Here is a 72,089-nt window from a genome sequence, read left to right as displayed (position 1 = left end):
TAAATACATGGTTAATATACCCTGACAGTATGTACAGGTAAATACATGGTTAATATTACCCTGACAGTAATGTACAGGTAAATACATGGTTTAATATTTACCCCTGACAGTAATGTACAGGTAAATACATGGTTAATATTACCCTGACAGTAATGTACAGGTAAATACATAGTTAATATTACCCTGACAGTAATGTACAGGTAAATACATGGTTAATATTACCCTGACAGTAATGTACAGGTAAATACATAGTTAATATTACCCTGACAGTAATGTACAGGTAAATACATAGTTAATATTACCCTGACAGTAATGTACAGGTAAATACATGGTTAATATTACCCTGACAGTAATGTACAGGTAAATACATGGTTAATATTACCCTGACAGTAATGTACAGGTAATACATGGTTAATATTACCCTGACAGTAATGTACAGGTAAATACATGGTTAATATTACCCTGACAGTAATGTACAGGTAAATACATGGTTAATATTACCCTGACAGTAATGTACAGGTAAATACATGGTTAATATTACCCTGACAGTAATGTACAGGTAAATACATGGTTTATATTACCCTGACAGTAATGTACAGGTAAATACATGGTTAATATTACCCTGACAGTAATGTACAGGTAAATACATAGTTAATATTACCCTGACAGTAATGTACAGGTAAATACATGGTTAATATTACCCTGACAGTAATGTACAGGTAAATACATGGTTAATATTACCCTGACAGTAATGTACAGGTAAATACATGGTTAATATTACCCTGACAGTAATGTACAGGTAAATACATGGTTAATATTACCCTGACAGTAATGTACAGGTAAAGACATGGCTAATATATATTACCCTGACAGTAATGTACAGGTAAATACATGGTTAATATTACCCTGACAGTAATGTACAGGTAAATACATAGTTAATATTACCCTGACAGTAATGTACAGGTAAATACATGGTTAATATTACCCTGATAGTAATGTACATGTAAACACATGGTTAATATTACCCTGACAGTAATGTACAGGTAAATACATAGTTAATATTACCTTGACAGTAATGTACAGGTAAATCCATGGTTTATATTACCCTGACAGTAATGTACAGGTAAATACACGGTTAATATTACCCCGACAGTAATGTACAGGTAAATACATGGTTAATATTACCCTGACAGTAATGTACAGGTAAATACATGGTTAATATTACCCTGACAGTAATGTACAGGTAAATATATAGTTGATATTACCCTGACAGTAATGTACAGGTAAATACATGGTTAATATTACCCTGACAGTAATGTACAGGTAAAGACATGGCTAATATATATTACCCTGACAGTAATGTACAGGTAAAGACATGGCTAATATATATTACCCTGACAGTAATGTACAGGTAAATACATAGTTGATATATTAGTCATATTACCCTAGGAGTTATTTCTCAGTAAATGTTGGATTTCACTACATACACTCTACATCAATAGTTACATTGTACAATGTATGTATGGTTGTGGAGGTCTCTGATTGAAGTCATTAGTTTAGAGTGTTTGTAATAATCATTTGAAATGTCCTGAACTGTTATTAAGACCTACCCTTTGTTTTTATGTACAGTATTCGAGCAGGTTGTCTGGCTTTACCTCCACTACTCAACATCAGACAAGTGATGCAGCAACGACAGGTGTCGGGGGTCTGGAGTAACAAGGACGAGTTACCGGTAGGTTTACAAACTGGATACTTCAAAATGGATGTAGTTGTTTAATCGTATTTTGTTTAGTTCCTTAACTTAGGCTTATAACCTGAATTCAACCATCTGTTTAATTCATGCTATCATAATGTACATCTGTTGAACATTTGAAGGAGCTTCATAAGAAATAAAAGATTTGTTTTTAACAAAAGGCTAAGGAACAATTTTGATTGCTTTTCTCTTTTGGATGATGTTTGACTTGAGGATGACACAGTTGTTTACACTTGAGGATGACAAGACTTGTTACACTTGAGGGTGACATGACTTGTTTGACTTGAGGATGACATGACTTGTTACACTTGAGGGTGACATGACTTGTTACACTTGAGGGTGACATGACTTGTTACACTTGAGGGTGACATGATTTGTTACACTTGAGGGTGACATGACTTGTTACACTTGAGGGTGACATGACTTGTTACACTTGAGGGTGACATGACTTGTTACACTTGAGGATGACATGACTTGTTACACTTGAGGATGACAAGACTTGTTACACTTGAGGGTGACATGACTTGTTACACTTGAAGGTTACATGACTTGTTACACTTGAGGGTGACATGGCTTGTTACACCTGAGGATGACATGACTTGTTACACTTGAGGATGACATGACTTGTTACACTTGAGGGTGACAAGGCTTGTTACACTCGAGGGTGACATGACTTGTTACACTTAAGGGTGACATGACTTGTTACACTTGAGGATGACATGACTTGTTACACTTGAGGGTGACAAGGCTTGTTACACTCGAGGGTGACATGACTTGTTACACTCGAGGGTGACATGACTTGTTACACTTGAGGGTGACATGACTTGTTACACTTGAGGATGACATGGCTTGTTACACTTGAGGGTAACATGGCTTGTTAGACTTAAGGATGACAGTTGTTATACTTGAAGGTGACACAGTTCGTTAGACTTCAAGGTGTCACCACCATTTGCTAGATTTAAGGGTGTCACCAAATGTTTAATTTCGAGGTGTCATCATTTAGGACTTGATTGTGTCACTATTTTTTAGATTTGAGGTTGTCACCATTTGTCAAGGCTTTAGGTTGACACTATTTGTTACACTAGAGGGCGAGACATTGTGTTGGACTTCAGTGGGACATGGTTTGTATGTTACGACGAGGGTGTCACCATCTGTTTAAACTTGAGGTGTCACTATCTGTTAAGACTTGAGGGTGTCACTATCTGTTAAGACTTGAGGGGTCACTATCTCTTAAGACTTGAGGGTGTCACAATCTGTTAAAACTTGAGGTGTCACTATCTGTTAAAACTTGAGGGTGTCACCATCTGTTAAGACTTGAGGGGTCACTATCTCTTAAGACTTGAGGGTGTTACCATCTGTTAAGACTTGAGGTGTCACCATCTGTTAAAACATGAGGGTGTCACAATCTGTTAAGACTTGAGGTGTCACCATCTGTTAAAACATGAGGGTGTCACAATCTGTTAAGACTTGAGGATGTCACCATGTGTTAAGAATTGAGGGTGTCACCATGTGTTAAGACTTGAAGGTGTTACCATCTGTTAAGACTTGAGGGTGTCACCATCTGTTAAGACTTGAAGGTGTTACCATCTGTTAAGACTTGAGGGTGTCACCATCTGTTAAGACTTGAAGGTGTTACCATCTGTTAAGACTCGAGGGTGTCACCATTTGTTAAAACTTGAGGGTGTTACCATGTGTTAAGACTTGAGGTGTCACCATGTGTTAAAACTTGAGGTGTCACTATCTGTTAAGACTTGAAGGTGTTACCATCTGTTAAGACTTGAGGGTGTCGCCATTTGTTAAGACTTGAGGGTGTTACCATCTGTTAAGACTTGAGGGTGTCACCATCTGTTAAGACTTGAGGGTGTCGCCATTTGTTAAGACTTGAAGGTGTCACCATTTGTTACGACTTGAGGGTGTCACCATCTGTTAAGACTTGAGGTGTCACCATCTGTTAAAAGTTGAGGATGTCACCATGTGTTAAGACTTGAGGGTGTCACTATCTGTTAAAACTTGCGTGTGTCACCATCTGTTAAGACTTGAGGGTGTCACCATGTGTTAAGAATTGAGGTGTCACCATTTGGTAAGACTTTAGTGTGACACTTTTTGTAATCCTTACCTGTATTGTAATTACAGGTAGAGATAGATCTGGGAAAAGACTACAGGTACCACTCCACATTTGCCTGCCCAATCCTTCGCCAACAGACAACAGATGCCAACCCTCCTATGAGGCTTATTTGTGGTCATGTGATATCAAAGGACGCCCTAACAAAACTTTCTAATGGAACAAAGTAAGTTTATATATATAGTGACTTAAAGTCTGTGGAACTCTCCTATTCTGTGCAGATGATTGGAGTCTCTTAAATATGAAATAAACAAAAATATACTTTAAAACTATTGTTCAAATAATTTAACTGAAACTTTAACACTAATATATAGGTTTTTATTTCATGAATAAATATACTTGGATAATATTCATTTTGTATGACATAAGTACATGTTGTAAACTTGTATTGTAGAGTGAAGTGTCCTTACTGCCCTATAGAACAGCTACCCATGGAAGCCAAGCAGATTTACTTCTGAATGACTATGTTGATCAACAGACTGCCTTTTTTAGGGACAGCCCTGATGGAAAGACTGCACAAGCTTGCTTCCAAACCAAAATTTTGATTTATAATTTTGTTTTGAGGATAAGACACTGACCTGTATGAAATTCAGTGAAATGTTCCTAACCGTATTCCTGTGCATGGTAAAATACATTCAAAGTTCACAGGTCAACACAAGGATACTGCAGAGTTCACAGGTCATCACAAGGATACTGCAGAGTTCACAGGTCACCACAAGGACTCTGGAGTTCACAGGTCAACACAAGAATACTGCAGAGTTCACAGGTCAACACAAGGATACTGCAGAGTTCACAGGTCATCACAAGGATACTGCAGAGTTCACAGTTCAACACAAGGATACTGCAGAGTTCACAGGTCATCACAAGGACTCCGGAGTTCACAGGTCAACACAAGGATACTGCAGATTTCACAGGTCATCACAAGGATACTTCGGAGTTCACAGGTCAACACAAGGATACTGCAGAGTTCACAGTTCAACACAAGGATACTTCGGAGTTCAAAGGTCATCACAAGGATACTGCAGAGCTCACAGGTCAACATCGGGACACTCTAAAGGTCACAAGTCTGTCAATACTGTGACACTCTGGTCTACAGAGATATTTTTGCCTTGTGTACATGTCAACACATTGAAAGCACAAACCTATTTCTGTAATGTGCGGGCACTTTTACAGAAGTTGTGCTTAAACTAGCTAAACTCTATGGATACGTTTTTTTTTTTATATTTAAAGCAAAGTATGTTGATATTTGCAGCTTTTGAAAAACTGATTCAGCTATTTTGAATAATAACATTGAACTTTGAAAATAGCTTTTTAGTGATTGTTTAATCCCGACTTTGGATTGCAACATCCCCTGATACACTGTATTTTGTGTATATTGATGGGCACCCGTTGATATCGTACAGTGAGGGAAGGCCAACTGTTAAAGCTATAGACAGGTGTTTATGATGCAAGATATAAACACACATTGGTTAAGGATGATGATTTACCGCTTGTATAATAGACAGGCCTTTTACCGCTTATATAATGGACAGACGATTTACCGCTTATATAACGGACAGACGATTTACCGCTTATATAATAGATAGGCAATTTACCGCTTATTTATTGGACAGACGATTTACCAGTTATTTAATAGAAGTGTGTAAGGTTTCTGTTACATCATTGTATACAAAAATGTCGATATAAGCTGTGTGTTGTATTAACAACTATAACTGGTGTTATGCTAGTGATATCAGTATTAATGTTGGATAAATAACCACTTAAATGTGTGGCCAAGTGTCTTTTTATAGCTGTAAAACATCCCTCAGATTTAGGTAATGCTTTTTCTTGGTCAACAGTCTTTGGTTGCACTTTATTGACAAATGCATGTTTTTTGTTGTACAGAGGATGTAGATATTCTATGTACATATTATATGTGATATGTAGATATTCTATGTACATATTATATATAATATGTAGGTATTCTATGTACATATTATGTGATATGTAGATATTCTGTGTACATATTATATATAATATGTAGATATTCTATGTACATATTATATGTGATATGTAGATATTCTGTGTACATATTATATATAATATGTAGGTATTCTATGTACATATTATGTGATATGTAGATATTCTGTGTACATATTATATGTGATATGTAGATATTCTGTGTACATATTATATGTGATATGTAGATATTCTGTGTACATATTCTATGTGATATGTAGATATTCTATGTACATATTATATGTGATATGTATATATTCTGTGTACATATTATATGTGATATGTAGATATTCTGTGTACATATTATATGTGATATGTAGATATTCTGTGTACATATTATGTGATATGTAGATATTCTGTGTACATATTATATGTGATATGTAGATATTCTATGTACATATTATATGTGATATGTAGATATTCTGTGTACATATTATATATAATATGTAGGTATTCTATGTACATATTATGTGATATGTAGATATTCTGTGTACATATTATATGTGATATGTAGATATTCTGTGTACATATTATGTGTGATATGTAGATATTCTGTGTACATATTCTATGTGATATGTAGATATTCTATGTACATATTATATGTGATATGTATATATTCTGTGTACATATTATATGTGATATGTAGATATTCTGTGTACATATTATATGTGATATGTAGATATTCTGTGTACATATTATGTGATATGTAGATATTCTGTGTACATATTATATGTGATATGTATATATTCTATGTACATATTATATGTGATATGTAGATATTCTGTGTACATATTATATGTGATATGTAGATATTCTGTGTACATATTATATGTGATATGTAGATATTCTATGTACATATATGTGATATGTAGATATTATATTTTATGTGATATATCATTGTTTCTATTTATTTTTAATGTTTTTGGACTTTCTCCAGACACCTAAGATAATTTCAGAACGGTCTTGATCCCATGAGAAGTCACTTCACCAAAATTTTACATAAATGGCCAGGCAGCATTGTTTATACATGTGCAACGTTTTAAAAACCGTTGTTATCTGTATACTGGATGGTCGGTAAATAATCTTGGGGACCACATGATCGGTCAATCAGATTTGCTGGTAGGTGATGACATCAATAACATCAATTATCCAGTCTCTTGGATGACATATTTTAGTTAATGTAAGTTTGGCCTGGTACAAACACGAGTTGTTTAATTGACAGAATTAATTTGACTTGTTTTGCCCCTTAAAAAATAAATTGTTGATTTTGATGTTGATGTGTCAGTTTTATTTCATTTTTCCCTTAGATAACTGATGATTGTGTGAGAAAAGTGGTTCATTGAGGGGAGTTATACATCTTTAAGGCTCTGATTCCAGTCACTTTATAATTATATGACTGTAGTCCTATGTAGATATTATCAGTGTGGTAAGTGTTGTAACTTCATACACTGGTCATGAGGTCAAGGTCAGAATTTGGCAGTGCAGTCTCTAAGGTTAACCTTTGGGTCGCATTTCGGACCAGCAGCCCACTATCTTGTGATGGGAGATTAAAAAGCAGGGAACTAAAAAAGTTTGACCAACACTCTGTACAAGTCATTGTAACTTTATTTGAACGTTAATGAAGGAGCAGAAAACTTCAGTTATAAAACATGATAGATTTCCAAACGCCTTACAATGTACAGTTAAACTCATACTTTCACGTGTGGACATTTCCACTGGACACCAACTATCTTGTCACCAGTCTTATCTTCATTAAGCTACACTAGACACCAACTATCTCGTCACCAGTCTTATCTTCATTAAGCTACTCTAACACTAGACACCAACTATCTCGTCACCAGTCTTATCTTCATTAAGCTACTCTAGACACCAACTATCTCGTCACCAGTCTTATCTTCATTAAGCTACTCTAGACACCAACTATCTCGTCACCAGTCTTATCTTCAGTAAGCTACAACGATCACATTAAAATTGCCCTTGTATTAAAACCGGAAACAGGTACTACAACGTACTAAGATATAGAAAGGATTTTTCTTTTTGAGATTTTCTACAATTTACAAGTTAGCTGAATATTTAGATACTTTTTGCAGGAAGTGCAAGGCAAGTTAATAATAGATGTATTGAATTCATAAGTTTTGTTACATAACCAAGAAAAAATCCTCTCTACATAATAATGTATAAAAATGTTTTATAATAAACTGCATTTCTTATAAGTTATATATGGACATGTCAGATCTATAAATCCTCAAAGGAATAGGTATCTACATGTCTTTATACTATAAACATAGATATGAAAGATCCTCAACACAGTATACACGGTACAACGTGTTGAAACAGTGTATAATCATATATATATGTAGAGAGTTCATAAACTATTTTAACTATTAATTTCAATACCATACTTCTGCTCACAGCTGTATTAGATTTTCCTTGGACACATTTAACAAACGTCCCATACCATCATAAAAAACCACAGCCAGTTAAGAATTTAAAAGTTAGGTCAAAGTTCATCTCGCTACATCTACAATGTAGCCTTAAATCAAATCTTGTCTGGCTTGTACTATATCGCCAGGACAAAAACAAGATACATATTCTTTAAAATACAATACATTTTGTATATCATTAACATATAGGTAATCTCATTTATATAAAGCTGTATAATGAAGTTGAGTCTATTTTTAATATAATATACACTTGTGTTTTAGAGTTAATACATTACATAGTTTTTACATTAAATATTTTAGATTTTAACTTTTTTATGGAGAATGGTGGATATATAATTGATCCATTCTACCATGTAAAAAAAAAAGCCTAAATGTCCCTATGTTTATAAAAGGGACTTCATCATGTAAACAACATACCATATTTATCCTGCAATAAGTACTTTGGGCAGACAAGGCAGTGATTCAGGCTTATTGCTGCAAAAATATGGTCAACTCAACATCCTGTCCTTGTAGCACTGCATCACAAAAGTTTCCATTGTCTAGTAGTCTCATTCAACCAGACGCTTGCATTAATACCTAATACATTCATAGCAAGAGTCTGAGTGAACAAGAATATTATACACATGATGAATATGCATGTATGGACGGATTCCCTGTAAAATATACCTAACAGTACTATTTCCAATATCTGATATGTTTCAAGTAAAGATATGTTGCTTCAGGGCATAACATAGATCATAAAAATACTTTAGAGGGCATTCCTTCGTTCAGACATCAGAAACGTGCACAATTTCTATTGATGAAATCTATATCCGAACAATGATTATAGGAGTGTTTTTGCCTATATGTAATGAAATTAACGCCGAAATGTACAGGAAAAAGGTGTATTGTATACAAATTCTGTATGTCTTTGCGGTAATTAGTGATACTTCAGGTCGAATTAAGAATTTTCAGGACTTAATACTCGAATAACTTTGGTTTATCTTGAGAGTAAAACTGCCATATTAATGTAAAAATTACAACTTTAACTACTTGGAAAAAATACATATTTTTCAGTAAGTTTAATTTTGATGACCTAAACTTTATTCAAACGAAGCAATGCCCCTTTAAGGGATTTTTTTACGTATATTTGTAAAAATATATTGTAGCACTTCCTTTGTCTATTACAAGCACAATAATAATAATTTTAAATGAAATAGTATTACTAATGAGTAATAGCATTAATATCACGAGAAAAAGATCTTCGAAGACTGTTTTCAAGAAAATGTATACAATATACTGTACATGTAGGTACAAAAGCCCTTAACAAATGCATGATTTCTCTCCAAAACTAAACAAGGGGAGCAGACATGTATCCCGTGAACACAAAAAATCTACCACATCATCTCTCTGTCATAAAAGCATAGTCATTTTAAGTACAAATTGCACATTGGTAAAATACGAAATCACAGCTATCCAACAAAATACATGCTTTTCAAATGTTACAACAAAGTACAAGCCATATTCATATCTCAAAACAGACCAGGATCTGCACCATTCACAATCATTGTGTTTATTCTTTTATACAGAGACGAAATAGATAAATTTCATATACAATCAACCTATTGATTAAAAGAAATTGTATGCCACTTTAAGCTGTACTTGCCAGCTCTTCCTCTTTAGGAAGGACACGCATGTCAATAAATGACTATAGCTGTCGATAGGACGTTACACAATACACAGGGAAGGCCGTCCTCAATGACCTTAACTGTTGATAAGACGTTACACAATACACAGGGAAGGCCGTCCTCAATGACCTTAACTGTTGATAGGACATTAAACAATACAAAACCAAACCTGATTTGTGACCCTAAATTTAGACATGACGTATCAGGTTAACTATTATAATTAGCTATTTGTCTTTTGGAAGGTTTGTAAGAGGATGGGAAAATGCACGGCCAAACGGGTGTTCGAACCTGCGGGACCTCTGAACACTAGATCTACTAATTGAGCTACCTGGTCGCCGATGATCAAAAGTTCTGCTACACTCTTCCCTCCCTTTTTAAGTCTTCAACTCCAAAGACCTATAAACAACTCACAATCCAGGTTTGGGTTTCCCATTAACAAGTATTCCCTTCACTAGAAACAAGGTTTGGTCACAGGCACCAAATGGTAGAGGAGTGGAAAAACGCAGTTTAAAAATATAGTTTAAGGTACAATGTATAAGTTTGTCAAAAGAATGCCTATAAAGTATGTCTTAGAGGTGCCAGGAAGTTGGCAAGTACTATATAAAGGTATGATCTTTAATGTCTGATCTATACAACTATACTGACATTTTATTCAGAATTCAACACAACACTTGTCTGACATTACCATTAAAAGCACACAAGTAAACAATATCATTAATTCTTGGTCAGTGACTGAGTGTTTAGTTCCAGAGTTTAGTTTTTGATGTAGAATACAAGGTCAGAACTGTCGTAACCAGTGACACAGAATCCCCATCCCTGATTTATGAACGAACTGTCCGCCACATAACTGCATGTCTGTCACACTCTCGCCAAAACAATGCTCAATCTGAAAGTACAGGAAACAATATTTATATAATGTGCAAAACTTGCTGAACTAAAACTCAATCTGACAAGAGTTCTCGGACATTCATTGGCGCCCACCCATGAATAATCTTATTTAAATTGGGTCTAATGTAAGACTGATCTTTTCTTCTACTTTTGTCATCTTTGCTTTTAAACATTTGACAAGGAACCTAGCTAAAAGTTTTTGACAGTTAAGCTTAGGGTTATGATCATTATTTCTATTTATTGATAAGTGCTTTAAGGATAGTTCCCAAACATGATATTAAGGAGCAGGCAACTAGGACTTAACTGGACAAAAAGTTTCAGGATTTGTTCAGTAGTTCCTGAGAAATAGCAATAACAAACTTCATTTGTCCAAATCAAAAATAGCTGCTGGTGGCCATCTTGAATATATAATCATGCTCAAAATATGGACAGACAAAGGGCAATTTGATAATGGTAGGCTAAAAATCTGCTATCCTGAATTTTGTTAAATCTGTGTTATTCTGTAATTTCATATTCATGTAATTTCTATTATTCTAAAAATCAGAGATATTCTATGAATGTATAAATCTGAGATATTCTATAAATCTGAAATTACATAAAAATGAAATTGCATAAAAGTGAAATATTCTATATTTATAGAATATGTCACTGACATATTCTATAAATCTGAAATTACTAAGGTACATAAATCTGAAACATTCTTTCAATCTCAAACATTCTATAAATCTGTGATGTTCTATAAATCTGACATATTCAACAAATCTGTGACATTCTATATAAATCTGACATATTCTACAAATCTGCGACATTCTATAAATCTGACATATTTTTTAAATCTGTGATATTCTATAAATCTGTCATATTCTACAAATCTGTGACATTCTATAAATCTGACATATTCTTTAAATCTGTGATATTCTACAAATCTGACATATTCTATTAATCCGAGATATTCTGTATAGTCAGTGTTATTCTATAAATCTATGATATTCTATCAAATGTGATATTTTTTCAAATCTGTTACAGTAATATTCTCAAAACCTTAGATATTGTGATATTAGTATAATTTAGTTTATTACCAGTAAAGGATCATCCATATACATAGTAACAAATCAATAATAAAAAATCAATATAAAAATCAATTGTTTATTTTGGTGTAGAAATAGATTTTTTTTAATTCTATAATTTGTTTTAGAAATGTAATAAGGTTTACAGTACCTCAGGATTGTCTCCTGGCTTCAGTTTCCAGACCCTAGCATGTGTGTCATCACTCACTGACAGCAGCTGAAACACAAAAATGAATGTGGTATAAATACAATGTTAGTGTGTTATGATAATATGACAAAAGTCCAATAAATTAACATTATCTGTTACATTTTACACTTGACAAAAGACTAAATTAGTGTTCACCTCTACAGTAACCAAACCTATGTGGACATTATTAACTAGTACACTATCTTAAGCTATGTCCAGGGCGTTGACCCAGCTTACATGAGCATTACTTACCAGTCCGCTATCTTAAGCTATGTCCAGGGCGTTGACCCAGTGTACGTGGGCTTTACTTACCAGTCTGCTATCTTTAGCTATGTCCAGGGCATTGACCCAGCGTATGTGGACATTACTTACCAGTCCGCTATCTTTAGCTATGTCCAGGGCGTTGACCAAGCGTATGTGGACGTTACTTACCAGTCCGCTATCTTTAGCTATGTCCAGGGCGTTGACCAAGCGTACGTGGACGTTACTTACCAGTCCGCTATCTATAGCTATGTCCAGGGCGTTGACCCAGCGTATGTGGACGTTACTTACCAGTCCGCTATCTTTAGCTATGTCTAGGGCGTTGACCCAGCGTACATGGGCATTGACTGCAGCTGCCAATCTTCCTGTATTAGCGCTGTATAACCTTAGCTGGCCATTACTAAATCCTCCTACGATAATGTTCTTCCAGATACACAGACAGCTGCAGGGATCCCTGTGAACACCAGTCATTAATGTCAGGTAAGTTGTCTCAGGTAAGTTGTAAACATCAAGTAAGTTTTTATCATCAGATAAGTCATAAACATCAGGTAGGTGTTGACATCAGGTCAGACTTAAACACCAGGTAGATCTTAAAGTTCTAGTAAGTTGTAAATCTCTAGGAAGTTGTGAACATCAGGTAAGCCATAAACATACGTCAAGTCTTAAACATTGGTCAAGTCATAAATATTGGGCAAGTCATAAACATTGGTCAAGTCATAAATATTGGGCAAGTCATAAAAATTCAGGCATGTCAAACATCAAGTGAGTCATAAACATTGTGCAAAAAATAAACATTGGACAAGTAGTTAACATCGGGCAACTCAAACATCAGGGAGGTTATAAACATCAGATAAGAAATACAACCTCTTGTAGTACACAAACAACGATCTACCGGGTAAATCATTCAGGATAAAGGGATATATATCTACCCAGTTCCCTTGATAATCTCTCGCTGTCGAATACTCGTGTCCCGTAGTGACCACACAATGATGGTGCCCTGTTCATCACAACTGACTAGCGTGTTGTCTTCTGAAGCAAGGTCACATATTGGTTGCTTATGCCCTGAAATTGACAACATGTTCAATCACCTTTGAATACGAACACATTAAAGTCAGGAAATATTGTGAAGCTGAGATCTTGGGAAACTTGTCAAAAGACGTTTTACAAGAGATCACAGAAGGGTGTTGGTGGCGGTAATCATATGATCTTTATTGGATCAAATATTTTCTGAATTTAAAATTATCTTTTAATCAGTCAAAAACATTAACACAAATAACAACAAAGAAAATATTATAAAATAAATATCCCCTACAACAATAATTCTGAAAATAACATTAGATAAAATCTCAATTGTCAATTTCTTTTCATCTGTCCAAATCACACAAGATGGTCACCTGTCAGATATTTTGTTCATCCAACCAGTCTCAAAACTGAACAGTGGTGCCAAGGTCCCTCTGATGTAGATATAGATTTCTGAGATATAGCTAATTAATCTGCAGAGAAATATAAACCTATCTGAATTGAAATTAGCAAGGATTCCAATTATTCAGGCAGGAAAGCTTAATTAATTCCTTTCAAAATACTTAGGTAACGTCTTGGACACATAAAAACTCACCTGTTAAACTGTCCTTTGAGTTTACGTTGGTTCCCTTTGAGGGAATATCGAATACTGCTATCTCCCCCAACTGTGTTCCTGTGATAATTTTTAACATCAATTATTGCATAATTCAAAGAAGAGCTCTGTAAAGGTATTTACAGCTCTCTGACACTAAAAAGAACAAAACCAAAATTTACCTGAGCATACTAGTATATCTTTTATGTAATACCGAATTTAGTTACATATGTTTATAAAGTCTCTACATAACAGATAGACTAAAAGAATCTTTCACCCCAATGGGGGTGAGACAGGGTGATCTTAACCTGAGGGTGGGGTGAGACAGGGTGATCTCAACCTGAGGGTGGGGTGAGACAGGGTGATCTCAACCTGAGGGTAGGGTGGGACAGGGTGATCTCAACCTGAGGGTGGGGTGAGACAGGGTGATCTCAACCTGAGGGTGGGGTGAGACAGGGTGATCTCAACCTGAGGGTGGGGTGGGGTGAGACAGGATGATCTCAACCTGAGGGTGGGGTGAGACAGGGTGATCTCAACCTGAGGGTGGGGTGAGACAGGGTGATCTCAACCTGAGGGTGGGGTGAGACAGGGTGATCTCAACCTGAGGGTGAAGGTGAGACAGGGTGATCTCAACCTGAGGGTGGGGTGAGACAGGGTGATTTCAACCTGAGGGTGGGGCGAGACAGGGGGATCTCAACCTGAGGGTGGGGTGAGACAGGGTGATCTCAACCTGAGGGTGGGGTGAGACAGGGTGATTTCAACCTGAGGGTGGGGTGAGACGGGGTGATCTCAACCTGAGGGTGGGGTGAGACAGGGTGATCTCAACCTGAGGGTGGGGTGAGACAGAGGGATCTCAACCTGAGGGTGGGGCGAGACAGGGGGATCTCAACCTGAGGGTGGGGTGAGACAGGGTGATCTCAACCTGAGGGTGGGGTGAGACAGGGTGATTTCAACCTGAGGGTGGGGTGAGACGGGGTGATCTCAACCTGAGGGTGGGGTGAGACAGGGTGATCTCAACCTGAGGGTGGGGTGAGACAGAGGGATCTCAACCTGAGGGTGGGGTGAGACAAGGGGATCTCAACCTGAGGGTGGGTTGAGACAGGGTGATCTCAACCTGAGGGTGGGGTGAGACAGGGTGATCTCAACCTGAGGGTTGGGTGAGACAGGGGGATCTCAACCTGAGGGTGGGGTGGGGTGAGACAGGGTGATCTCAACCTGAGGTGGGGCGAGACAGGGTGATCTCAACCTGAGGATGGTGTGAGACGGGGATCTCAACCTGAGGGTGGGGGTGAGACTTATAGAATCTTTCACCCCTGTTGGGGTGAGATAGGGGGATCTCAAGCCGAGGGAAGAGATTGTTAAATTCCCAAACACGAGGCTTGCCGAGTGTTTGGGAACTTAACAATTTCCCCCTCGGGTTGAGATTCCCCTGTCTCACTCACAAGGGGGTGAATTATTATTTTTCTCTTACCCTGTTTACCGTCTTATGTATCCAATATTGACATTACATCAATGCAAGGAAATGTTGACGTGATTGAATTGTCGATGTGACGTCATGGTATTGTTGACGTGACAAAATACAATCCTTGAGAATGTGAGAAGAGCACCTGTAGCTTGTCTTTTCCCAAGGGTGAGATAAGTAAATCTCACCGCGGTAAAACTGCGGATATCCCTGTCCAGGGTAAGAGAAAAGGGGATCTCAACCTGAGTGGGGTTGAGACAAGGGGATCTCAACCTGAGTGTGGGGTGAGACAGGGGGATCTCAACCTAAGGGTGGGGTGAGACAGGGTGATCTCAACCTAAGGGTGGGGTGAGACAGGGTGATCTCAACCTGAGTGGGGGTGAGACAGGGGGATCTCAACCTGAGGGTGGGGTGGGACAGGGTGATATCAACCTGAGGGTGGGGTGAGACTGGGTGATCTCAACCTGAGGGTGGGGTGAGACAGGGTGATCTCTACCTGAGGGTGGGGTGAGACAGGGTGATCTCAACCTGAGGGTGGGGTGAGACTGGGTGATCTCAACCTGAGGGTGGGGTGAGACAGGGTGATCTCAACCTGAGGGTGGGGTGAGACTGGGTGATCTCAACCTGAGGGTGGGGTGAGACAGGGGGATATCAACCTGAGGGTGGGGTGAGACAGGGGGATCTCAACCTGAGGGTGGGGTGAGACAGGGGGATCTCAACCTGAGGGTGGGGTGAGACAGGGTGATCTCAACCTAAGGGTGGGGTGAGACAAGGGGATCTCAACCTGAGAATAGGGTGAGACAGGGGGATCTCAAACTGAGCGTGGGGGTGAGACAGGGGGATCACAACCTGAGGGTGGGGTGAGACAGGTTCAGACATGGATTTTGCTGTAAGATCCCTAGATAGGTTCTGACACACATCGTTTGGCAGTGTGTTCTGATGTGGACTCTGCTGTAAGCTCTATAGACAAGTTCTGACACACAGCGTTTGGCAGTGTGTTCTGATGTGGACTCTGCTGTAAGCTCTATAGACAAGTTCTGACACACATCGTTTGGCAGTGTGTTCTGATGTGGACTCTGCTGTAAGCTCTATAGACAAGTTCTGACACCCATAGTTAAATAGTGTGTTCAAACATGGTCACACTGCTGTAAGTTCTCTAGACAACCTGAGGGTGGGGGTGAGATGGGGGATCTCAACCTTAGGGGAAGATTCTTAAGTTACCAAACATAAGTTTTGCAAGTGTTTGGCAGCTTAATAATATTTCAATCCATTTATTATTTGCAATAACCATGTTTGTCCTCAGTTTTCCTATCATTGACGTATTTTAGGATTACAGTTTACAGTTTTATATAGCTATTAACTCACCCACACACAGGAAGTTTTCTCCAACACTAGTGATTCCTCTTCCAAAATTACCATACTCTTAAAAATAAGATAAAGTTGGCATTATATTTCAGAAAGCTGAAAAAATAATGGAATTTTGTTTATAATAAGAATAACAGGACATAAGTCAATATAAAACTAAAAGAAAACCACCATTGGTTTGTTATATGGAAGTTCAATAAAGCATTCCAAATGATGTGTTCAGACATGGATTTTACTGCAAGGTGACCTAAGATAGGTTCTGACACCCATCATTTGGTAGTGTGTTCAGTCATTGCTGTAAGTTCTTTAGATACAGTTAGTTCTGACACACATTGTTTGAGAGTGCGTTAAGACATGGAGTTTGATAGAAGTTCATACACACATCATTTGGTAGTGTGTTCAATCATTGCTGTAATTAGTTCTTTAGATACAGTTAGTTCTGACACACATTGTTTGAGAGTGCGTTAAGACATGGAGTTTGCTGAAAGTTCCCTAGGTAAACTCTGACACGCATCGTTTAGTAGAAATGAGGAGTCGTATGAACCTTACCTGATGCATCTGAACTGTGAACATTGCCCAGGGCATGGAAATACACCATAGCTGATCCATCATATTCATATATCTACAACATCAATGAATACCTTAGTTACCCACACTCACGTACCCTCACTAGGACTCTATACATAAAATTACTGTTTTTAATTGTGAAACTTGCAGATAGAAATATTGGTATTTTTTTAACAATTGGCAGTGAAAGTTTGACTTGATTTTGAAACTACTAACTACAGTACTACAATAATTCTTTACACCACATAATTCTGTGTAACTAATATTTACATATTAATACATTTGTATAAAATTCAGGTGGTACTCAAACATAAGAAAGAGTCACAGAATTTGGTATTATATCTCCAAAATGCAAAGTTTTTTTTAATTTTCTACAGAATTTTCTTTCCTTAAATTAGAAAGTTTTAATTACGTCAGTCTTTTTATCTCCACCCTGATTTGGTTGGTTTATTTTGTTCAGTGTCCTTTTAACAGCCAGGGTCATTTAAGGACTTGCCAGGTTTTGGAGGTAGAGACAGGTTTCGGTTGCATAAGGCTAGTGTTGATATAGTAACAGATCCAGCGAGGAACCAAATGTAGGTTGGAGAGCGAAAGGAATCGATATTGGCCAATCAGAGCGAGTGAGGAGCCAGAGAGGAACCAAATGTAGGTTAGAGGAGCGAAAGAAGTCGATATTGGCCAATCAGAGTGAAGGAGCAGATGCTAGCCAATGAGAGTGCAGTATGATAGTGGTATATAAGAGGTGAAAGTGAGGAGAGTGAGAGAGAGTGTCCTAGGCTCGGTTATAACCGGAACAAGGACGTTAAGCCCCATCAATCAATCAATCAGAGTGAAAGAGATTAACTTGATTTATTCCAAACATCTTTTTAACTTGGATTTATATTGGATTTACTTTGTGCATTTTCTGATCATGGGATTTACACTTATACTTATGGAATTATGTGAGACATCAAAGTGGATGCTAAGTGGAATTTATGAGTATTCTGACATCATGGATGTGTTGATAAAATAATAAGAACTTGAAAGTTTTGTGTTTGAGATCTCCCTAGGCCTGCTGTAGTCGGCTTCCATCCAGGACTTGTATAGACAGTGTAGAACGCAACATATGTACATATACATGTACCAGTATGACCAAATGATATCTTACCTGTATTCCTCGAAGTGTTGTTAACACCAACACAGTCCTGACAGGCAACTGTACCCACTTACACTGAAAACACAGCATGTTCAAAATTACACAGAGACAGAGAAATATTTTCCTATTGAGAACATATGACCATGCACATTACAGTACTCTTATGTGTATACTCCTGTGAAAGGAGGAATTATATACTCTCAAAAGATACATACAGTACATCTCTATATATAGCCCTAAATGTGTTATTTTCACATTGTATTTTGATAATATGCTTTGATGAATTTGTCTTTGTCCAGTTGGTATTGATTCATAAGCCCATGAATGCCAACTGAAAGCAGTTGATTTCAATGCTTAAAAGATACAAGAGAGAAAGCATAGACATAAATATCCAACATGTGTCATTACATCTGATTTCTTAAATTTCATTGAAATTTCAAATATTTGTTGGTTGTGGCTGTAGGCATTTAAATGAAACAAAGATATGAAAGAAAGAAAAAATTTCTAACTGAAAATGAAATACACAAATTCTATACAAATTCTCAGGTTGATCTGCCTCAAATAGAATGTGTATAATGAGTATTTTTTCTTTGATAAAAGAGGTCAAAGATCCTCAAGACAATTACATCCCAAATGATGGCAACTTGTGTTGTTTATTGGTTACTAATTTTACATATTTGAGTAATTCTGTACATCCCGTGTTGTAGCACTGTTCATTCCTCTATCCCCAGATACATTCTCTGATCATCAATCTGGTCTTGAGTGAGTGTACCAGTCACCATACCCTGTTTTTTTTGTTTTTTGTTTTTGTTTTCTTTGTTGCCTACAAGGCGAATATATAAAGATTATTTACTTGCCCAAGAAATAAAATATTGTAGCATTACACACCTATACTGGTATATATAGTTATAGACAATTAATCTGTCTTTACTTCACTATACATATACTATACTAGATATCTCACCCTTAGCCTGAGTTTCCTCTGGCCCAAACACCAGAGGTGTGCATGTCATTCCGATAGACATTAGTGGAAAATTCCAATGTCTGGTGTTGGGGCCAGAGTAGTTTCCTGTTTCCACTGCCTATTAATGGAAAATCTGATGACTTGATGGCAGGAACTGACTATGTTATTTGAAACGTACTAGGCGCAACAGAAACCAAAAGTGAATCATGGTTTTACCAGATGAAACTACATGTTTACAGTATGACAAATCTTCACTTTTGATTTTTGTCCCTGATGGCTTGACATGATCAGGAGTGACAGACACCAAATGTTAAACTGAGTTAGCTAGCTGACCCCTCTGGACTAATTAATATATATATATACTATACTCAGTACTGTACTGTCCATGTAAAAAAATGTCATGCATGATAACAATTGGTACTTCTGAGTGGTTCTTCAGCTGGAATTATCTATTTAATGGGAATATATTACACAAAATTAAGTTAAGATTTTATAAGATGCTTTATCTAAAAATTATATAGCAGTATCTATTCTATCTGTTCTTATGGAAATATTATGCCCTGATTTACCATATAACATATGACTTCTACTTCTACCGTATAATTGACCTACTTCAGCATGTTGAAGATTTTGTCAATATTTAGGATTGTGTGTGCAAAAAGGAAGCAAGATTAATTATTTAAAGATTTGAATTTAGATTTGAAACAGTCTATAGATATAGAAGAAGCTAATTAATATAAGTCAGACTGAAGTATGTTCCAATCTTCAGACGGAAGTATGTTCCAATCTGATACGATTCTTGGAAAGAAGAAGAATTTGCGGCAGTCTGTTTTACAATGAGGGATCTAACAGGAGATCTAGAGTGTGTGTGTGAGTGTCTCGATTTATGTAATTGTGGTGTTAGATGGAGGTCTTTGTTAATAGCTACTTTGTGATCTTACAAATTATAATAAGATGGGCGTCCATGCGTCTGTGAGCGCGACTAGGCCAGTTGAGGTTGTATATATCATGTCACTAATGCTGGAGGTGTTGTGAAAGCGATTAGTGACAATCTGGCTGTTCTATGTTGGACCATTTCTATTTTACTAATGTCAGATTTTAGATATGGGTCCCACACAGATTAAGCATTTTCCAATGATTGACGCACTAATGATTTGTATACTTGTTCTTTTATACTTTTGGAGTTTATCTTTAGGTTGCGCCGAATGAAGCCTAATGCTTTGTTTGCTTTGTTTGTGATATTTGTTATGTTTGAGATCTTGTTGAATAGTGACACCCAGCTATATAGATTTAGCAGTAAGATGATATTTAATACTTTGTGCAAATTCTTTATAGCCGATCTTGCACGGTCTATATCTACAATATGTAGATCAATTCACAAACATTTGCAAAGCCCTGAATGTATCACAACAGGTTTGCGTTTATTTTACCATAAATATTTGTGTACATAATGAAATCAACAGGAAGTAAGCTCAACAAAGCAATCACATTGATTCATTATGATCTCAGCAATTTATAAGTGAACAGTGTACACACATATGTACCGTATTTGACCTAATAAGGGCGCAGGGCGCGGGTAATTGACAGTGGGGGCGCCCTTATTAAGATTAGTTATTCTGAAGTTTTATGAAACAGACTATACCTTATAGCAGAATACCCAAGGTTGTGGAAACGGTAAAATATTCAGTCATAAAAATATTCCAGATGAAGATATCTATTCATTATCGTATATTAAGCTTAAACGTCACTTGAATACTCATGTAAACTTGTAAACCATGCCAGCTGATCTTTAGACCAGAGAACGTGTGTTCCACCATTTATGTTCAAATGGAACTCTTTTGTGTTCTATTTATAGAAACAGGTGATTTCCCAGATCATATCAGACATCGTTTTCTTTGACCTAATAATTGATTTACTAGCTTTCTGTTCCGAACAAAAGTTATTTATCAACAAGAATGAAGTCTTTACTTTATCTTCAAATAAAGATGGTAAGTTATTATTTGTATGTGTGTTTAGTTTTTGGTGCTCTTTGCACTGACATGTCATCTGTAGCCTGTAGGAATACACAAAATGTGGCGAAAACATGTATTCCAGTTATTTAATTTGCTGAAGAAAATTGAACACATAAAGTAGCAAAATATTTCACATGAATTATTACTTTTGAACACCATTTTGACACTCAGTCATAGATTTATTTCCTTGAAAAAAGGTACGTAGGGGCGCCCTTATTAGGGCAGGCGCCCTTATTAGGTCAAATACGGTATATGTATTTGCCCAATAATTTGCATACAATCTGTTAGCCATCAGTTCTGGTTCTCCAATGAGCTTATTAAGGCAGCCTAATTTTATGTTGGTCGCTTTGTAAAACTTACCAAAAGATATTTTGCTGACAAGAGTCTAAGAAGTGTAGCGGGGGATGTTATCGTATATGTACCGATAGGTTAAGCTGACAGGGTTAAGCTTAACGCTAACTATATGCTGTGTCTGTACTATGTGTACCTGTGTCACCTTGACCTTTGCTAGTCCTCTGTGCATGTGTGCTGTCTCTGGTCAATGTTTTTGTTGTGCATTGTTCGTAGTCGCTTCCTTTTTCGTCAGTGTCTGTCGTGCCTGTGTATCCTCTGTCGTGATTGGTCCTTATAGTTTTGTATTGTTAAAAAGTGGGATAAATTCAGGGTGGTGTATCGTATACTGGGCAGTCTGATGGATTAGTTTCCTGCGTGCTGTCATGTTTTCCTCGCCAGTACTTATGTAGCGTTAGGGTATTTCGGGTCTTGGGTGGGTAGTATTAGTCGGGATGTTTGGGTTTAGTTAGGCCGTACAGGTATGGGGGTTGGTTTTAGGTTAGGATGTTAGATATAGCTAGGCCTATGCTGCTGTCCGTTTATATGTAATTTCATGTTGTAAATGTTTATGTCATCGTTAATAAAGTGTTAATTGTAGTTCAAGACGCTTGTTCTCTCTCTATACGACAGATACAAGTTACCCATCGAACCTGGGTTGTTGGTCCACAAGGGCGAGTCGGGTGCAGTTTGACGTACGCGAACTGGGCCCCGACATGCTCCTGTTACAGAAGTCATTAGAAAGGGTTCTTACAGTGAATTTAAAAGGTACAGAACACTGACATCAGAAAGAAATTTCGCAACTTGTGCAGAATATCCCTTTAAGGTTAGGGAGAATTAGTTAAAATGGATAAATAACATTTTAACTAGGCATGCAGGGTTCACACTGGAGATTTCAGAAATCGTATGGGCCAAAACATAGAAAATTGAAGAAATTTGTGAGTTTTGGTGGACCATTTTGGAAAATATGGGGCAAATGGTCCCATGGCCCCCTCCAGAGTTATCCCTGGGCATATTTACACACCTGTAAAATCATTGGAGTTGTCTGGTGCGTTGCTGCCGGTTCTTTGCATATCACCTGCTTGTTTGTTACAGACGAGCCGTCAGTCGTGGAAGAGATAATGTTGACCACGGATTTATGTACCACCGCATAATTCAGGGAGTCCTTCTCTGGAGTTATCAGTGCGGATAGATTGTTAGCTAGTGCTGAAGTACTACTTTTAAGTGCAAGGGGTTTCTCTCGACGATACATTTTAACTAAAAGTGAATCTCTAAACTTTCCCTGTTGCTCGGTACGCTAAATTCTTGCACATGCGTGAAGGATGTTTCCGTTTAATATAACTTCCGGTACAAAATGAAAGTAGATTTTGGTGAACCTAATATTGCTACTCAGTCGTCCAGTGAGCAAAATAGACACTATAATACATTAATACACACATATATATATATTGACCACCATTTGGAAAACCGTGCTAAGCCCCCGTGAGCTAGACCCTGCCAATGGTCATGTCACATGAGCAGATCAAATTACATTAATTTAACCAACATTTGCACCAGAGTTCTTCGTTTATGAAATAAAGACGGCTCTGGTGATTTTATATCGTTTTTAGACGAGCCTTCACAAGGACTTTCAATGCTTGTATTTGTCCGTCAATTTAATTCAACTCATATTCCAACTTTATTTATAGGCCTAGTCGTTGCATGTTACAACAAATCAACATTATAGCTCTAATGAGCTATTAAACCGACTCAAACAGTAAAATTTTAGACATGCACAGATACAAGATAAATAAAGATTAATAAAAATGAATCAAAATAAAAAAAACATCAGAAAAATATTTACCTGATTTTGACTTTATGGCTTAGATTACTTCGTTGTACAGTATTTCAGTCACCCTAATGTTTATTGTTATCTCGCAGCAAAATTATGATTAATTTAATTCACTTTGTCACCTTCCGGGGGAAAGACGATAATCTGAATGTGTTCGCCCTAGGGCGTGACTTATCGTTATAGACCTTTTGGGACAAAAATTATCGTTATCTAGGGAGACATGACGATGATGATGGAGGCGAAATATAAAATAATGTAACAATAAATAGTGATGTGAAATACATTATTTCGGATCGCTTAACAGCGACCTCATCCCTTTTAGTTTTTTCGTCCTTTATATCTCGTTTTTCGTTCTGACGCTGAAAAAACGACACTTAATGAGACGAAAAGACGATTAATCCTCGATATAACGATATAGACTATGGCAGAAACAGCCGCCATGTTTCCAGTGAAAATACATCGAACTAAATTATATGTCAGTGGAATATCTATAGAATTGAAATAAATAAATTATTACCATTGTTCCGTCAAATCAGACATTCTCGACAGCTTCAAATACATAGATGGCCAAACAGAAAGGTGCAGATATGGCAACAACAAGATCGTAAGAAATTGTATCATGTATCTAATTTTTAATTTCGTACATAGGGCTACTTTAGAAAATAGATGTTGGCGTCTACCGTTTGTTACAGTTGACGATTTGTGCCATTTCATTACTTCGACTTTTAGCCCCGAATAGACGAAACTTTAATACTTTAATTCTCGTCCTTTCATCTTTTCACCCCGAACAAACGAAAATTAAGTTTGTTTATTTTCGTCTTTTCGGGCCGAAAAGATGAAAAGATCTACGAAAAGAATGTATAAACTGCATCAGGTTTAGACTAGGGAGTACTGCACTAGGTTTAGACTAGGGAGTAGTGTACTAGGTTTAGACTAGGGAGTACTGTACTAGGTTTAGACTAGGGAGTACAGTACTAGGTTTAGACTAGGGAGTACTGTACTAGGTTTAGACTAGGGAGTACTGTACTAAGTTTAGACTAGGGAGTACTGTACTAGGTTTAGACTAGGGAGTACAGTACTAGGTTTAGACTAGGGGGTACTGTACTAGGTTTATACTAGGGAGTACTGTACTAGGTTTAGACTGGGGAGTAGTGTACTAGGTTTAGACTAGGGCGTAGTGTACTAGGTTTAGACTAGGGAGTCCTGTACTAGGTTTAGACTGGGGAGTACTGTACTAGGTTTAGACTAGTGAGTACTGTACTAGGTTTAGACTAGGGAGTACTGTACTAGGTTTATACTAGGGAGTACTGTACTAGGTTTATACTAGGGAGTAGTGTACTAGGTATAGACTAGGGAGTACTGTACTAGGTTTAGACTAGGGAGTAGTGTACTAGGTTTAGACAAGGGAGTACTGTACTAGGTTTAGACTAGGGAGTACTGTACTAGGTTTAGACTAGGGAGTACTGTACTAGGTTTAGACTAGGGAGTACTGTACTAGGTTTAGACTAGGGAGTAGTGTACTAGGTTTAGACTAGGGTGTACTGTACTAGGTTTATACTAGGGAGTACTGTACTAGGTTTAGACAAGGGAGTACTGTACTAGGTTTAGACTAGGAAGTACTGTACTAGGTTTAGACTAGGGAGTAACGTACTAGGTTTAGACTAGGGAGTACTACACTAGGTTTAGACTAGGGAGTAAGGTACTAGGTTTAGACTAGGGAGTACTGTACTAGGTTTAGACTAGGGAGTACTGTACTAGGTTTAGACTAGGGAGTAGTGTACTAGGTTTAGACTAGGGAGTACAGTACTAGGTTTAGACTAGGGAGTACAGTACTAGGTTTAGACTAGGGAGTACAGTACTAGGTTTAGACTAGGGAGTACTGTACTAGGTTTAGACTAGGGAGTACTGTACTAGGTTTAGACTAGGGAGTACTGTACTAGGTTTAGACTAGGGAGTACTGTACTAGGTTTAGACTAGGGAGTAGTGTACTAGGTTTAGACTAGGGAGTAGTGTACTAGGTTTAGACTAGGGAGTACTGTACTAGGTTTAGACTAGGGAGTACTGTATTGGGTTTAGACTAGGGAGTACTGTACTAGGTTTAGACAAGGGAGTACTGTACTAGGTTTAGACTAGGGGGTACTGTACTAGGTTTAGACAAGGGAGTACTGTATTAGGTTTAGACTAGGGAGTACTGTACTAGGTTTAGACTAGGGAGTACAGTACTAGGTTTAGACTAGGGAGTACTGTACTAGGTTTAGACTAGGGAGTACTGTACTAGGTTTAGACTAGGGAGTAGTGTACTAGGTTTAGACTAGGGAGGACTGTACTAGGTTTAGACTAGGGAGTACTGTACTAGGTTTTGACTAGGGAGTACTGTACTAGGTTTAGACTAGGGAGGACTATACTAGGTTTAGACTAGGGAGTAGTGTACTAGGTTTAGACTAGGGAGTAGTGTACTAGGTTTAGACTAGGGAGTACTGTACTAGGTTTAGACTAGGGAGTACTGTACTAGATTTAGACTAGAGAGTACTGTACTAGGTTTAGACTAGGGAGTAGTGTACTAGGTTTAGACTAGGGAGTACTGTACTAGGTTTAGACTAGGGAGTACTGTACTAGGTTTAGACTAGGGAGTAGTGTACTAGGTTTAGACTAGGGAGTAGTGTACTAGGTTTAGACTAGAGAGTACTACACTAGGTTTAGACTAGGGAGTACTGTACTAGGTTTAGACTAGGGAGTAGTGTACTAGGTTTAGACTAGGGAGTACTGTACTAGGTTTAGACTAGGGAGTAGTGTACTAGGTTTAGACTAGGGAGTAGTGTACTAGGTTTAGACTAGGGAGTAGTGTACTAGGTTTAGACTAGGGAGTAGTGTACTAGGTTTAGACTAGGGAGTAGTGTACTAGGTTTAGACTAGGGAGTACTGTACTAGGTTTAGACTAGGGAGTAGTGTACTAGGTTTAGATAAGGGAGTAGTGTACTAGGTTTAGACTAGGGAGTACTGTACTATGTTTAGACTAGGGAGTACTGTACTAGGTTTAGACTAGGGAGTACTGTACTAGGTTTATACTAGGGAGTACTGTACTAGGTTTAGACTAGGGAATACAGTACTAGGTTTAGACTAGGGAGTTCTGTACTAGGTTTAGACTAGGAAGTACTGTACTAGGTTTAGACTAGGGAGTACAGTACTAGGTTTAGACTAGGGAGTACTACACTAGGTTTAGACTAGGGAGTAGTGTACTAGGTTTAGACTAGGGAGTAGTGTACTAGGTTTAGACTAGGGAGTAGTGTACTAGGTTTAGACTAGGGAGTAGTGTACTAGGTTTAGACTAGGGAGTAGTGTACTAGGTTTAGACTAGGGAGTAGTGTACTAGGTTTAGACTAGGGAGTAGTGTACTAGATTTAGACTAGGGAGTAGTGTACTAGGTTTAGACTAGGGAGTAGTGTACTAGGTTTAGACTAGGGAGTAGTGTACTAGGTTTAGACTAGGGAGTAGTGTACTAGGTTTAGACTAGGGAGTACTGTACTAGGTTTAGACTAGGGAGTAGTGTACTAGGTTTAGATAAGGGAGTAGTGTACTAGGTTTAGACTAGGGAGTACTGTACTATGTTTAGACTAGGGAGTACTGTACTAGGTTTAGACTAGGGAGTACTGTACTAGGTTTAGACTAGGGAGTACTGTACTAGGTTTATACTAGGGAGTACTGTACTAGGTTTAGACTAGGGAATACAGTACTAGGTTTAGACTAGGGAGTTCTGTACTAGGTTTAGACTAGGAAGTACTGTACTAGGTTTAGACTAGGGAGTACAGTACTAGGTTTAGACTAGGGAGTACTACACTAGGTTTAGACTAGGGAGTAGTGTACTAGGTTTAGACTAGGGAGTAGTGTACTAGGTTTAGACTAGGGAGTACTGTACTAGGTTTAGACTAGGGAGTAGTGTACTAGGTTTAGACTAGGGAGTAGTGTACTAGGTTTAGACTAGGGAGTAGTGTACTAGGTTTAGACTAGGGAGTACTGTCCTAGGTTTAGACTAGGGAGTAGTGTACTAGGTTTAGACTAGGGAGTAGTGTACTAGGTTTAGACTAGGGAGTACTGTACTAGGTTTATACTAGGGAGTACAGTACTAGGTTTAGACTAGGGAATACAGTACTAGGTTTAGACTAGGGAGTTCTGTACTAGGTTTAGACTAGGAAGTACTGTACTAGGTTTAGACTAGGGAGTACAGTACTAGGTTTAGACTAGGGAGTACTACACTAGGTTTAGACTAGGGAGTACTGTACTAGGTTTAGACTAGGGAGTAGTGTACTAGGTTTAGACTAGGGAGTAGTGTACTAGGTTTAGACTAGGGAATACTGTCCTAGGTTTAGACTAGGGAGTAGTGTACTAGGTTTAGACTAGGGAGTAGTGTACTAGGTTTAGACTAGGGAGTACTGTACTAGGTTTAGACTAGGGAGTACTGTACTAGGTTTAGACTAGGGAGTACTGTACTAGGTTTAGACTAGGGAGTACTACACTAGGTTTAGACTAGGGAGTACTGTACTAGGTTTAGACTAGGGAGTACTGTACTGGGTTTAGACTAGGGAGTACTGTACTAGGTTTAGACTAGGGAGTACTGTACTAGGTTTAGACTAGGGAGTACTGTACTAGGTTTAGACTAGGGAGTAGTGTACTAGGTTTAGACTAGGGAGTAGTGTACTAGGTTTAGACAAGGGAGTAGTGTACTAGGTTTAGACTAGGGAGTAGTGTACTAGGTTTAGACTAGGGAGTAGTGTACTAGGTTTAGACTAGGGAGTACTGTACTAGGTTTAGACTAGGGAGTAGTGTACTAGGTTTAGACTAGGGAGTACTGTACTAGGTTTAGACTAGGGAGTACTGTACTAGGTTTAGACTAGGGAGTACTGTACTATGTTTAGACTAGGGAGTACTGTACTAGGTTTAGACTAGGGGTACTGTACTAGGTTTAGACTAGGGAGTACTGTACTAGGTTTAGACTAGGGAGTACTGTACTAGGTTTAGACTAGGGAGTACATTACTAGGTTTAGACTAGGGAGTACAGTACTAGGTTTAGACTAGGGAGTGCTGTACCAGGTTTAGACTAGGGAGTACTGTACTAGGTTTAGACTAGGGAGTACAGTACTAGGTTTAGACTAGGGAGTACTGTACTAGGTTTAGACTAGGGAGTACTGTACTAGGTTTAGACTAGGGGTACTGTACTAGGTTTAGACTAGGGAGTACTGTACTAGGTTTAGACAAGGGAGTACTGTACTAGGTTTAGACTAGGGAGTACAGTACTAGGTTTAGACTAGGGAGTACTGTACTAGGTTTAGACTAGGGAGTACTGTACTAGGTTTAGACTAGGGAGTAACGTACTAGGTTTAGACTAGGGAGTACAGTACTAGGTTTATACTAGGGAGTAGTGTACTGGGTTTAGACTAGGGAGTACTGTACTAGGTTTAGACTAGGGAGTACTGTACTAGGTTTAGACTAGGGGTACTGTACTAGGTTTAGACTAGGGAGTACTGTACTAGGTTTAGACAAGGGAGTACTGTACTAGGTTTAGACTAGGGAGTACAGTACTAGGTTTAGACTAGGGAGTACTGTACTAGGTTTAGACTAGGGAGTACTGTACTAGGTTTAGACTAGGGAGTAACGTACTAGGTTTAGACTAGGGAGTTCATTACTAGGTTTATACTAGGGAGTAGTGTACTGGGTTTAGACTAGGATGTACTGTACTAGGTTTAGACTAGGGAGTAGTGTACTAGGTTTAGACAACGGGGTACTGTACTAGGTTTAGACTAGGGAGTACTGTACTAGGTTTAGACTAGGGAGTACTGTACTAGGTTTAGACTAGGGAGTACTGTACTAGGTTAAGACTAGGGAGTACTGTACTAGGTTTAGACTAGGGAGTACTGTACTAGGTTTAGACTAGGGAGTTCTGTACTAGGTTTAGACAAGGGACTACTGTACTGGGTTTAGACTAGGGAGTACTGCACTAGGTTTAGACTAGGGAGTACTGTACTAGGTTTAGACTAGGGAGTAGTGTACTAGGTTTAGACTAGGGAGTACTGTACTAGGTTTAGACTAGGGAGTACTGTACTAGGTTTAGACTAGGGAGTAGTGTACTAGGTTTAGACTAGGGAGTACTGTACTAGGTTTAGTCTAGGGAGTACTGTACTAGGTTTAGACTAGGGAGTACTGTACTAGGTTTAGACTAGGGAGTAGTGTACTAGGTTTAGACTAGGGAGTACTGTACTAGGTATAGTCTAGGGAGTACTGTACTAGGTTTAGACTAGGGAGTACTGTACTAGGTTTAGACTAGGGAGTACTGTACTAGGTTTAGACTAGGGAGTAGTGTACTAGGTTTAGACTAGGGAGTAGTGTACTAGGTTTAGACTAGGGAATACTGTCCTAGGTTTAGACTAGGGAGTAGTGTACTAGGTTTAGACTAGGGAGTAGTGTACTAGGTTTAGACTAGGGAGTACTGTACTAGGTTTAGACTAGGGAGTACTGTACTAGGTTTAGACTAGGGAGTACTGTACTAGGTTTAGACTAGGGAGTACTACACTAGGTTTAGACTAGGGAGTACTGTACTAGGTTTAGACTAGGGAGTACTGTACTGGGTTTAGACTAGGGAGTACTGTACTAGGTTTAGACTAGGGAGTACTGTACTAGGTTTAGACTAGGGAGTAGTGTACTAGGTTTAGACTAGGGAGTACTGTACTAGGTTTAGACAAGGGAGTAGTGTATTAGGTTTAGACTAGGGAGTAGTGTACTAGGTTTAGACTAGGGAGTACTGTACTAGGTTTAGACTAGGGAGTAGTGTACTAGGTTTAGACTAGGGAGTACTGTACTAGGTTTAGACTAGGGAGTAGTGTACTAGGTTTAGACTAGGGAGTACTGTACTAGGTTTAGACTAGGGAGTACTGTACTAGGTTTAGACTAGGGAGTACTGTACTATGTTTAGACTAGGGAGTACTGTACTAGGTTTAGACTAGGGGTACTGTACTAGGTTTAGACTAGGGAGTACTGTACTAGGTTTAGACTAGGGAGTACTGTACTAGGTTTAGACTAGGGAGTACATTACTAGGTTTAGACTAGGGAGTACAGTACTAGGTTTAGACTAGGGAGTGCTGTACCAGGTTTAGACTAGGGAGTACTGTACTAGGTTTAGACTAGGGAGTACAGTACTAGGTTTAGACTAGGGAGTACTGTACTAGGTTTAGACTAGGGAGTACTGTACTAGGTTTAGACTAGGGGTACTGTACTAGGTTTAGACTAGGGAGTACTGTACTAGGTTTAGACAAGGGAGTACTGTACTAGGTTTAGACTAGGGAGTACAGTACTAGGTTTAGACTAGGGAGTACTGTACTAGGTTTAGACTAGGGAGTACTGTACTAGGTTTAGACTAGGGAGTAACGTACTAGGTTTAGACTAGGGAGTACAGTACTAGGTTTATACTAGGGAGTAGTGTACTGGGTTTAGACTAGGGAGTACTGTACTAGGTTTAGACTAGGGAGTACTGTACTAGGTTTAGACTAGGGGTACTGTACTAGGTTTAGACTAGGGAGTACTGTACTAGGTTTAGACAAGGGAGTACTGTACTAGGTTTAGACTAGGGAGTACAGTACTAGGTTTAGACTAGGGAGTACTGTACTAGGTTTAGACTAGGGAGTACTGTACTAGGTTTAGACTAGGGAGTAACGTACTAGGTTTAGACTAGGGAGTTCATTACTAGGTTTATACTAGGGAGTAGTGTACTGGGTTTAGACTAGGATGTACTGTACTAGGTTTAGACTAGGGAGTAGTGTACTAGGTTTAGACAACGGGGTACTGTACTAGGTTTAGACTAGGGAGTACTGTACTAGGTTTAGACTAGGGAGTACTGTACTAGGTTTAGACTAGGGAGTACTGTACTAGGTTAAGACTAGGGAGTACTGTACTAGGTTTAGACTAGGGAGTACTGTACTAGGTTTAGACTAGGGAGTTCTGTACTAGGTTTAGACAAGGGACTACTGTACTGGGTTTAGACTAGGGAGTACTGTACTAGGTTTAGACTAGGGAGTACTGTACTAGGTTTAGACTAGGGAGTAGTGTACTAGGTTTAGACTAGGGAGTACTGTACTAGGTTTAGACTAGGGAGTACTGTACTAGGTTTAGACTAGGGAGTAGTGTACTAGGTTTAGACTAGGGAGTACTGTACTAGGTTTAGTCTAGGGAGTACTGTACTAGGTTTAGACTAGGGAGTACTGTACTAGGTTTAGACTAGGGAGTAGTGTACTAGGTTTAGACTAGGGAGTACTGTACTAGGTATAGTCTAGGGAGTACTGTACTAGGTTTAGACTAGGGAGTACTGTACTAGGTTTAGACTAGGGAGTACTGTACTAGGTTTAGACTAGGGAGTAGTGTACTAGGTTTAGACAACGGAGTACTTTACTAGGTTTAGACAAGGGAATATTGCATTAGGTTTAGACATAGACGTATATATCACGTTGGTTAGGATATGACATACATTTCTGGTTGAGACTAGGGATCGAGTGCTGCATTAGGTTTCAAGGGTTTTAGACATAAAAAGGTTAAAGTTGTCTTTAGGTTGGTTTTCTGAAAAGCCAGTCAAATTACCCTCACACTCCTGGGGTTGTGTATATACACGCTGAGATACAGGGCATAGCATGGGCCCATCTGGACAACTGACCTATATGCAAAATTTCATTCTGATAACGAGGTCGGTCAGCCTCCTACGTCACAGGTTCACTGCTGCCGAGATGATAGTATAACGTTATAAACACCCAAATGTGTGTCACATGAAATCACTATTTACACACTATCTACCAAAGGTTTTGTGATGTGGGAATACTTTACATTAATATATTGGGTTACAACAGTGAATTGGTTACATGTACTCCAGTGATGATCACGTTATTCATTAAACAACTGTATTAAATTCAACTTTATTCCATAACACAACTTATTGGATAAAATAGTATATAACATTAATGGACAAAGGCATCCACTCTTACATGATTTATAATTCAACAAGGTTGGATAGTATTGCAACAGCAATACAAAGTCCCCTGCCTGACCCAGGAGTGCAACTATTTATTTCCCATTTTTTAAACTACGTGTTATACTGATAACGTATACCAAGTTTCGTTAAAATCGGAGTAGTACTTTAGGATTGTCCGGACACGCCTCAACCAATGAGAAGTCGGCGGCCATTTTGAAAATTGGTTTTTCAGAAAAAAATGTAGGATGCACAACTACATGTTATACTGGTCATGTATACCAAGTTTCGTTAAAATCGGAGTAGTACTTTAGGAGGAGTTGTCCGGTCAAGTCTCAACCAATGAGAAGTCGGCGGCCATTTTGAAAAATGAATTTTTGAAAAAAATGTGGGATGCACAACTACATGTTATACTGATCATGTATACCAAGTTTCATTAAAATCGGAGTAGTACTTTAGAAGGAGTTGTCCGGACAACTATTGCGTGACAGACAGACAGACGGACAGACGGACGGACGGACGGACATACAGACAGACGGACGGAGGGTAAACCTATAGTCCCCCCGTTTTTCAAACGGCAGGGGACTAATAAGCTAATTTGTCAGATTTGTTACAGGGAAACAGAGAAATAATCATTAAAAATGAATATATTCTAATTAAAATCTTATAAAAAAATCTTTCCTTTAGTTTATTTGCTAGTAATAAATATTTTCCTAAATTGTTAAGTTCTTTTATATTTTCTACTTTGAGTAACTGAATACGTTTAAACATACTATGGTATTTAAAATGATATGTTTTAATCAAATCAATACGAATATCTGCGTAACATTTTCACCACATCAAATACATTTCCTTCATAACCTTCATAAAACATTCTTTAAGGAAATTGTCAAAAAAGGACGTTGTTTGAATACATTACTGTAAAATTGATCAGAACAGTAACTGATTTCTTCAAACATTTACCCAAGACTGACAGTTCAAAGTTACTGATTTCAATAAAGAATCCAAGGATCTTTAGTTTCCAACATGTCATCATAACATGCTTTGAGGAAAAAATTATCTGGACGCTTTAATTTCAACCAATATTTAAAAATTCTTGATTTAATATGTACAATGGAAATCCTCAAAGTTCAATGTACAAAAAACCCATGTATCGTCTCAGATAAAAAAAAATCAGTTCTGTGATGACGTACTATCTAATTAAATTACATCAGGATGAGACAACTATTTCAAACTACTGCATTTTTATCAAGTCTTTATCTTGCAAAATTAAGAAATGGATATTTTTATGTTAATAATACGTCAGGAAAGGGTAAAACATGTTCTTAAAAGTGTACAAAATCTTATCAAATTATGCCAAAAATAAAATGGTTAACAAGGCTAGGAAAATTAATCACCGTAAAAAGACTGCACAAGTGAGAACATTTTGTCACCTCACTGTATAGTAGACCAGAGATGTATATATCACATATGTGATATTTACATCTCTGAGTAGACCTATAGTGTATATATGCCATTGTTTTTTTGTTTTTTTTTAATAAAAAAATAAATAAAAAGATGACATGTGATATTAGTAAATTACCAAGGTTATTATATTGTCCGCTGGTCTACTATTTTGATTATACAATTACAGACATGAGGTGTGGAAAGAAAATCTAAACATGTAAGATGATAAAATCAGGACATTCACTGTCATTGCTTTCAATGTTTACAAAATAATATGGGGCTCTTTAACAAGGCAGATTCTAGCCTAGTGATACTGGTGAGGTGAACCAGATGACGCGTCGGACCACGTGACCACCTAGCTCATTAAATTTTTTCAGCCAGCAGCAATATCCCCCTTCTGGCCTAAAATAGATAAACAGCTTTGTAAGGCGAGGTAAAACCTGTGTCAGCCAACATTTATGGGGTCGGGCTAACAGAAAATGGAAAAATACCCTATGTGTCCACAACCCTTTAAATTACATTTGTACTAGATCTATATGTATTTCATAGAACAAAACGTTCCCTGTGCATTTATGATTAAATTGGCCAAAGGTCAGGAATCTGTGTACGAATTCGGAAGACAACACATATTTTACTGAATTATCCGCCAAAGAGAAGTGTAAACTTGTATCTTTAATTTCGAAGCCTGGTTATGAGTAGTCGCCCCTTTATTAATATTGACATGGTGGCGCGGCGACTGAACATGTGACCATGATTTGATGACGTAGCAGGTAAATAAGCAAAATATCAACAAAGTATCGTGACAGCCGAGAAATAACTGCGCCAAATCTCTAAAGCGACCAGAAGACGGTGATTGATGGCTTCAACACAACGAGCCGATGTGTCCGAGGACCTTCACGGTATGAACTTTTATCTTAACTTCGTATTGGAATCGCTGGCGCTGAAATGTAGAGAGTGCAGGTGCGAGATTTGGCCTAATAATCAGTGCCATCGAAAGTCGGTCATGGCTGATTTCATTGTTTTGGCGTAGCTTTCATATGCTTCACAATGTATAAATCAATAGTCTAATTTCTGCAGTGACGTATTATCCGCCACAGTCGACGTTTGTTCAGAGATGACATGCTCTATAATGTCACACGAATTTGGGCGTCGTATCCTCATCGTGTCTTGGTATTACGGACATACATGTATACACTCTGTTTACGATTTGTCAAAAACGTCTGCGTATGCCACGATCAGTACAACAGCACTAAGCCATATCAATTCATCACCTATTCCTCAATATTCATCTATAATCATAATTTATATGTTGATGATTTTGTTTATAGTTGCATGACATTGACGTTTTAATAAAAATATATAATTCTTTATATTTCAATTTTTTTCTGAATATAGTTACATTTTGAGAAAATTTTGTACATCTCATATGTATTTTTTTACCTGTACATATATTATATTGTTAAAATAGGATGCAATTATATACACCTGTATGGATAATTGTGTTTAATTTTTGGTAACGTAAAATGTTACATTGAGTTACACATGAATATCAGCACGTGCACAAAATGTACGTGCCTACTAGTGTGTATTTCATACAAGTTAATCAAATGTTGACATTTTCTTATCAGTGCCCGAAGCAGCATCAAACCATGACAAAGCCCCTGGTTAAATGACATTTTAATCTTCACGTGTAAATGTTAAAGGAGAAAAAAGCAGATGTAAACGATTTACTTATGTAATTTAAAAAGAATTTTTAAAAACATCTGCAAATAACCCCTGACATATATGTTTGACAATGATGTAATCAATAACCTGTTGAGGACACAGTGGTAAAGTATTGGATGAGTGCAACAGGATAATGGTCTTTTTAACGCGTACGTTTATAAACCATATACATTATAATGATTAGTAATTCATTTTTGTAATATTTAGAAAATTTATATTTTTTTTGTGATCATTTGTGGTCTGATATATAAATCACAGAAACAAATTTGTTACTGAAAAATAGATTTGTTTTTTTTTGCCATCAAAAAACAAGTAAAGGAATTATCTTTCAGTATTTATTATTAACTATAATAAGAAGGTAGTTCTTTGTTATATAAAAAGAAATTCTAAAAATGCATCATGTTTAATTTACATGTAAAAAGTGGTGAAAAAATGATGATGATGATGATGATGATGATGATTTTGTGTATGATGATTGGTTTTGGTATTTGTAATTACAGTATATATACAAAACATCACTCCATGCCATGCATACACATCAGGTTATAAATGTGGCCCAAGGGACCGAGGCCTCTTGTAATTGAAAATGAATAGCATTGCTGTTGGAGATGTCTAGGTATCCCATTATGAATAAAACCAGATATGTAGGTTTTGTACACAAAAAATGTAAAAGTGTAACGTTGTGTATACAGGTGTATATTGTTAAATTGTACGTCTTGTATTACCTCGCTGTTCTGATTTACATTGATGGTGACTACTTGTGTGTAACGACTTAGCTTTACTGGATTATGTTTTTATTGTTTTTCTTGGAAATCCCAACAAACTTTTGCTCAGCTTTACTACCAGGTTCATTATGTATTGTATTTCTGGTTTCAACAGTTTATATTCTTGGAAATCTGAACAAATTCCTGCGGTATGTTATAACGTATCATGTTTCTGGTTTCAACTATATTTATTCATGGAAATCCCAACCATATAGCTGTTTGATCTTCTTTTAAATGTGGTATCACAAAACTGGCAAAAGCCTGTTCATATAAATTTTATTCACTGTATTTCTTTTAATAATCAATATTAATTGCCAGGTTAACTGGACAGTTCCTTTATACCACTCCATTTTTAGTCCACTATCTGGTGATGGTGCATGGGCTGTTCAAATACTGTGATCTGTGTCAGCTCCATCAACAATACTTCATATTGCTATATTTTCTTGAGAAGTACAAGGAGGATCTTTCTCAGATTTCATAGGGAGCTTCATATTGGTCTCGAGTTGTGCATGAATATTTTGAGACTGGTTGCAAAATAAAATGGCTGACAGACAGCCATTTTGAATTTTGACAGTTAAAATTTTTTATTGTTATTTCTCAGAAAGTTCTTGGTGGATCTTTCACAAATTTCATATTATATAATTAAGAGGAAATGAAATAAAATATGAGAAATGTAAAGAAAAGATCAGTCGTAAATCGATCCAATAAAGGTCATTCAATTTTGATGCCAGTTTTTCAAGATTCCACTGGGATCTCTTGTATAAACCTATATATGAGACAATTAATTCATGGTGAAATGTTCATGGTGAGCTTGATATTGTAGACTCCTTTAAATGTTATCTCCCTTGACAGGTCATGTGATCATGAATTAACTTAATGGCAAAGTAATAAATGCTGGGGTAGAGACATTTTAATGATTTCATTAGATGTAGTATAGCTAGAGTCAAATACCTTGACTTTCAAAAATATACATGTATATAAAGTTATATCTGAAGTTAAGTATATAAGTAAATGGTATATTTGAAGTGAATTATATAAATAGATTGATCAACCGTTAATAAGACTTTTTAAACTAAACCCTGTATAAACCAAAAACCTGCATACACCAGATCTGAACTCCTTACCACAACAAGTAGGCCTACTGGAGATATGGCCTATATATAGCTATGAAACATTTAAACTAATAGTCATACATATTACATCATGCTCTCATTTCAATTTAGTGCCAGCTGTATGTCATGTATGATGTTTATGCAGTTGTTGGCTTATATTTGTTTTAGTTACACTCCCCTCATAAAGAGCAGGATCGTGTCTGGCTCTCTGCCATAATAAGATGACATATAATATTAGTTGAATGTGTTTGTAACATTCTGATTTATAATGGAACTGTCGTATGTGTCTTAAACTTTCTGCTTTATACTGGAGCCATCGTTTGAATGCAGCAGATGCTTTATTAGTTCTATGGCTTCACTTTGTAGATTATTGTAAGAAATTTAATGTTGTTTATATATATAGCTGCTTTGATCAAGGTTCTGGTATTGTCTGGATGTATTGAAATTATAATCATTTTGATGTACTGGTATAATGTGTATTTAACACACGTTCAGGTTTAATTTCTGTGATATTGTTTGTTCCTATATATAGAATACCATTACTGTTACACACCAGTCTAGATCTGTGTTCAGTATACAAGACTTTAGAATGTTATGCAATTTGTATATAATGTATATATAACCCCTTTTTGCATTGGTAGTTGTCAGGTGTCACAGTGGTAACACAATACAATTGTCGTCCACCAAAGGGACCAGGATTCAAGGTTCAATTCTCAGATCAGACGAGGAAGCTAGGGATCACCTGTATAGGGTTTCTCTGTGTAACTCGACCATCTGGTTCTCTTCTATATGATTACAGTTTATAAAATCCCCTCACTTCCATCTTCGCCAAACAGAGTGATCGATCAGTATAAGTTAAAATGACTTGTTTCACACAATTATTGTAAAATAAATGAATGAAGTCTTGATACCAAAACATTGTTATTAGTGAAATATAGAAAAACGTGCAACATGCGTGACATTGCACGGAATGACAAAATATCGGAACTGATTGTTGTAATAGAATGTTGAAGTCCTTAACAAGATTTAACTAAATGATATGGATGTAGACCTAATTATATGTAGTAAGAACATCTGCCTATAGCTATTTTAGCATGCCCCTGTCATCAGGATCGGTGAAAATTGCCCACCTTATGATCATGATCATGTGAAAACAATTTCTCTATTAAAATATCTGATTTTTGCTTGCATTTGTTCAACCCTAATTTCAAGGAAAGGTTAACTGTGAATTTATTTATTCCAATCATACAAGTTCTAATTTGTCGTTTTGTAATAATATAAGTGTACAGATTGAACACATCTACAGTAAAAGGTTGATAATGGTAGTTTATTTCATTGTTTCACTGTGTGAGATTCAGATCTAGTTATCTTACCTGTGTGGGATTCAGATGTAGTTATCTTACCTGTGTGGGATTCAGATGTAGTTATCTTACCTGTGTGGGATTCAGATTTGTTGTCTTACCTGTGTGGGATTCAGATGTAGTTATCTTACCTGTGTGGGATTCAGATGTAGTTATCTTACCTGTGTAGGATTCATATGTAGTTATCTTACCTGTGTGGGATTCAGATGTAGTTGTCTTACCTGTGTGGGATTCAGATGTAGTTGTCTTACCTGTGTGGGATTCAGATGTAGTTATATACCTGTGTGGGATTCAGATGTAGTTATCTTACCTGTGTAGGATTCATATGTAGTTATCTTACCTGTGTGGGATTCAGATGTAGTTATCTTACCTGTGTGGGATTCAGATTTAATTGTTTTACCTGTGTGGGATTTGTTCAGATGTTACTGTTTTACCTGTGTGGGATTAATTTTTGTTTTGTTTTTTTGCACCTCACAGGTGAATATTACTTCATGATCACCTTCCCTTTCTTTTTTTTGTTTTGGAAATTTTTTATTTTCTTCCATACATATGCATACATGTAGCAATACATAATATTGGTGTATATTTAATTGCAACAATTACACTTTTTCATACGCTTAGTAAAAATTCGCTTATCAATACATGAAGTATACCTCAGATGCAGTTTCGTCCCAATACATTAAATCGTGCAATCGTATAAAATGAATGTGTTCATCACAATTTCATATTATCTCATTGTGTAATGTGGCTGATAGAACATGCTCTTTTATATATATATATATATATATATATATTTTTATTGTGTTGCTATAGCTATTTGTGGTATACTTCAGGTAAGGATATTGCCATATTAGTTGTGTGGGATTAATATTTGTTCAGATGTAATTGATTTACCTGTGTGGGATTCTGATGTAGTTGTCTTACCTCTGTGGAATTCAGATGTAGTTATCTTACTGGTGTGGTCTGATACCTGATGTGATAAATTATATGTTGAAGTAGATCTACATACATCCTTGCTCTCTTCTTGGTATCCTGATGAGGCAGTCATTTGTTGTTTGATTCGTGACATTATTTATTTGATAACTGACTTATATATTCAGAGTACATTATGATGCCTTTTGAACCATGGCAATTTTATGATGTATATATATATACCAATGAAGGGATCTAATTAGAACGTTAACAGGTGTATATATTTATCACACCGGACCTAGTTAGTCAGAAAGGACATATATATATTGAGCTTGTTATTATGTAATGTCATGGTGTCTGTTAATGGTGTAGAACAGGCCATCTGTCCTTACTTTGTCCGACATCAATTTCTTCAATGGATTCTTCTGATGGAATTACACATACATTGTCTGAAATATATCTCCCTGATAGATAAAGGACATATATTCTACAAGTAATATATAGCTCAAGCAGTCATGTTGACCTGATGTGAAAATAAATATATTCTTCTAATTTTAGTGTCTCAGATTCAACATTCAGATTCTGTGTAGATTTAAATTCAAATTATTGACTTATCCCCATCCTATATCGCGATTTGGCTGATAAACATATTTCTTGGTGTGAAAATTAAAGCTGACACAGTCATGCTACTAAGACTAACCTCTGGTCCTCAAATTGTCCATTATATTTATCTCTCATGGAGATCTATGATAATTTTTAGGTTGCTGTAAAAAAAAATTTAACATTTAATTAAAAAAAAAGTTGTTTAATAGTAAGGTAGACACCAGCTACAACAAATAGACCCACGTGCCTCAAAATGATCTTATAGCTATGTAGCTGTTGCATGAAAGCATGAGTAATGAAATAATTAAAAAAAAAATCAGGTTGTCTTGAATTATGCTTAAGAGTTTTTAGCTTTATTGCTGTATGGTCATAGACAATATGATAGCTTTAATTTTTTGTATATACAAATTTGTTGCAGGTACATATAAATCATATATGGCCTTATTGAATTTAGTTCTGTCTTTGTTTGTGTAACAATTAATTTAACAAAAGGTAGTTAGCTAGGATATATATTTACTGCTATAGTATTGCTTTTCTAAATTAACATGAAAAATGGGTGCTTATATAGTTACACTTTTTACTGCCTACATGCATATATGACTCTGTCTGTTGCTAGATTTTGTCTCAGGTACCTGTGGCAGGGCCATATAGCTACATACAGGTTACAAATATATGTATAATGTTAATATATAGGACTGGAGTAAAACAATTTTCTGTGTGACGTGATAATTAATAACAAGTAGTGTTTATATAGGACTCCATAAAGTAGTTCTGTAGCATATTTAGGTCAAAATGTATAGAGGAATCTAGATGGTTGACAATTCATTGACATATTATGAGTATTTCGATTGTTCATGGTGTTATAAATGTCATCAGTTTGGTCTAATAGTTACGTACAGTATCTGAAATAAATACCTACCTGTGTATATATAATGATAAGTTAGAATTGAAGTAATATAGATCAGAGGACTTACAGCTGCCAGGGGACCCACAGCTGCCAGGCCTAGGGGGACCCACAACTGCCAGGGGGACCCACAGCAGCCAGGGGGACCCACAACTGCCAGGGGGACCCACAACTGCCAGGGGGACCAGTGATGATTGATAATCATGTACAGAAATTTAGTTTGATGTATATAGTTTAGGAGTTTCATTGAGATACAGGTAATTATTATCTTGTAAGCTGAATATTGTAAAACATTGACTATTTATGTATATCAATTTAGCAGTATATATTTGTATACATTGTACATTAACCCATAAAGTAGCTTTTCTCTGTTCGAAGATTTGACTGTGCTCTGGAAAAATTATCATGATGTAGAAATAAAAATATAAGTGTCATATGGTATATTGTTGTGTGTGATATATTTTCACTCTAAAAAAAACCCAACACAGACTGGGAGTTATATATATATATGTATATATGGATATGACCAGGGCATGTACATTCCAGAGATACCTTCATGTATTCGCTAGTTTGCTCAAGGCCAAGTCAAGTTGATACTGAGTGCGATGTGGGTTTATGAATGACGTTCCTGATGGCTGCTGAAGTAGAACACTAATCAAGCGAAACAATGAAGAGATAATAATATTTAATATTTTTGATATTTTTTCATATGACATTGGTTGTGCGTTTGTCTTCTGAAATGTGTGATTCTATTTCCTTGTTTGAAGTAATAATTCATTATCTTTCTTCTGCATGCTCATGTATATGATTATATAGTATCTTATAATTAATGGAATATTATCATTATGGGCAATATATATATGTCACATACCTATATATATATATGTCACATACCTATATATATATATGTCACACACACCTATATATATATATGTCACATGTCACACTCCTATATATATATATGTCACACACACCTATATATATATATATGTCACATACCTATATATATATATGTCACACACCTATATATATATATGTCACACACACCTATATATATATATGTCACACACACCTATATATATATATGTCACACACACCTATATATATATATGTCACACACACCTATATATATATATGTCACATACCTATATATATATATGTCACACACACCTATATATATATATGTCACATACCTATATATATATATGTCACATACCTATATATATATATGTCACATACCTATATATATATATGTCACACACCTATATATATATATGTCACACACACCTATATATATATATGTCACATACCTATATATATATATGTCACATACCTATATATATATATGTCACACATACCTATATATATATATGTCACACATACCTATATATATATATGTCACACACACCTATATATATATATGTCACACTACCTATATATATATATGTCACACATACCTATATATATATATGTCACACATACCTATATATATATATGTCACACACACCTATATATATATATGTCACACACACCTATATATATATATGTCACATACCTATATATATATATGTCACACACACTTATATATATATATGTCACACACACCTATATATATATATGTCACATGTCACACACCTATATATATATATGTCACACACCTATATATATATATGTCACACACACCTATATATATATATGTCACACACACCTATATATATATATGTCACACACACACCTATATATATTTATCCTGCAACTGCCACCGCATTGTCGGAATACACCCACCGTATATATTTTGCTGTATACGGCAGTGACGAAAAACAGCTGTATTTTGGAATCATAGCACGTGCGTCAGTTCGACTGACCTACTTCAAAATGAAACTACGTTTAAAAGGCGAACATATTTCTGTCATTTTTGACACCGTTTCACTTCAAAATGATTATTTCTGATGATTATTTTTATGTCTGTTGCAGGATAAATAGAATACATGGTCAGTGTCTTAAAATATAAGCTGTATTTTTGGCTCGGGACAGAAAGACAAAAGTGGCTCGCCAAGGCTCGCCACTTTTGTCTTTCTTTACCCTCGCCAAAATACAGCTTATATTTTCAGACACTGACCATGTATTCTCTATATATGTCACACACACCTATATATATACAGACACATCTTATTCCTCTCATGTCGATCTAAAGGTAGAAACAGATCTAGTTATTTATAAGGGCCTGTAACATGAATGCTACCATCTCATAGATTATCATTATTTAAGACATAAATACATTTTGCCGATCATCAGATAGAAATGATTTCCTAAATTTTCAGAATCCTTTCATAACCAAGAGTTAATGCTAATGTAATTTTAGTCCATGGTCAGAAATAAGTAGTCAATATTTCTTATCTTGAAATAGCTAATTATTATATAATGACTAGGTGTATGGCATGATTAGATAAAGATGAAAATCAAATTCAGTGTAAACCAGAATTTGACCTGAGAAGCCTATGAATCAAAGCTGTCGATAGCCATTAGGCCAATAATCATGCATGATGACTAGTTTTATGAGAGTTTAATCTCCATCATCATTGTAAACCAATACATTACAGGATCAACATATCATGGTCCATCTCCTGTAGAGTTGGCCCCAGGGAATGTTAGGCCTATAATTATATAACTTAATATTGATTCAACCAAATTTGTTAAATTAGAAGTCTTTGAAATGAAATCTATGAATCAATATACCGTAATAGTAATTTACTGAAGAATGCGTATATACATTAAACATGTATACGTAGCTCCCATGAGAGATTCAAATATATATACGTGTATACCACATGAAGTGAATATAACTCAGGCCCGATGGACCTTTTGATGTAGGATGTCTGATTTCCACTGCATGCTGACGTTTGTCTGAGTACATGCACTAGTTCTACACAGAGTTTAACATGTATTGGGAAAATACATGTTGGCATGTCATAGCGGAAGCCAATATCCTCATCATTGCGTAACATGCACATGTCTTGTTTATTCTTAAATATATATATATAGCTATAGTGTTGGTCTGTCATCAAGAAAAATACCCTGCAGGTAACAAATAGGGTGTAAGAATTGTACCAGCTGCATAGATAATTAAAACAACATTCAGACTGATGTTATAGCAGTATAACTAGTTGATGTTGTAATTGTTATTAATTTACAAAAATCCAGCAGGTAGGACCACATAATATATTATAGAATGTACACTTTTGCTCTTATTTAATATCCAGGATTTTTTATGTGTTTATGCAGTCTAATATCGTACAGTTACTAAAATAAGATGAAACGATATGTACAATACATTGATAGTCCATAAGCAGTCCATATATTGTATTGCTGCAGGAATTACATGTTTTACTAGCTAGTATAGAAGAAAATGGAAAAAAATATAACTTACATCACTTTGCATGTTAAGACAGATAAATCCAGTTGGATTGAGTGCAATATTATATATTGATGGTAAACACACAACTGTATCATGGATATTTACTATCAATGGAGACCATTATACTATATATATAATGTTACTGTATCTAAACAGCATTCCATTCACTTCCTAAGTAGAGTTCAATCATTGCTCATACTATACATTTTATCTACATGTAATATTTATCAATTGTATTACATATTTCTGTTTTTTTTTCAGACTCCTGGGTTGAGCTGAATAACTCTGGCCCACAGGATCCCCTGGTGCCCCAGTCTATATACAATGGAAACCTGGAGAAGCTGCTTATAGATGCCCAAAAAGAATCACGCACACCCTCACGTGCCAACAGTAAAGAATCTTCAGCCAGGGGAAGGTAACTCTTGTTTGATACACCTGTACTGATCTCATCCTATACATACAAACACTGATCATTGAAAGAACCCTCTGTAAAGGGGAGGTAACTCTCAATAATACACCTGTACTGATCTCATCCTGTACATACAAACACTGATCATTGAAAGAACCCTCTGTAAAGGGGAGGTAACTCTCAATAATACACCTGTACTGATCTCATCCTGTACATACAAACACTGATCATTGAAAGAACCCTCTGTAAAGGGGAGGTAACTCTCAATAATACCCCTGTACTGATCTCATCCTGTAGATAAGAACATTGATCAGTGAAAGAACCCTCTGTAAAGGGGAGGTAACTCTCAATAATACCCCTGTACTGATCTCATCCTGTAGATAAGAACATTGATCAGTGAAAGAACCCTCTGTAAAGGGGAGGTAACTCTCAATAATACACCTGTACTGATCTCATCCTGTAGATAAGAACATTGATCAGTGAAAGAACCTTCTGTAAGGGGGAGGTAACTCTCAACAATACACCTGTATTGATCTCATCCTGTACAAACGAACACTAATCAGTGAAAGAACCCTTTGTAAAGGGGTGGTAACTCTCGTTGAATACACTTGTACTAATCTCATCATGTACATACAAACATTGATCAGTGAAAGAACCCCCTGTAAATTTAAGGGGAGGTAACATTCGTTTAATACAACTGTACTAATCTAATCTAGTACATATACAAACACTGATAAGTGAAGGAACCCTCTGTAAAGAGTATTCTTATGCTATGAACGACCACACGGATCATTAAAGAACCTTTCACTAGAAAAAAGTATCTCTCATTAATAAGCCAGAACCTTTATAATGATCAGTAAAGAATTAATCCTTTGCCGGAGGCATTAATTAGCATCTGATACACATCCATACTGATCAGTGAAAGAACCCTTTGTAAGGGGGATTCTCATCCTATACACACCCACAGTGATCAGTGAAAGAATGTGCTGTTATACTCATCCTATACACACCCACGTGCACACTGATCAGTAAAGAAGATCCTAAATGACATCAACCAGGGATATAGTAACACTTGACCTATACATGTACAGACACTGATCACAAAATATTGAATCCTTCCTCAAGGGAACTACATATAACTGTATATATAAGTATATAATCACCTCTCATCCTATACATACAGAATTTGATCAATAGAGAATCCTCTACCAAGGGAAGCAACGTTAACTCTCATCCTATATACATTCTACCAACGGAAGCAACTCTCATCCTATATACATTCTACCAACGGAAGCAACTCTCATCCTATGTACTCCTACCAACGGTAGTAACTCTCATCCTATATACACTACCAACGGTAGTAACTCTCATCCTATATACACTACCAACGGTAGCAACTCTCATCCTATATACACTACCAACGGTAGCAACTCTCATCCTATATACACTACCAAGGGAAGCAACTCTCATCCTATATACACTACCAAGGGAAGCAACTCTCATCCTATATACACTACCAAGGGAAGCAACTCTCATCCTATATACACTACCAACGGAAGCAACTCTCATCCTATATACACTACCAACCGAAGCAACTCTCATCCTATATACACTACCAAGGGAAGCAACTCTCATCCTATATACACTACCAACAGTAGCAACTCTCATCCTATATACACTACCAACGGTAGCAACTCTCATCCTATATACACTACCAACGGTAGCAACTCTCATCCTATATACACTATCAACGGTAGCAACTCTCATCCTATATACACTACAAACGGTAGCAACTCTCATCCTATATACACTACCAACGGTAGCAACTCTCAACCTATATACACTACCAATGGTAGCAACTCTCATCCTATACACTCTACCAACGGTAGCAACTCTCAACCTATATACACTACCAACGGTAGCAACTCTCATCCTATATACACTATCAACGGTAGCAACTCTCATCCTATATACACTACCAACGGTAGCAACTCTCATCCTATATACACTACCAACGGTAGCAACTCTCATCCTATATACACTACCAACGGTAGCAACTCTCATCCTATATACACTACCAACAGTAGCAACTCTCAACCTATATACACTCTACCAACGGTAGCAACTCTCAACCTATATACACTCTACCAACAGAAGCAACTCTCATCCTATACCTACTCTCATCCCATACACTATTCCAAGGGGAGGTTACTCATTCTATGAACAACCACACTGATCTGTAAGGATTCCTCTGACAGGGGGAAATAACTCAATATATATATACTGATCAGTAAAGAGTCCTCATCTAGGACAAGTAACTCTTATCCCTTAAACACATGCACTATTTTAAAATTATCTACAGGAGCAGATTCTGTTACATATGCATGGATTTTACACTGCTTTCATTTGTGATAATTATTGAAAAAGGTACTGACGCTAAAAACAAAGAACATTTGGTTTTGCTGCAAATAAAAGAGTGGAAAAAGGCAGATGCAGATATGTAAACTTGTAAAAGCTATTTTGGTTGTCTAGACTGCTTATTTTTTACTGACAAGGTGTCCCGAGTGAGGTAAACACTGGTTATTACGTAACACCATCCTGTGTTACTTAACTGACATATCACGGTGGTAATAAAAAAACCTGCAATTGATCAGAATAACTGATCATGATATATCTAGAGTATCTCCTTCAATCTTGGGAATATACCAGCTGTGTGCCCAAACCATAGACTATAACATGACTAATTGTATCCTATGTCCAGTCATGATCACTAGACATGAAGATATTTGGTAGAAAGCTGGTGATATGTATTTTCAAAGTCCTGATGATTTCACAGCCTTTAAAGGAACTTTGATTATTAAAAGGTACTCTCATTTGTCATCCATGCTAAATCATTCACTTCAGAAGGCAACTCTTACTGACCTCATTCCCCACCAGGGGGAGGTTCTAACCAATCCCATTCTCCACCAGGGGGAGGTTCTAACCCATCCCATTCCCCACCGGAGTGAGGTTCTAACCCATCCCATTCCCCACCAGGGGGAGGTTCTAACCCATCCCATTCCCCACCAGAGGGAGGTTCTAACCCATCCCATTCTCCACCAGGGGGAGGTTCTAACCCATCCCATTCCCCACCAGAGTGAGGTTCTAACCCATCCCATTCTCCACCAGGGGGAGGTTCTAACCCATCCCATTCCCCACCAGAGGGAGGTTCTAACCCATCCCATTCCCCACCAGGGGGAGGTTCTAACCCATCCCATTCCTCACCAGAGTGAGGTTCTAACCCATCCCATTCCCCACCAGGGGGAGGTTCTAACCCATCCCTTTCTCCACCAGGGGGAGGTTCTAACCCATCCCATTCCCCACCAGGGGGAGGTTCTAACCCATCCCATTCTCCACCAGAGTGAGGTTCTAACCCATCCCATTCTCCACCAGGGGGAGGTTCTAACCCATCCCATTCCCCACCAGGGGGAGGTTCTAACACATCCCTTTCTCCACCAGGGGGAGGTTCTAACCCATCCCATTCCCCACCAGGGGGAGGTTCTAACCCATCCCATTCTCCACCAGGGGGAGGTTCTAACCCATCCCATTCCCCACCAGAGTGAGGTTCTAACCCATCCTATTCCCCACCAGAGTAAGGTTCTAACCCATCACATTCTCCACCAGGGGGAGGTTCTAACCCATCACTTTCTCCACCAGGGGAGGTTCTAACCCATCCCATTCTCCACCAGAGTAAGGTTCTAACCCATCCCATTCTCCACCAGGGGGAGGTTCTAACCCATCCCATTCCCCACCAGGGGGAGGTTCTAACCCATCACATTCTCCACCAGAGTGAGGTTCTAACCCATCCCATTCCCCACCAGGGGGAGGTTCTAACACATCCCTTTCTCCACCAGGGGGAGGTTCTAACCCATCCTATTCCCCACCAGAGTGAGGTTCTAACCCATCCCATTCCCCACCAGGGGGAGGTTCTAACCCATCCCATTCCCCACCAGGGGGAGGTTCTAACCCATCCCATTCCCCACCAGGGGGAGATTCTAACACATCCCATTCCCCACCAGGGGGAGGTTCTAACACATCCCTTTCTCCACCAGGGGGAGGTTCTAACCCATCACATTCTCCACCAGGGGGAGGTTCTAACCCATCCTATTCTCCACCAGGGGGAGGTTCCAACCCATCACTTTCTCCACCAGGGGAGGTTCTAACCCATCCCATTCCCCACCAGGGGAGGTTCTAACCCATCACATTCTCCACCAGAGTGAGGTTCTAACCCATCCCATTCCCCACCAGGGGAGGTTCTAACCCATCACATTCTCCACCAGGGGGAGGTTCTAACCCATCACATTCCCCACCAGAGTGAGGTTCTAACCCATCCCATTCCCCACCAGGGGAGGTTCTAACCCATCACATTCCCCACCAGAGTGAGGTTCTAACCCATCCCATTCCCCACCAGGGGAGGTTCTAACCCATCCCATTCCCCACCAGGGGGAGGTTCTAACCCATCATATTCTCCACCAGGGGGAGGTTCTAACCTATCCCTTTCTCCACCAGGGAGAAGTATTGATGCATGATCCATCCCTTTCTCCATTAGGGAGAGGTACTGACCCATCCCATTCTCCCACAAGGGAGAGGTACTGAACCATCCCAATCTCCCACAAGGGAGAGGTTACTGAACCATCCCCATCTCCCACAAGGGAGAGGTACTGACCCATCCCATTGACCCGACAAGGGAGAGGTACTGACCCATCCCCTTCTGAACCATCCCTTTCTCCCACAAGGTGTGGACTCAACCAACAGAAAAACTATGTATACACCATCACAGTAAGTTTTTTTTCTCAAATAAATGTCGCATTAACCATGGTAGTACAATCATGTCCAAGATTGATAGAGAACAACACAATATCTATATGTATATATACATTATGGATAGAGAACAACACAATATCTATATGTATATATACATTATGGATAGAGAACAACACAATATCTATATGTATATATACATTATGGACAGAGAACAACACAATATCTATATGTATATATATATACATTATGGACAGAGAACGACACAATATCTATATGTATATATACATTATGGATAGAGAACGACACAATATCTATATGTATATATACATTATGGACAGATAACAACACAATATCTATATGTATATATACATTATGGATAGAGAACAACACAATATCTATATGTATATATACATTATGGACAGAGAACAACACAATATCTATATCTATATATACATTATGGATAGAGAACAACACAATATCTATATGTATATATACATTATGGACAGAGAACGACACAATATCTATATGTATATATACATTATGGACAGATAACAACACAATATCTATATGTATATATACATTATGGATAGAGAACGACACAATATCTATATGTATATATACATTATGGATAGAGAACGACACAATATCTATATGTATATATACATTATGGACAGATAACGACACAATATCTATATGTATATATACATTATGGACAGATAACAACACAATATCTATATGTATATATACATTATGGACAGATAACAACACAATATCTATATGTATATATACATTATGGACAGATAACAACACAATATCTATATGTATATATACATTATGGACAGATAACAACACAATATCTATATGTATATATACATTATGGACAGAGAACGACACAATATCTATATGTATATATACATTATGGACAGATAACAACACAATATCTATATGTATATATACATTATGGACAGATAACAACACAATATCTATATGTATATATACATTATGGACAGATAACAACACAATATCTATATGTATATATACATTATGGACAGAGAACAACACAATATCTATATGTATATATACATTATGGACAGATAACAACACAATATCTATATGTATATATACATTATGGATAGAGAACAACACAATATCTATATGTATATATACATTATGGACAGAGAACAACACAATATCTATATGTATATATACATTATGGACAGAGAACAACACAATATCTATATGTATATATACATTATGGATGTATTGGTTTGGATTAAAGATGATAGTATCTGGTAGTAAAAACCTTTAATTACATTGAGATAGCAGTATCTGGTAGTAAAAGCCTTTAATTACATAATGTCCAAACTCTCCTGGTCAAGTGGCTAGATCAAGTATATAGTCATTAATTAGGTCAGCTTAAGCTGAAGGTTCAACAGATGGTCATCAGCGGTGGGTGGTCAGTGGTCAGGAAAGGGGACCACAGGTAGAAAACCAAACCTAACCATGTCTGATCTATAATGACAGGGGACCCAGGGGTAGAAAACCAAGGTCTAACCATGTCTGATCTATAATGACAGGAGACCCAGGGGTAGAAAACCAAGGTCTAACTATGTCTGATCTATAATGACAGGGGACCCAGGGGTAGAAAACCAAGGTCTAACCATGTCTGATCTATAATGACAGGAGACCCAGGGGTAGAAAACCAAGGTCTAACCATGTCTGATCTATAATGACAGGGACCCAGGGGTAGAAAACCAAGGTCTAACCATGTCTGATCTATAATGACAGGAGACCCTGGGGTAGAAAACCAAGGTCTAACCATGTCTGATCTATAATGACAGGGACCCAGGGGTAGAAAACCAAGGTCTAACCATGTCTGATCTATAATGACTGGAGACCCAGGGGTAGAAAACCAAGGTCTAACCATGTCTGATCTATAATGACAGGAGACCCAGGGGTAGAAAACCAAACCTAACCATGTCTGATCTATAATGACAGGAGACCCAGGGGTAGAAAACCAAGGTCTAACCATGTCTGATCTATAATGACAGGAGACCCAGGGGTAGAAAACCAAGGTCTAACCATGTCTGATCTATAATGACAGGGGACCCAGGGGTAGAAAACCAAGTTCTAACCATGTCTGATCTATAATGACAGGACTGGAGACCCAGGGGTAGAAAAGCAAGCCTAACCATGTCTGATCTATAATGACAGGAGACCCAGGGGTAGAAAACCCAAGGTCTAACCATGTCTGATCTATAATGACTGGAGACCCAGGGGTAGAAAACCAAGGTCTAACCATGTCTGATCTATAATGACAGGAGACCCAGGGGTAGAAAACCAAGGTCTAACCATGTCTGATCTATAATGACTGGAGACCCAGGGGTAGAAAACCAAGGTCTTACCATGTCTGATCTATAATGACAGGACCCAGGGGTAGAAAACCAAGGTCTAACCTTGTCTGATCTATAATGACGGGACTGGAGACCCAGGGGTAGAAAACCAAGGTCTAACCATGTCTGATTTATAATGACAGGAGACCCAGGGGTAGAAAACCAAACCTAACCATGTCTGATCTATAATGACAGGAGACCCAGGGGTAGAAAACCAAGGTCTAACCATGTCTGATCTATAATGACTGGAGACCCAGGGGTAGAAAACCAAGGTCTAACCATGTCTGATCTATAATGACAGGAGACCCAGGGGTAGAAAACCAAGGTCTAAACGTGTCTGATCTATAATGACAGGACAGGAGACCCAGGGGTAGAAAACCAAGGCCTCACCATGTCTGATCTATAATGACAGGACTGGAGACCCAGGGGTAGAAAACCAAGGTCTAACCATGTCTGATCTATATTGACAGGAGACCCAGGGGTAGAAAACCAAGGTCTAACCATGTCTGATCTATAATGACAGGGACCCAGGGGTAGAAAACCAAGGTCTAACCATGTCTGATCTATAATGACAGGAGACCCAGGGGTAGAAAACCAAGGTCTAACCATGTCTGATCTATAATGACAGGAGACCCAGGGGTAGAAAACCAAGGTCTAACCATGTCTGATCTATAATGACTGGAGACCCAGGGGTAGAAAACCAAGGTCTAACCATGTCTGATCTATAATGACAGGACAGGAGACCCAGGGGTAGAAAACCAAACCTAACCATGTCTGATCTATAATGACTGGAGACCCAGGGGTAGAAAACCAAGGTCTAACCATGTCTGATCTATAATGACAGGAGACCCAGGGGAAGACAACCAAGGTTTAACCTTGTCTGATCTATAATGACAGGAGACCCAGGGGTAGAAAACCAAGGTCTAACCATGTCTGATCTATCATGACAGGACTGGAGACCCAGGGGTAGAAAACCAAGGTCTAACCATGTCTGATCTATAATGACAGGGGACCCAGGGGTAGACAACCAAGGTTTAACCTTGTCTGATCTATAATGACTGGAGACCCAGGGGTAGAAAACCAAGGTCTAACCTTGTCTGATCTATAATGACAGGAGACCCAGGGGTTGAAAACCAAGGTCTAACCATGTCTGATCTATAATGACAGGACTGGAGACCCAGGGGTAGAAAACCAAGGTCTAACCATGTCTGATCTATAATGACAGGAGACCCAGGGGTAGAAAACCAAGGTCTAACCATGTCTGATCTATAATGACAGGGGACCCAGGGGTAGAAAACCAAGGTCTAACCATGTCTGATCTATATTGACAGGAGACCCAGGGGTAGAAAACAAAGGTCTAACCATGTCTGATCTATAATGACAGGAGACCCAGGGGTAGAAAACCAAGGTCTAACCATGTCTGATCTATAATGGCAGGAGACCCAGGGGTAGAAAACCAAGGTCTAACCATGTCTGATCTATAATGACAGGGGACCCAGGGGTAGAAAACCGAGGTCTAACCATGTCTGATCTATAATGACAGGAGACCCAGGGGTAGAAAACCAAGGTCTAACCATGTCTGATCTATAATGACAGGAGACCCAGGGGTAGAAAACCAAGGTCTAACCATGTCTGATCTATAATGACAGGAGACCCAGGGGTAGAAAACCAAGGTCTAACCATGTCTGATCTATAATGACAGGAGACCCAGGGGTAGAAAACCAAGGTCTAACCATGTCTGATCTATAATGACTGGAGACCCAGGGGTAGAAAACCAAGGTCTAACCATGTCTGATCTATAATGACAGGAGACCCAGGGGTAGAAAACCAGTAACCATGTCTGATCTATAATGACAGGAGACCCAGGGGTAGAAAACCAAGGTCTAACCATGTCTGATCTATAATGACAGGAGACCCAGGGGTAGAAAACCAAGGTCTAACCATGTCTGATCTATAATGACAGGGACCCAGGGGTAGAAAACCAAGGTCTAACCATGTCTGATCTATAATGACAGGGACCCAGGGGTAGAAAACCAAGGTCTAACCATGTCTGATCTTATATTGACAGGAGACCCAGGGGTAGAAAACCAAGGTCTAACCATGTCTGATCTATAATGACAGGAGACCCAGGGGTAGAAAACCAAGGTCTAACCATGTTTGATCTATAATGACTGGAGACCCAGGGGTAGAAAACCAAGGTCTAACCATGTCTGATCTATAATGACAGGAGACCCAGGGGTAGAAAACCAAGGTCTAACCATGTCTGATCTATAATGACAGGAGACCCAGGGGTAGAAAACCAAGGTCTAACCATATCTGATCTATAATGACTGGAGACCCAGGGGTAGAAAACCAAGGTCTAACCATGTCTGATCTATAATGACAGGAGACCCAGGGGTAGAAAACCAAGGTCTAACCATGTTTGATCTATAATGACTGGAGACCCAGGGGTAGAAAACCAAGGTCTAACCATGTCTGATCTATAATGACAGGAGACCCAGGGGTAGAAAACCAAACCTAACCATGTCTGATCTATAATGACAGGAGACCCAGGGGTAGAAAACCAAGGTCTAACCATGTCTGATCTATAATGACAGGAGACCCAGGGGTAGAAAACCAAGGTCTAACCATGTCTGATCTATAATGACAGGGGACCCAGGGGTAGAAAACCAAGGTCTAACCATGTCTGATCTATAATGACTGGAGACCCAGGGGTAGAAAACCAAGGTCTAACCATGTCTGATCTATAATGACAGGAGACCCAGGGGTAGAAAACCAAGGTCTAACCATGTCTGATCTATAATGACAGGGGACCCAGGGGTAGAAAACCAAGGTCTAACCATGTCTGATCTATAATGACAGGACTGGAGACCCAGGGGTAGAAAAGCAAGCCTAACCATGTCTGATCTATAATGACAGGAGACCCAGGGGTAGAAAACCCAAGGTCTAACCATGTCTGATTTATAATGACTGGAGACCCAGGGGTAGAAAACCAAGGTCTAACCATGTCTGATCTATAATGACAGGAGACCCAGGGGTAGAAAACCAAGGTCTAACCATGTCTGATCTATAATGACTGGAGACCCAGGGGTAGAAAACCAAGGTCTTACCATGTCTGATCTATAATGACAGGACCCAGGGGTAGAAAACCAAGGTCTAACCTTGTCTGATCTATAATGACGGGACTGGAGACCCAGGGGTAGAAAACCAAGGTCTAACCATGTCTGATCTATAATGACAGGAGACCCAGGGGTAGAAAACCAAACCTAACCATGTCTGATCTATAATGACAGGAGACCCAGGGGTAGAAAACCAAGGTCTAACCATGTCTGATCTATAATGACTGGAGACCCAGGGGTAGAAAACCAAGGTCTAACCATGTCTGATCTATAATGACAGGACAGGAGACCCAGGGGTAGAAAACCAAGGTCTAACCATGTCTGATCTATAATGACAGGAGACCCAGGGGTAGAAAACCAAGGTCTAACTATGTCTGATCTATAATGACAGGGGACTCAGGGGTAGAAAACCAAGGTCTAACCATGTCTGATCTATAATGACAGGACTGGAGACCCAGGGGTAGAAAACCAAGGTCTAACCTTGTCTGATCTATAATGACAGGGACCCAGGGGTAGAAAACCAAGGTCTAACCATGTCTGATCTATAATGACAGGGGACCCAGGGGTAGACAACCAAGGTCTAACCTTGTCTGATCTGTAATGACAGGAGACCCAGGGGTAGAAAACCAAACCTAACCATGTCTGATCTATAATGACAGGAGACCGACAGGGGTAGAAAACCAAGGTCTAACCATGTCTGATCTATAATGACAGGAGACCCAGGGGTAGAAAACCAAGGTCTAACCATGTCTGATCTATAATGACAGGGACCCAGGGGTAGAAAACCAAGGTCTAACCATGTCTGATCTATAATGACAGGGGACCCAGGGGTAGAAAACCAAGGTCTAACCATGTCTGATCTATAATGACTGGAGACCCAGGGGTAGAAAACCAAGGTCTAACCATGTCTGATCTATAATGACAGGAGACCCAGGGGTAGAAAACCAAGGTCTAACCATGTCTGATCTATAATGACAGGGGACCCAGGGGTAGAAAACCAAGGTCTAACCATGTCCGATCTATAATGACAGGACTGGAGACCCAGGGGTAGAAAAGCAAGCCTAACCATGTCTGATCTATAATGACAGGAGACCCAGGGGTAGAAAACCCAAGGTCTAACCATGTCTGATTTATAATGACTGGAGACCCAGGGGTAGAAAACCAAGGTCTAACCATGTCTGATCTATAATGACAGGAGACCCAGGGGTAGAAAACCAAGGTCTAACCATGTCTGATCTATAATGACTGGAGACCCAGGGGTAGAAAACCAAGGTCTAACCATGTCTGATCTATAATGACAGGACCCAGGGGTAGAAAACCAAGTCTAACCATTGTCTGATCTATAATGACGGACTGGAGACCCAGGGGTAGAAAACCAAGGTCTAACCATGTCTGATCTATAATGACAGGAGACCCAGGGGTAGAAAACCAAACCTAACCATGTCTGATCTATAATGACAGGAGACCCAGGGGTAGAAAACCAAGGTCTAACCATGTCTGATCTATAATGACTGGAGACCCAGGGGTAGAAAACCAAGGTCTAACCATGTCTGATCTATAATGACAGGACAGGAGACCCAGGGGTAGAAAACCAAGGTCTAACCATGTCTGATCTATAATGACAGGAGACCCAGGGGTAGAAAACCAAGGTCTAACTATGTCTGATCTATAATGACAGGGGACCCAGGGGTAGAAAACCAAGGTCTAACCATGTCTGATCTATAATGACAGGACTGGAGACCCAGGGGTAGAAAACCAAGGTCTAACCTTGTCTGATCTATAATGACAGGGACCCAGGGGTAGAAAACCAAGGTCTAACCATGTCTGATCTATAATGACAGGGACCCAGGGGTAGAAAACCAAGGTCTAACCATGTCTGATCTATAATGACAGGAGACCCAGGGGTAGAAAACCAAGGTCTAACCATGTCTGATCTATAATGACAGGAGACCCAGGGGTAGAAAACCAAGGTCTAACCTTGTCTGATCTGTAATGACAGGAGACCCAGGGGTAGAAAACCAAACCTAACCATGTCTGATCTATAATGACAGGAGACCCAGGGGTAGAAAACCAAGGTCTAACCATGTCTGATCTATAATGACAGGAGACCCAGGGGTAGAAAACCAAGGTCTAACCATGTCTGATCTATAATGACAGGAGACCCAGGTGTAGAAAACCAAGGTCTAACCATGTCTGATCTATAATGACAGGGACCCAGGGGTAGAAAACCAAACCTAACCATGTCTGATCTATAATGACAGGGACCCAGGGGTAGAAAACCAAGGTCTAACCATGTCTGATCTATAATGACAGGACACCCAGGGGTAGAAAACCAAGGTCTAAACGTGTCTGATCTATAATGACAGGACACCCAGGGGTAGAAAACCAAGGTCTAAACGTGTCTGATCTATAATGACAGGACTGGAGACCCAGGGGTAGACAACCAAGGTCTAACCATGTCTGATCTATAATGACAGGGACCCAGGGGTAGAAAACCAAGGTCTAACCATGTCTGATCTATAATGACAGGAGACCCAGGGGTAGAAAACCAAGGTCTAACCATGTCTGATCTATAATGACAGGGACCCAGGGGTAGAAAACCAAGGTCTAACCATGTCTGATCTATAATGACAGGGGACCCAGGGGTAGAAAACCAAGGTCTAACCATGTCTGATCTATAATGACAGGAGACCCAGGGGTAGAAAACCAAGGTCTAACCGTGTCTGATCTATAATGACAGGAGACCCAGGGGTAGAAAACCAAGGTCTAACCATGTCTGATCTATAATGACAGGGGACCCAGGGGTAGAAAACCAAGGTCTAACCATGTCTGATCTATAATGACAGGAGACCCAGGGGTAGAAAACCAAGGTCTAACCGTGTCTGATCTATAATGACAGGACACCCAGGGGTAGAAAACCAAGGTCTAAACGTGTCTGATCTATAATGACAGGACTGGAGACCCAGGGGTAGACAACCAAGGTCTAACCATGTCTGATCTATAATGACAGGGACCCAGGGGTAGAAAACCAAGGTCTAACCATGTCTGATCTATAATGACAGGAGACCCAGGGGTAGAAAACCAAGGTCTAACCATGTCTGATCTATAATGACAGGGACCCAGGGGTAGAAAACCAAGGTCTAACCATGTCTGATCTATAATGACAGGGGACCCAGGGGTAGAAAACCAAGGTCTAACCATGTCTGATCTATAATGACAGGAGACCCAGGGGTAGAAAACCAAGGTCTAACCGTGTCTGATCTATAATGACAGGAGACCCAGGGGTAGAAAACCAAGGTCTAACCATGTCTGATCTATAATGACAGGAGACCCAGGGGTAGAAAACCGAGGTCTAACCATGTCTGATCTATAATGACAGGAGACCCAGGGGTAGAAAACCAAGGTCTAACCATGTCTGATCTATAATGACAGGAGACCCAGGGGTAGAAAACCAAACCTAACCATGTCTGATCTATAATGACAGGAGACCCAGGGGTAGACAACCAAGGTCTAACTATGTCTGATCTATAATGACTGGAGACCCAGGGGTAGAAAACCAAGGTCTAACCATGTCTGATCTATAATGACAGGAGACCCAGGGGTAGAAAACCGAGGTCTAACCATGTCTGATCTATAATGACAGGACTGGAGACCCAGGGGTAGAAAACCAAGGTCTAACCATGTCTGATCTATAATGACAGGAGACCCAGGGGTAGAAAACCAAGGTCTAACCATGTCTGATCTATAATGACAGGAGACCCAGGGGTAGAAAACCAAGGTCTAACCATGTCTGATCTATAATGACAGGGGACCCATGGCCAGGGATAGAAAACCTAGGTCTAACCATGTCAGATCTATAATGACTGGAGACCCAGGGGTAGAAAAGCAAAGGCTCAACTATGATCTCCAATTGATAATGGCAGAAACATCTTTTTATAAATCCATCTATGTGTACATTTTGTATAGAGAACTCACTGTAAATGGGGTGTAAAATATAACCTGCTCACATTATAACCAAATGACAATATCAGCTTGTATTTGGTTTCATTCAGAAATGAATATTGGAGGTTATTACACCTCTTTCAATATCATTTTGTTGATTGATAACACAAGTCTCAGGAATTTTCCATTTTATTGAGTCTCCACAAAAGTGTATATCTGATACCTTCCACTCCCCATACACACCATAATGATCTTAGTGTTTTAAATGCTTTCTAAATGCACGAATGAATTCAAAGAATTCAAACATCCCATGTATCAGTGACCCTTATACTACTTGAACATGTCATAAGTGCAAGTTCTGTGAGACTTGTTGTACGGCTGGTATCTCTGGTCTTGGCTGTGAGCTACATAAGTAGCTGTTATAACATATAAATGCATCATGTAATTGATTACAAGTTTATGTGGTTGTATATGGTGTATATATATATCTTAGTGAGAGTAATATGTACTAGGTGCACCATACTTATAGATGACAGCCACCTGTGTTTAGACTTATATTTCTGTGTGTAGCAGATTTCAAATTAAAATATATATACCGTATTTGACCTAATAAGGGCGCCTGCCCTAATAAGGGCGCCCCTACCTTTTTTCAAGGAAATAAATCTAGTGTTGACATTGTTGACACTGTTGACGAGTTTAGTCCATCTTATGTATTTATAATCTAATCACAACTCTTGACATTTTAGAAGGAAATTTAGTCTCAACTTGATATTAGATTTTAACACATCACATTTTAAGTCACACCAAACTTGACATGTACATTTTATTGTAATTGTAAAAGTTTGTCATAATCTGTTTTAATCTAAAACCATCATTAAGATTTTAGCAGATCAAATTACATCACATCATGTAATGTTTTTTTGGCTTCTAAAATTGTTTACTGGGTATATTCGTACATTTGGTATTCACTGTATATAGGTGATGATTATCTCGGGATAGAAATTGTGGAGGGAATTGTAATGACAATATCTACATTCTACACTCGGCTATAAGTTCATTGACGTATATACAACATTCTTTCCATTATAATGTGGTGCTGCATGCGTGATGTCTGTAGCTGTATATGTTTGTACAAGTTTAAGAAGTTGTATGAACATTGTATTGATTTTCTGCTAACAAAAACACAGAATGTGTCTATTACCATACAAATTAAAGTACTCTATCCTGACTGACAGCTATCCCTTGTAATCCTATAAATAATATTGCCTGTCGAGAGTTGTTCACAAGTTACAAAATTAATGTCCATTTTCAAATTCCTGAATGAAATCCATTATTTCTATGCATATCTCATGATCAGTATTCAATTCTGTATGAAATCCATGATTTCTATATCTCGGTATCCAATTCTGTATGAAATCCATGATTTCTATATCTCGGTATCACAATCCTGAATGAAATCCATGATTTCTATATCTCGGTATCACAATCCTGAATGAAATCCATGATTTCTATATCTCAGTATCCAATCCTGAATGAAATCTATGATTTCTATATCTCATGATCAGTATCCAATTCTGAATGAAATCCATGATTTCTATATCTCGGTATCCAATCCTGAATGAAATCCATGATTTCTATATCTCGGTATCCAATCCTGAATGAAATCCATGATTTCTATATCTCAGTATCCAATTCTGAATGAAATAACTACAATATATCACTATATCCATTCTTAGTTTCTTAGCTTCGAATCCTTGGCAAATGAAAATCAGAGTTCAGAAAAATAAAAAGAGCTGTGTTCATGTTCAGTAATGAGTATACACCTTGTAATGTACAATTGTATATATGTTCAGTGTAATACATGCTGTACTTCATCTTATAATTAGTTCAAAATGATTTACACTTCATGTTTTAGAAAAGTCACTGGCATGGCCTCTCCCATCCATGATGACTTGAACATCAAACTTCAATTATGTTATCAAGATAGAAACGGCTGCTTAAATGCAAAACATTCAGGGTAATTATATATATATAATGAATTCAAATATTTATTGTTATTTTTTTCTTTCAGCCCAAAGAGCCCACACAGTCCAAACAATGAACTGGCAACACAGGTAATGCACTATGTAATTCAACGTACAGCAAAAATACATATACTGTAATTAATAAGAGTTTATTATCTGGTGTAGTACCGCTACCAAATAAGGCTGCATAACAAAGTTCATTTTTACGTTTACGGTTATATGTCACTGAAAGCTGATTAGCCTACCATCATCAGATGGGTGTGCTATATATTCAAATCGCCCTTCGTCTGTGTCCTTCTGTGTGTCTGTCCATCCATCTGTCCGTCCGTCCTCACTCAGATATACTTGTGGGGTGAATTAACGATTCATTCCGTGCAAAAAATCTTCGTCGCCTGTTGGAGAGGAAATTTAATGTAAATTTGTGTTTTTTCCCATAATTCATCATTAAATCTCATTGCACATGTGCTTTTTTTAGTGACGGAATTAACGGAAATTAAATGTGATGTCCATATCAAATTAAAACTTGTGCCTTGCACCCTACAAGTTCTCAGTCAAAAGACTTCATCCCATAAGTCGATCTTGTCTGTATCATCGTCCATCCATCCGTCCGTCCGTCCGTCCGTCACTGCCATTTCTTAGAAAGTACTTGAAGGATATTTTTCAAATTTCATATCATACATAGGTTCCCCTTACAGTTAAAATATTTTATTTCTATTTCTTGGAAAGTTCTTCATGGATCTTTCTCAAATTAAGTAGGTTCCCCTTTTATGTGACATATATAGTTTCTGCCTTGACAGTGACTTTGAGTTTAGCTCCATATCCATCTAAGAGACTTAGGATTACACTTGTCTGCATATTACATGTTGTCGCCAGTTGGTTTTAGTATTGCTAATTGTCCTATCAACACCTATTGTCATGAAAAAGATCCACTATTAACTAAGATTGTACATGTATGTTTGTGTTGTAGTACATGTATGTTTGTGTTTTAGGACTCTGACAGAACTATTAAGATTGTACGTGTATGTTTGTGTTTTAGGACTCTGACAGAACTATTAAGATTGTACGTGTATGTTTGTGTTTTAGGACTCTGACAGAACTATTAAGATTGTACGTGTATGTTTGTGTTGTAGGACTCGGACAGAACTATTAAGATTGTATGTGTATGTTTGTGTTGTAGGACTCTGACAGAACTATTAAGATTGTACGTGTATGTTTGTGAGAACTATTAAGATTGTACATGTATGTTTGTGTTGTAGGACTCTGACAGAACTATTAAGATTGTACGTGTATGTTTGTGTTGTAGGACTCTGACAGAACTATTAAGATTGTACATGTATGTTTGTGTTGTAGGACTCTGACAGAACTATTAAGATTGTACGTGTATGTTTGTGTTGTAGGACTCGGACAGAACTATTAAGATTGTATATGTATGTTTGTGTTGTAGGACTCTGACAGAACTATTAAGATTGTACGTGTATGTTTGTGTTGTAGGACTCGGACAGAACTATTAAGATTGTACATGTATGTTTGTGTTGTAGGACTCGGACAGAACTATTAAGATTGTACGTGTATGTTTGTGTTGTAGTACATGTATGTTTGTGTTGTAGGACTCGGACAGAACTATTAAGATTGTACATGTATGTTTGTGTTGTAGGACTCGGACAGAGATCCAGGAACTGACTGGATCTGGGATTGGTCCAGTAGACCTGAGGCTCACCCTCCCAGGTATGCTAGTTTGTTATTTTTCTGTTCCTTTTGAAATTAAGAGGTGGAGGGGTTGGGTACATCTTTTTTTTTTTTTTCTTTTTCTTTTTTTTTGGTGTGGGGGGGGGGGAGGATTTAGGGTTGTGATGTAATAAATAGAAATATTTAAAATCTTTTATTCATCTCTCTTTATTCCTGACTTTTCCTGCAGTGACTGGAGTGGGCGATTTAAACACCGCATCAGTCGGGATAAAGCGACCTCCCGGAATACCCGAGTAACGAAGAGCGGCGTGTTTACTATCGACCACCTACCACAACTTCTGCTCACACATGCTTGTTCTTTCTTCCTGGGGGCTGCCGTGTGAGTCATCTGACATGTTCATAACTTAATGATTCTTGAGAAATGTACAGGAACTATATGAAATATTACGTCATTATAGGGTTGACTCATAAGGAATTAAAGAGTACCAAGGGTTACTATTATCAGTCTGTAAAAGAACACAAAAACAAGTATTTCTTTAAAGTTAATTTATGAAAGTGTTATTAGTAAAAGGTGAGCAATACAGGCCAATTGAGCCTCCTGTTTAATGTCAAAGTGAATATAACTATAAATAGAGGAGATTATATTCTTATTTATAACTTTGATTTTAACTTGTTTACAGGATGTTTGTATGCCTGAAGAGATACTGCAGCTGGGCCACAGTTACCTCCCCTGCAATGGACTGAGACATGATAAAGCGTACCCCAGAAATGCGTTCAAGATTAACAAAATGGTTCTGACTTTGAAGTTTGGATTTTTCTGCCTGGATATTCCCGGTGAACACAAGGTCACCAGGAGGCATCCCCTGTCTATATAGTTATCTGAAATCAAAATATCTGATGTGTTGTACTTATTTATTGGACATTTATCTTCGCTGTATTGAGTCTAATTTGATCCCAATGTTTTTGACCCAAGACATTTGATATTTGACATATTTCTTTTTGTGTGGATATTTTTCTAAATTTAAAAACATTTCAGTATTACATCCCTCTATGAATATACCAATGTATACCAGGTATGTTAAATACAAATTGAAGTCTTCATTTTCGCTCAAAATGTAGCTTCAGATCAAAACCCCCAGGAATGTTCTCAAGGGATGTTTTTTAATCCTTCCTCCAATTCTAATCCTTACTGTGCTCCTCCCTTGCTATAAAAACTGGGTACTTTTAAGAGTCTATACATTATTTGATTTTCCATTCCATGATTTTTTGGTACAATACATACATATTTGTTTTTATGATGACACCATTTTAATGTATCGATTTTCAAAGTGGAAAAAAATAGTATGATTTTTTCCCTACCTATGTTTATTAAGAAAGTTTCTAGATTTTCAGTCTAGATATGTGATTTTACTACACACCTTGGTTTCTGTAGATCAGATCTTGACTTTGGTTTCTGAAGATCAGAACTGGACTTTGGTTTCTGTAGATCAGATCTGTACTTTGGTTTCTGAAGATCATATCTGGACTTTGGTTTCTGTAGATCAGATCTTGACTTTGGTTTCTGAAGATCAGAACTGGACTTTGGTTTCTGAAGATCAATCTTGACTTTGGTTTCTGAAGATCAGAACTGGACTTTGGTTTCTGAAGATCAATCTTGACTTTGGTTTCTGAAGATCAGTCTTGACTTTGGTTTCTGTAGATCAGATCTTGACTTTGGTTTCTGAAGATCAATCTTGACTTTGGTTTCTGAAGATCAATCTTGACTTTGGTTTTTGAACCAAAAAATAATGATTGTGAGACATCAGATGTTTCTGTAATTATGCTCTGTTGTCCACGGTGATGATCATTTAATTGACACACATCCTTATTTAGTTTTTTAGCCCACCATCATCAGATGGTGGGCTATTCAAATCGCCCTGCGTCCGTGGTCCGTCGTCCGTCCGTCCCTCCGTCCGTCCCTCCGTCCGTCCGTCCCTCCGTCCGTAAACAATTCTTGTTATCGCTATTTCTCAGAAAGTACTGAAGGGATCTTTCTCAAATTTCATATGTAGGTTCCCCTTGGTGCCTAGTTATGCATATTGCGTTTTGAGACCAATCTGAAAACAACATGGCCGACAGGCAGCCATCTTGGATTTTCACAATTGAAGTTTGTTATCGCTATTTCTGAGAAAGTACTGAAGGGATCTTTCTCAAATTTCATATGAAGGTTCCCCTTGGTGCCTAGTTATGCATATTGCGTTTTGAGACCAATCTGAAAACAACATGGCCGACAGGCAGCCATCTTGGATTTTGACAATTGAAGTTTGTTATCGCTATTTCTGAGAAAGTACTGAAGGGATCTTTCTCAAATTTCATATGAAGGTTCCCCTTGGTGCCTAGTTATGCATATTGCGTTTTGAGACCAATCTGAAAACAACATGGCCGACAGGCAGCCATCTTGGATTTTGACAATTGAAGTTTGTTATCGCTATTTCTGAGAAAGTGCTGAAGGGATCTTTCTCAAATTTCATATGAAGGTTCCCCTTGGTGCCTAGTTATGCATATTGCGATTTGAGACCAATCGGAAAACAACATGGCCGACAGGCAGCCATCTTGGATTTTGACAATTGAAGTTTGTTATCGCTATTTCTGAGAAAGTACTGAAGGGATCTTTCTCAAATTTCATATGAAGGTTCCCCTTGGTGCCTAGTTATGCATATTGCGTTTTGAGACCAATCTGAAAACAACATGGCCGACAGGCAGCCATCTTGGATTTTGACAATTGAAGTTTGTTATCGCTATTTCTGAGAAAGTACTGAAGGGATCTTTCTCAAATTTCATATGAAGGTTCCCCTTGGTGCCTAGTTATGCATATTGCGTTTTGAGACCAATCTGAAAACAACATGGCCGACAGGCAGCCATCTTGGATTTTGACAATTGAAGTTTGTTATCGCTATTTCTGAGAAAGTGCTGAAGGGATCTTTCTCAAAGTTCATATGAAGGTTCCCCTTGGTGCCTAGTTATGCATATTGCGATTTGAGACCAATCGGAAAACAACATCGCCGACAGGCAGCCATCTTGGATTTTCACAATTGAAGATTGTTATCGCTATTTCTGAGAAAGTACTGAAGGGATCTTTCTCAAATTTCATATGGAGGTTCCCCTTAGTGCCTCGTTATGCTTATTGCATTTTGAGATCAATTGGAAAACAATATGGCCGACAGACCGCCATCTTGGATTTTGACAATTGAAGTTTGTTATCTCTATTTCTCAAAGTACTGAATGGATCTTTCACAAATTTCATAAGTAGGTTCCCCTTGGTCCCTTGTATTGCATTTTTGGACCAGTCTGTCCTGAAAACAACCTGGCAAACAAACAGCCATTATCGTTAAATCTCAAATTTCTTATATAGTTAGGATTCCCTTGTTTGAAAAGTACTGGAGGGATGTCTCAATTTGCACAGATTAGTAAAATGAAGGGAAAAGTAGAGAAAAGATCAATCTGACATGGAACCTATGAAGATCATTCAATGGTGGGCGCCAAGATCCCTCTGGGATCTCTTGTTGTAAATTAAGTGACTACAATGGCCATCACTACAGAGATATATTTATGAAACCTAAAAGTTATTATCAGAGTTTAAAGATCATTTTATTTTCTATTATGTAGAACTTTTTGTTTTCATGAAAACTGAAAAAATTTCAAATTTAGTGTTTGGCGTTAAGTTTTTCTTTTGAAAAATGGGTTATAATAAAATAATTTACCAGAGTCAGGTGATATTCTATTAGTCTACATAATGTCGCCTTTCAGGAAGGGTATATTACTAATTAATTGTCGAGAATAAAAACTGGTTGTATTACAATATTACCTGTGTATGTAATTTAGCAATGATCAATGTTAACTCATGCTCACAAATAAGCCCACCCCAACAGATGAGGGTCATATTCTGTAACATCCCTTTCAACAGGTCAATTAAGAGGATTAACACAGAATCCTTGTTCTCCCTACTTCACAGGTGATCTATTGTTACTAGGGAGGAGATAGCTCACAGGGTAGGGAAAGACAGCCAACACTAGGTACAACATCATAATGATGAATTGTTAGCATGACATCATGTATTGTTTCTCTGACGTCATACAATTGTTATGAATGGGTAATTCCCTGTTTCAACCTCACGTTTTTTGACGAATGACTTTCGATAATTTTTTGTTCTGTCTAGAATTTTGTTTATTTGTAAGTATGTGAGAAAAATAACCAAACATGTGTCTGTTCCTCAGACAGGGATATGTCACCCTTGTATAAGACTTTGACTGGTCACTAGGAGGCTTGCCGAGAGCTGGCCAGCCAAACTCATACACTCGGACTGAGATTCCCTGTTCACACTGACAAACCTATGATTCTATGGGTCCATTTGATTCCTTTACTAATATTCCAGGAAGTCACTGTGAGGACATATCCTAGTGTTGATACAGACATGATGTGACTGGATGAAGAATTGTAAAAAGCTTTGATCAGGCAATTATGTTCAAATTAAGTATTACGTTTTCAGAGTTTTGTTGGGGTGGGAATACGGGCTTTATTAGTGTGTTATTGTTTAAATCATAATGAATCAGCATTACCTTGTTGTTGTATGTTGTTACTTATATCAAACTTCGTCAGTGAAAAGAAATACTTTAAAGATCATGAAAATTACAGCAGTTTCTTACGTTGTTAGATGCTCTCATAAAAGTTTGGTGACGGGAAAGAAATGTTTGTTTATACATGTTTTTGTGTTTGTACAATTTTCTAATTTTATCTAACAATAGGTATGTAAATAAAACAAGTAGGTAGAAAGTTAAATCATCAGTCGAAAAATATCATCTCTGTCAGACATTTTTAATTTGTTTGAAAACAAAATCAAATACATATATAAGTTATAATACTAGTCAGAGTTTTATCAAACCTCGCTTTTATTTTAACCTTCTATTAATGTTCAACGGAGATTGCAATGAAACATATTTTGTATTTCCATCAATCCTGATACATTCACATCCATACATACATCATTTATGTAAAACATGAAGCTAATCTTTTTCATTACTTTACAAGATCAGATTGTTTTATTTTAAATTCAAGAATAAATCTGTTTTAAGTTTTGATAATCACGTAACTGGAACTGAAATTTAACCTGTTGGGAATCTTGAGAGAATTTGTATCACTTTATCATCATTTCACTGTTCTGAAATGCATATTGAGGGCCATAATGATCAGTAATTAGATTGAAAGTAGCCTGCATGAATGATTGTCTGAAAATTTGACTTTTATATTGACCTTCAAACTCATCAGATGGCCAGAGTCAATTAATTTTTTGACAATTATGTATTTTGTTTTTAATGAATTCTCTTTTTAAAAAATTTCAACACACATTTTACATACTGTATAAGAGATTTTAATGCTAAATTGTCAGGTCACAAGTTTATCTTGAAGGTCAATTTTAAAGGTCAAATTTCGGAATGTGAGGGAAATATCAATGGGAAATATCAATGTTAAATGAAAGAAATAGTGTGATTGCTAGTCTCAGTAATATTGTATGTCTCTAAATTGTCTGGAGAGGAATTGTCAAGCTATAAAATATAAGCCATAAACAGACTTTGTAACTACAGATGAGTCCACTTTATTGCATATCGGTTATTTGCATAACTTGCTTATTTGCATAAAATTCTCGGTCCTGATTTTGTATTAATGATAGAATAAATCAAGGATGAAATTTTAATCCTGTAACTACCACCCTGAGCTCAGACCCTTTATCTCTATACACCCATCAATAGCATTTTGGTATGCTCCACACTTATACATATATATTCTTGAGCAAGACAATACCCTAGCTGTTGTACCTCATATAGTGTAGCAGTGTTGCCTTCAAAACCACTCCATTTTATAAAACAGATTGATTATGGAGAAGGGGAAGCCGAGCTGCTTTTAGAGACTAATAGCTGTCACTCTTTAGGTATCTCATAATTAGGAAATTCTCTGGTGTTTTCACATAAATTCCACAGGAAGACCAAATGATTTATGCAAATTTCTACAAGGGTACATTTTTATGTCTGATTAATTCAGTGATTATGATTCAATTAATGCTCATTTGTTAGTTGACAATGGATGAGGTCAAAATGATTCAATTAATGCTCATTTGTTAGTTGACAATGGATGAGGTCAAAATGTGTGACATGTAGTTCGCTTTTTTGAAGGACACTGTTAAATTTTTTTATAAACTTGACAAATATGTGAAAGATCTTGAAAAACATTTTTTTTGTTATTGTAATGTGAACACATCGTAAATACATGTATATTGTATGTATGTTTTTTAATTGTTTTTGATTTAAGGAGATAAAGACACATTTGAGATTAATTAGACATATTTAGTAATCTTTTCAACAATAGGCTAGATTCAGTACCTTATATTAATAACTGTAGAATTCTTTGGAAGCAAAACTCATACAAATTAAATCTGAATACACTGGGGATGGATACGGATGGTATAAAAAATCAAAGTTACAATTTACATTTATTAGAATTAGGACATCAAACACCTCTCCCCTCTCCACACATAGATAAAAAAGTAAACATTGCAATTTTGATCAAAGAAGTTCAAATGTATTTTTCATTTGTTTAACTTTCTAGGTCAATATGTATGATAATAGTATTAATGGCACATTGTCATCACAAATTGTAAAAAAAAAAAAAATCAAAAAAAAATTCAAGAATGACAATGTGAAACTGTTAAATTCCAAATATTGACGAACTTCTTTTTTCGCTGTAGTATGGTTTATGTTGAGAATTACTTCCCCCTGACTGAGGATTACTTCCCCTGACAAGAAGGAATTTACTATGCTATTGTATCGCTGTAGTTATTAACACGTATATATTATATACAATTCTATATATTAGTACATGATTTACTGATGAGAAGTCCTTACTTGTAGCTCACCATCCTACTTAGATCTGATGTTAACTCACTGATGTTAACTCACTGGGTTGACTTGTGGGAATAGGATGGTGTAGTCTTTAGATACAGGCTTACTTGGATCAGTAAATATCATAATTAGTGATTAACCTAGGTAGTTAGTATATAATCTTTTCTTACATGGATTAACCATCAGCAGATGACAACATAGAAGCTAAATGATATAAAGATATCTGGATCAGTGGCATTACTTAATATGTGATCTAATTATACATTCGTAATTGTGAACCATGTTTCCCTACAGATTGTCTTTATAAAATGAGTTAAAATCAGTAATTATGAAAGAAAACATAACCAATTATTTTATTAAATGTGTACTTTTGATAGAAAAAATGGTAGTTTTCCTAATGTACTGCTAGATAAATTTAATATCAATATTGCAAAGAAACAAGTATGGTAGGATACTTCAGTTCCACAATTTTCAAATTTAAATCTTAGAATGTAACAAGATATTCATTCTTTGAAAAAAAAAGGTGTAATAAATATTTGTTGTGTTTTGTCTATCATTCACATATCAGTTCCAAGGTGTGTGGACAAATACTTCACATTACCAACAAGACGAGCATCTTCGTACATGTATCTACAGCACAATAATTTATGTTTGTAATTACAATTATGATTTTGACGTTTTCATCATATTTCAGAGTTCATACCATCAACATAGCTCATAACATGTCCTGATTATGATGTTTTTGGTGATTCGTGTTTGATATCTGTAAATATCTTTATAACTTTGTACTCTTTCTTTACCTGGGTAGTTATTTATCTATTTATTTTCTCTATGTATAGTGCTATTTGTTCCCCTTTCATCACTTACACTCAGATCTTTTGGAATATTGGACAAATTTTCATTTTTGGCAGGTTTATTTTTCACAGTTCTAAAACCTACATATTGTGTAGGCTAATTACTTTTCTATTGTCATTTACTCAACATATACTTGATCTGGGTTCAAAGTGGACATTTTTACCAGGTGGCCTATTTGGCTACCAAGTCATAAAATCTAGGTGCCAATTGGAAAAGTTAGTCGCCAGCCAAGTTGTTAAGTACAGTATAAAACCTCTCTGTGTTTTATTTCCGTTTGCTTTAAACAAATCATTGTTTGTTTTCCATTACTAATGTTTTTAACACTAGTTTGCTTCATTAGAATTAGTATTGAACTTAATATTTTTAGTTCTGAAGCCTGGTAGATGAACCACAACAAACAAAAGTTCTCTAGCCTGGTAGATGAACCACAACACATACAAACTTAGCAGGTTGTTTGGTATTTTGAGTATCTCTCCACCTGGAGATTTTTCTTTCTTCTGGTTTAATATATTTGATAAAATAAATTTTATAATCTGTAAAAAGTGACATAAAAAGCTTTCAATACAAAAACGACATAGTATTGAATAGTTTGAAGGCTGTCTCGACTTTTAGTGACCCACTTTTTGAATGGTTAGCCTCTGGTATGTTGATGTCTCTGTTTCACCATAACTATGTGTTCTGTTTCATCATCATACTTACAGTAGAATGTGATGTGTCATGTATGTGATAATTGTACTCCATCATGTAATTTTGGTCACCTATGTGATAAATTGTACTGTATTGAGCAAACATAAAATAAATCGAAGAACACTTTAAAATGTCTGTTTTATTTTGGGTCATGCGCTGTCAAGTATTTGGAGAAGATATACAGCTATATATGTCTGTTTTAATTTTGGGTCATGCGCTATTAAGTATTTGGAGGAGAAATACAGATATATTTCCTATACAAACTTAGTACTCAGTACTCTTGTTATAAGCTCACCTGGTCAGTACTCAGTACTCTTGTTATAAGCTCACCTGGTCA

General features: G+C 37.6%; 3 protein-coding genes and 1 long non-coding RNA gene across 7 annotated transcripts in view; 3 read left to right on the top strand and 1 right to left on the bottom strand.

Moving 5' to 3' along the window:
- Window positions 1-5,039, top strand: part of LOC117339077 (E3 ubiquitin-protein ligase RMND5A-like) — an 11,653-nt gene extending 6,614 nt beyond the window's left edge. The window contains exons 7-10 of one of the 4 annotated variants that reach the window (XR_004535057.1): window positions 1,630-1,732; window positions 3,887-4,041; window positions 4,270-4,523; window positions 4,612-5,039. Coding sequence is in view for 1 of the 4 variants with exons in the window: in XM_033900451.1 (XP_033756342.1) it covers window positions 1,630-1,732; window positions 3,887-4,041; window positions 4,270-4,333 (322 nt within the window). In the remaining 3 variants the exon portion in view is untranslated. Of the gene's footprint in view, window positions 1-1,629; window positions 1,733-3,886; window positions 4,042-4,269 lie in introns of all 4 variants that reach the window. The other 3 variants (XR_004535056.1, XR_004535055.1, XM_033900451.1) reach the window with 3 other exon arrangements.
- A 2,421-nt stretch (window positions 5,040-7,460) lies between these two features.
- On the bottom strand, window positions 7,461-23,174 carry LOC117339076 (WD repeat-containing protein 54-like). Its single transcript, XM_033900450.1, is given in 10 exon segments — window positions 7,461-10,803; window positions 10,805-10,870; window positions 12,091-12,156; window positions 12,679-12,841; window positions 13,317-13,449; window positions 14,003-14,080; window positions 16,827-16,883; window positions 17,376-17,448; window positions 18,541-18,603; window positions 22,859-23,174. Coding segments are annotated over 10 exon segments (993 nt in total). The 5' UTR covers window positions 23,087-23,174; the 3' UTR covers window positions 7,461-10,737.
- An 11,686-nt stretch (window positions 23,175-34,860) lies between these two features.
- Window positions 34,861-65,153, top strand: LOC117339987 (BCL2/adenovirus E1B 19 kDa protein-interacting protein 3-like). The gene is made up of 6 exons (XM_033901716.1): window positions 34,861-35,008; window positions 45,167-45,320; window positions 61,643-61,685; window positions 63,250-63,320; window positions 63,511-63,660; window positions 63,962-65,153. Exons 1-6 carry the CDS (start codon window positions 34,966-34,968, stop codon window positions 64,023-64,025), a joined length of 525 nt encoding a protein of 174 aa, XP_033757607.1. The 5' UTR covers window positions 34,861-34,965; the 3' UTR covers window positions 64,026-65,153.
- Window positions 65,154-66,826: 1,673 nt separating this feature from the next.
- Window positions 66,827-71,883, top strand: LOC117339988. Its single transcript, XR_004535347.1, has 2 exons — window positions 66,827-69,400; window positions 69,449-71,883. It is a non-coding gene; the product is annotated as an uncharacterized LOC117339988 (long non-coding RNA).
- Window positions 71,884-72,089: the final 206 nt, after the last annotated feature.

The sequence above is a fragment of the Pecten maximus genome, chromosome 12 (genome assembly GCF_902652985.1).
Source record: "Pecten maximus chromosome 12, xPecMax1.1, whole genome shotgun sequence".
Taxonomy (NCBI): Eukaryota; Metazoa; Mollusca; class Bivalvia; order Pectinida; family Pectinidae; genus Pecten; species Pecten maximus.
This window is presented reverse-complemented; position numbering and strand designations above follow the sequence as displayed.

Coding starts and splice junctions, on each gene's coding strand:
- LOC117339987 (XM_033901716.1), top strand. CDS start 34,966: ATGGCTTCAACACAACGAGCCGATGTGTCCGAGGACCTTCACG. Junction 45,321..61,642: donor GAATCTTCAGCCAGGGGAAG/GTAACTCTTGTT, acceptor TTTTTCTTTCAG/CCCAAAGAGCCCACACAGTC. Junction 61,686..63,249: donor ACAATGAACTGGCAACACAG/GTAATGCACTAT, acceptor TTTGTGTTGTAG/GACTCGGACAGAGATCCAGG.